A 72,089-nucleotide genomic window follows, 5' to 3' on the forward strand; every position below is an offset into this window, starting at 1 on the left:
TGTATGAGTTTCGAAAGCCGATTTCGATAAGTGGGGCTAAAGGAATAGTGACCAGGATAAGAGAATCTGAGGTAAGAGAAAGAAAGCTTAGGTTTGTAATGATGTTGAGGTGAGAGATCTATGAAAGAATAAATGTGTATCTATATTAATGTGGTTAAAGGTTCGATGAGTAAGGATGGGGAAAGTGAAAATTGTAAGAATTCTGTGTTAAGAGCAAAGTAGCGAAACGCTTAAGGAAAATGGATGCACAGCTATAACACAAACAAGTAGTTAAGGAAGAATTACGAGCAAGTGAGTTAAGCAAGTGAAAGGACGAATAGTAGATGGAAGGGTGTGGAAATGCGGACAAATGAGGATATAGACGGAAAGTAAAAGAAAAGTTAGGATAAGAAGTTTTCAACATGTTAGGTACAGAGTCGGAAAGAAGGTGAGGAATAAAGTATAGACAAAGACTTTATACAAGGACTGTTGACATATAAGGAGCCCCTTAAAGGGGGGGGGGGGGGGGGAGACCATACTATATTAAGCCAAAGAGGGGTCACAATATTTTCATGTACCTGAAAGGGAAGCCTATGACCAGAAATGAGGATTTGTGTAAAAGCCTACGAGAATAAGGTAAAGGATAAGGAATGGGTATAAGGAGAAAAACGACTACAAGAGGGACCCACCCGAAATATTATAACACCCCATAAGATCAGTTGAACATTCGGGGACGAATGTTCTAAAGGGGGGGAGGATGTTATATCCCGTATTTTATACGTTCAGATATTTTAAGGTAGTCGTGGTAAGTTAAGGGGATGACTATCTTCCAAATTATTTCAATGAACAAGTTGGTTATGAATATTATTTATGAACGTTGGTAGTATGGAAATATTGAAGAAAGGCTAAGGGCAAAAAGAGGAATTCACAAAATGGTTCATGGAAATAATAGGGGCGAAATGGTAATATTAAGGAAAGTCGAGGGGCAAAACGGAAATTTCACAAAAGGAGTTCATGAAGGTTCCAAAAGGGCATATTGGCCATGTGATGGAAATATATGGGTCAAAGTGTACATGGCAAGACAACTAAGTCATCCTTCATTTTAATAAAAATTCAAGAAAAAGAGAAGAAAACTCTAGGAAAAGAAAGAAAGGGAGACATGTGACCATTTCATATTTAATGGGGGTTAATCATAAATTAAAAGAAAACATATGGACTAAAGTTTGCCCAAGAAGACAATTAGTCTTCTTTGACTAATTCAAAGAAAATTTCAAGAAAAAGGATGAAAAATCTAGAGAAATGGAGAGAGGGGCATGTGCCCCTCACATGCTTGAGAATTTTATATATATTATGAGAGGTCATCTTTAATTGAAGAAATTGAGGAGAAAGAAAGAAAACAAGAAGAGAGGGAATATAGTAGGCTATTCGGCCATGGCTTCAAAAATTAAGCCATGGAAAATTGATGAAGAAAAATTATTCCCTTTTAATATTCTAGCTAATTTGGAGGTCCTTGTTAACATGGAGCAACTGTTGAAGTAAGAAAAACACTGGTTATGCAAGTGGTGGGCTTAGCTGAATAGAGTTAAGTGAAGAAGGTATGTGTTCAATCTTCCTTTATATATACGTTATAGATGATTTATGTATGTTGTAGCATGTGGAAATGAATGAAATTCATAAAGTATGTGTATGTATGGTGTTGGCCGAATGGAGTAGTTATTGTGTAGAAATGATGAATTAATTTTATTTTAATAGTTTGATTGTTGTGTTGTGAATTCCATAATGAAAAATGGATGAAAAACATGAAATCATGCATGTTGAAGTTGTGGCCATGTATATGTTATGGTGGCCGAATATGGTGGGGTTGTGTAAGACAAGTGAATTGATTTTATTTAGTATTTTGGTTGTTGTGTTGTGGATTTTATTTTGCTAGTAAAAGCTTAATGATCTTAGCGAAATTGTAGTAGTTGGAGACTTGTTTTAAAAGCTTATGTATATTAAATGTAATGTTCTTGCATGCATGGAAGGTAATGTTGTTAGTGTGGTGTTGATAATAGGATGTTGTTAGTGTGTAGTTCATGAATTTGGAAGGAAAGGAAATGTGTTGTTATTGTTTTATTGGAGATTGGAAGGTGTTGGATAGAGTAGTATGTTGATTGAATCGTTTTGAAAGTTATGTGAGTTGAATTGAATAGAATGTTGAAATGTTGCTAGAATAATTGTTGGTATTGTTGATAGTTTGGTCGGGTTGAATTCCCGGATTGATGTTGATTAAAATTGGCCGAGTTAGAATCTCGGGGATGGTGTATTTACAAGGGAGGTGCTGCCGAAATTTCGGCAGACCATAAGTGAATGTACTTGAAAGGCTAAGACAAGTATATTTCGATGAATCTAACGATAGTGTCGATCTTCTTAAATGTAGACTAACAAGTTGGACGAATAAGCGTAGCTAGTAAGGCGCGACACAGGTATGTTAAGGCTCGTCCCTCTCTTTCAAAGGCATGATCTCTAGGTTATGATTTCATAAGTATTTCCATATTTTTCCTTGCTTTCAAGAGATAGATATTTATGAGTCTATGGCATGAATCTCTTACTAGTAACCCGTAAATGTCTTCCAAGAGTAAGAAACTTACGATTCTTGAGAGCTTTCTATGATGTTAAAGATGAGATATTTTCCCATAGTGTTTTACTTTCAAAAGTTAAAGTTTCACGAGTTCAAGAATTTCTTATGACACTAAGGACGAGTGAGCTTTATAAGGACAAAGAAGATGAGATGTTTTCCATAATATTTTTATCCTAAAAAATTAAAGTTTCATAATTCCAAGAGTTTCCTATGACGTTGAAGATTAGCATGTTTTATAAGAATAAGAAAGATGAGATGCTTTCTATGATGCGCATGATGACGATGATTTTGATTCTAGAAGTTCCAAAGCTTATGATTTTAATGTTATTATAAGATTATCGAGTTTTATTTCATGATTTCCTTGAATTGCTCATTGTTGTTGGTCTCATCTCATAAATTGTTCCTTCGAGGTGAGATATATCGATGATGATTATTCCATAATGTAATCGGAGGTTACCGACCTTACGTCACTCCGATAAAGTCGTAGCTTTCACTTGGGCTCTCATGCATGCTTTATAATTATATATGTTTTTTTATAACACCGTGCCTACATGGCCGGGCAGTATAACACCGCGCCATCCTATGGGCGGCCGGGCAGACACACTACTGCAGTGGGCAGATTATGATTACCCCGGACGCGGGAGGCCTGGACGCGGGCTCACACACCGATCCTACATGGACGGGCAGCATTACACCGTACCTATATGGTCGGGCAGTTTACTTACAGATATTTATATTTTTTTTTAAAGAAAGCTAGCATGCATGGTATCCGCCCTAAGGGGCACTCAGATGTACAGATTACTTTTATCTCATGATATGTTCAGGCAGCGTTACACCGTACCTATATGGTCGGGCAGTTTACTTGTAAATACTTATATGTCGTTTCAAAAGGTAAAGTTAGCTTACATGATATCTGCCTTAAGAGGCAAACAGAGGTACAGGTCATTTTCTTACCCTATGTTATGCTTTACGTCTCTTACCATGATCTCGTGTTATTACTCTTGCCTTACACACTCAGTACATTGCTCGTACCGACCCCTTTTCTTCGGGGGCTGCGTTTCATGCCGCGCAGGTACACCCAGATGAGTTGAAGCCATTATAGAAGATGTTCCAGCGAATTTGGCGAGCTCCATATGTCCCTGGAGTGTAGCCGAGTCAGCGTATTATGCTATGATTTTTGGATCGATGTTAGAGGCTTTGCAGACAGAGTCATGGGTATCGGGAGTCAGTTTGTATTATGATATAAGTATTTCACAGTTACAGATTTTATTTTATTTGAAAGAAACAAAAAAAAAATATTTCAGTAAGCTTTATTATGTATACTTTATTTAGAGGTTCAAAAAAAAAAATTAAGTACGTAATAAGAGTCAGCGGGTTCGCTCGACTCCGGATATGGGGTCGGGTGCCCATCACACCCTAGTAAAGTCGGGGTGTGACAATTCATTACTTAGGGTTACCTTGAGGGGGAATATATAGGGACCCTTATATGGTTAATGAATTTTTACACAAGTTCCAAGAAGGTTTCATAAGGATTGGAGGTCAAACGAGTCAGAAAGAGCGCGTTTTCGCGAAACCGGGGAAAAAGGAGCAATATGCGGCCGCATATTGGTCGCCAACTCCCCATTTTTGGTGAGATTTCTTCCCAACAACACCCCCATGTTGTGTAGGGAGTATGCGACTGCATACTCAGTATGCTGAGCCGCATACTCACCGCAGCACGGAGCTGTGGGGCGAATTGGACATCTTTTTAAACCCCAAAAGATCCCATTTTCATTTCAACATCCCACATTTATTTCCCTGAACTTCTAGAGGGTTATTTAGAGTTATTGAAGTTTTCATAACACTCCAAACCTTTTCGTATCATCAAGAGAAAAGATCAACATCAAAACCTCAAAAGCTAATCTATGGAAGGTGATGGTTCTTGCTTCTGTTGAAAGTTTTGATGAACTTGGTCTTGAAAGGTGTTGAGGGAGGTGAAGTTACTCTATTATAAGGTATGTTCTTCCTTTTATTTTCATGATGGGGTTGATGTAAAGGTTTAGTAATCCTTGGACAGGAAAAGAATTAAAGTGGAGAAGTTATAAAGTGTTGAAGTGAAGAAAATGATTATGAGATGAACTTGAAAAGGGATTTTTGGATAAATTTGAGATTAAATTGAATGTAACTTCTTGATTATGCTATTGTGGATGTTGTTATTGTTATTTGGGAGTTGTTTTGTGATATGGTGAAAGTTGACAAAATAGGGGAAATGCTGCCCAAATTTCGTTAGTTCGTTAATTGCACTAGTTTGAACTTAAGCATGTTTTCAAGACTTACCCTTAGTGTGAATCCTCTTGAATGTAGATTTTGCGTACTTTGGGGGAGAACGTTAAATAATTAAGAAGACGTAAAGGTATGTAAGGATAACCTTTCTTTCTAAAAGCATGATTTCCTTATTGTGAATCTATACATGATATCCATAATATTCCTATTCCTATAAATGCTAGAAGCTTATAATTCTTAAGGTTCTCATGATATTATTGACAATGTTCCTTGTCATGATGATGATAACGATCATGATGATGAGTTCAATTCTAGAGATGCCATCAAAGATATCTGCAATGTCCTATTCCTAGAAATGCTAGAAGTTCATGACTTTCAAGATTCTTGAGATGTCATTGGTAAAAGCTCTTCACAGTGATTCCATAATAGAAATCGGGGGTTTACCGACTTTATGTCACCCTGATAGAGTTTTAATGTTTCTCTTGGATACTTATGTATGTCATATATGTATGTAGCTATTTTGTTACACCGAGCTTATATGGCCGGGTATGATATCTATTGTGCACACACCACTACAGTTGGGTATGAACAACACCGAGCCTTGTTATGGCCAGGTATGGATGACACCGAACCTACATGGTCGGGTATGGTACCATTAGATATATATGTATGAATTGTTTTCTTTGGAGAAAGGTAAAGTAAGCACAATGAACATCCTAAGAGGTATTATAAGGTATAAATGATTCATCTTTCTTATGTTATTCTTCATGCTTTTATCATGTTACTATTGATACCATACATACTCAGTACATTGTTCGTACTGACGTTCTTTTGTTTGTGGACGCTGCGTTCATGCCCGCAGTTAGACAGGAAGACAGACCAGACCTTTAGGCTGCTTCACCAGTGATTGATAGAGGTGCTCCATTTGATTTGGTGTTGCAATAGTTGGTATTATTCTTTTGTGTACATATATGGGCATGGCGGGGCCATCTCTATGATTTTATGTACTCTGTGTAGAGGCTCGTAGACAGATGTGTATAGCTGGATATCCCTCAGTATTGTCGGTTCACATTTTGTATATCATTTTGATAGCCTTGTCGGCTTGTGTATATATTGGCATAGTTGATGACGTTTATTTAAAATGGTGCCTTAGTCCGATGGAATTTGTGTTGTTGATGCATGGTAATTATGAGTTAGCTATGTGGCTCACCTAAAGAGGATTGCGCAAGTATGATAAGAGTTGCTCGGTATGTTAGCTCCGGGTGCCCGTCATGACCCTCCGGGCGGGTCGTGACAAGAAGCTTCACCTTAGGTTGTGATTCGGTTATGTGATATCTTGTGACCTTGATTTGGTTATTATGTGTCTATCTTCTTATCTTGATAGATTTTATGCTTATATGCATGAGCTAATCTTAGTCGTCCTATAATGCTTACTCAGTACGTGTTGTTTGTACTGATGCTACTCTTGATGTACTCTTCTTTTGAGTGCAGAGCCTGTTACTAGTTCCAGTTCCGTTCGTCAAGAGTGATCCGAGTCTACTTGATCAAGATTCCAGGGTGTGCTTTGGCTAGATCCGCAACCTGGCACTACAAAAAAAAAAGAGTAATTTTCGAAGGTTGAAAGTTGCAATATGCGGGGGTTTTAGTCTCCTCAAGCAATTAGCGGAGGCCAAAACCCCCATGAATTGCAATTTTCAACCTCCGCAAATTACCTTTTTTTTTTGTAGTGCGGAGACTTTTCCTGTATTTAATTGTCTACTTTTCATTCTGGAAAAAGTATTGATATTTTGAGATTTCTATTTCTTATCAGACTTTGTATCTTCTTGGTAGTAGCTCTTGTACTAGTCCAGACCAGATTTTGGGGTTGTTGTTACTTCCACACTTGTTATCAATATAATTTGAATTTGTTAACTAAATCATTGTTTATTTTCGCATAATTTTTATAAATGATTAAAACTAGTTAGGAATGGTTCGCCTACCTGGGGGGACAGTGTAGGTGTCATCACGATTCACGAATTAGGTCATGACAAGATCAAGAAAAAATGCTTAGTATAAAATGATGGTGTCCCTTCTCTGAGCGAAGGTGAAAGCGAGACCCCATCTCTCTATACCTTTCGTCCAGCGAGCTCAGCACGTGACAAAGGAAAAGTCACGAAATTCACTAAGAATGGGAAGACTGCTTTGCCTCGCTGAGTGAAGGTCAAGGCGAGACAATGTCTTGCTATACACTTCGCCCAGCGAGCTCGATATGTCGACACGAAATATTTTCTAAGTCTTGACCCGTTTTGAATGGCCTTTGGAGGATTATTTCCCAACACTATAAAAAGATCCTTAGGTCATTTTGAATATAAGGGTTCAGATGTTTTATTTCATAGAGAGCAAGGGGTAAGGATTTTCATCGTAGGGTTATCTCTTTTACCTTCATTATTTCATATTTTCTTAGATCGAACATGAAAACCAACTGTTATAATCCGATTATGAGTGGTTAAACTCTATAATTCTGGGGTTTGGCGTAACCATCAGTATTGACGTTTGAACATGTATTTTCATCTTAGTAGTTTATTCATATACGATTCTTTCTCTACTTATGTTCTTAATTTTTTGATTGCCTGCGCAACAGTCTGGTTCAATTTACTATCATATATATATATATATATATATATAAAAGAAGGCAAAGGTTCGTTGACATGGCATACCTCACAGATTAGGATTCTTATTTATCTTTTATCTCCAATTTTTAGACTTTTTCCTAATTTAAACCAATTTCTAGCTCATCAAAAAATAAAAAAGGAACAGTCACATCTTTAAGTTGGAAGAGGCACGTTTTTAGGTTTTCTAATTTTCGTTATTACTGCTCTCCGTGCCTGTCCTTAACTTTTGCTCTTCCTTTCTCCACAATCCATGTCCGCTCCATTGCCAAAGCCAAGAGGAACGAAATAAGATGTCATAGAATTTCTACAAAATCGGGTAAAACTCCGCTCCTAAAGTAGTGCAGGAAAGTCTTCGGATTTTAACTCTGTTTTTATTCTCTGCCTCTATTGAAATTAAATCTCCATCTTCATCAGAGTGACATGACGGATGCTTACTAAATGTGCGACAATGGCCGGATACAACCGGCATCTTTATGTCCTCTGATGGCCGCCAAATGCCCTCAGACCAAATACGGTATCTATATCCACTCCCATGCTCTTTTTAAAATGATTAATTTTGGTTAATTTATTCTGAATTGTTGTTCTCTTCGGAACTAGAAAAATCTAGGGTTTGTTCTTTTCGTCAGTTGAAAACTTATTTATGTGCTTTGTGGGGAGATATTCAGATAGCAATTAAAGAAAAATGATTTTTGGCCGTTCTTTCGCATGGTGTGGATATTAGATCAAATATGAAATTTCTTGAAGATTTTAAGATACAACGTTGTTTTCGTGAGGCAAATAGAGTTGCTGATTCTATGGCTAATTATGGTCTGAGTTGCACTTTTCAAACATGTCACGTAAAATATCAAAACTAAGAACTGGCCAAAACAAACAAAAGTCACTCGTAATTTTTTTAAAGAGAGAAGCATGGTAAAGGGAGAAAATTCGTATCACTTAATCATGATTAAATGTTAAAAAGTGTATATGCTAGACATATATTCGATATTCATTGCCTTAGTGTAGACACCGGGTAAACTTTTTATTGTCGTTAATATTTTTTTTTCTACTCATTATTCCAATATTCTGCTCTTTCTCTTATAGTTATTCTACACAGACCTTTGCCACATTTATGCCAGAGACAAAATAATACTCTACAAGGATTTTATCATTTAGACATATATAGGAATAGCAAACTCCACCGGTGCTTCCGAAGTCACTGACTGGTTTTTTAGTTGACATATTATTACTAAATACTCCTTCCATCTTAATTTAAGTGTCATAATTTGGCTAGACAAGGAGATTAAGAAAATCAGGGAGAGTATTCAATGTTTTATTCTTAAACTGCAGATATACATAATGAACCAAAATAATTATTGAATCGTGTAAGGACCGGCCTTCTCTTCTACCACTCTCCGTTCACGCAATTCTTGAAGCCTATGCTTTTGATGAGCTTTTCCAGTTGGCCACTTAACTATTCCCTTGGAGATTTTCTCACACTTCTTTGTTTTACTAAAACATGGCTCTTTAACTCCCATATCACGGATAGAGTAGTATTTTTTTGAAAAAAAATTGAATCTCTATACCACTTTAACATTTCTCTGGAATTTTCTTCTTACTCTGAGTGATAATATCTTAAGAATTTACACTGTTGGAAAACATGTTCTTTCCAATAGGTCTGAACTTTTTCGAGAATTATCATTTTCATTGTTGGAAAAGCTATTCTTCCCAATAGGTCTGAAGATCTGCGAGAATTCTCATGGGAGGAGCAGAAAATAACTCTGCACATGTATGAAACTTCTCTTTTTTATCCACTTTATGTTACTTTTGTTGCATTGGTGTCTTGGCCACTCAACCATTCCCTTGGAGATTTCCTCAGAATTTGTTTTTTTTTTACATAAAAGTCATCTCTTATATGTTCAAACTCTCTGTTTGTTGTGAACGGATTCAGTTCCCTTCTCCAACGGAATGCACTTACCCACAAAGCACTACACACTAAAATCCCAATTACTCTGTAGCAAAAATGCTCAGACAACAACTGACCCAATTTCACACTTTGTCGAATCCTCACCCTCTTCATGTCTTTCTTCTAAATCTGTGAATAAACTCAACGAGAAAATTCATTTGATTTTTTTGTTCAGAATAATGAAAATACATTGACTATACTTCGGCTACCAGGTAGTAACAATTCTCCTTTTGTCATAGATGGCCACACTAATTAAGCGACTAGATTATGGCGAAAACTCTTTGTTTTCAACTGACTAGAAAGGTTGTTATGGACTTATGGTGCTTTAACCTGTCTGGATATCTTTTACCTTCAACCATAAAGATTATAAAAGATTTTGCTATTTCCTTTCATGTTTGGTGGGAACGACTCAATGTATGCTGCAGTTTAACTTACTGCACTATGATGGGTTTCTGCCTTCCTGGGTGATTGCCATTGAAATAAAGCGTAAATGTAGCTTATACAGTCATCATTTCGTAGAGAGATCAATTTAAATTTAAACTGATTAATATAGCTGCCCATATGCTTATTATTTCCATAATACAACTAATCTTTTACCATACAGGATTACTACGATGGATAAAAAAATTGTACAATATCATGCCCATCAATTTTCTCAATGGTGAACCATGTTGAAATGAATAACACTGGAACTTCCAACCGTTGGCGCAAAGAACAGGATAACTGTGACACAACATCACCATGGATAACTAAGGTTTGCGAATTAAATGCCAAATTGATTATATGGTGAATTTACTATTTAAGTATATAGATTTCCTTATGTTTGTTGAGACCTAATAAAAGCATGTCTAAGGTATATCAAATTTCCCACAAAATTTGCTTCAACTTTCTTTGAATATTGAACTGGTTACTCAAGCTTTTTTAACATTTTGTGGAAACTTTCCATTGATCAGGCAATATATGAATGTAATTATACTCTCGGATGTAAGCTTTTGTTCTAGCTCAATCTGGTTGGCTCTATTCCCTCGAGCTTTGGGCAATTACTGTCTTTACAAGTTCATGTACTTCCATCGAATTAAATGGCAGGTAAATTCCAAACGTTAACACTCATTAACAACATTTAACTCCATCTTGGCACTAGGCTTTACCTGCTTAGCAGTTAAAATAAAACTGAAGATAATTCCAAATTTAAAATTCTTCTATTGCATCACGCTGATAAATGCAGATAAATATACGAAGTTATAGGTAGAAACTAACTGTAATTTCTATGATACACTATGCAGGGATTGCGGAAAACAGTTTACTTGGGTAAACAAATGTCTTTGTTTATATACTACAGCTCGGTTGATTTGATGTTCTTTCCTACTTTGTTCATGAGTTGTTTCTAAGCAACTGCAAGCTTCAGCCGAACATCTTAATGAGAATTTGAATCTTACAGGGGGGTTTGACGCTGCGCATGCTGCTGCTAGGTATGACATTGTAGTTAGAATGAGTTTTATTGTAGTAAAGATATAATGACACTATTTAAATGGAGAAATCGGACGGTTATGGTGTTAAAACTTCTATTAATATCAGGGCACATGATCATGCTGTGATTAAATTTAGAGGCATGGATGCAAATATCAATATCAATTGAGTGATTATCATAATGATCTAAAGAACCGTGGGTAGATAGCTAATTCTTGAATTACCACCTAAGTTAGAAATCTTTTTTCCTCAATACGGAAGCTGATCTTGGCTCACCGTTACCGTCTTGTGACTTGCTATCTAGATATCTAATTTCTCAAAGGAAGAGTTTGTGCACATACTTTGACGTCCAAGCACTGGGTTCTCTAGAGGAAGCTCGAAATATTGGGGAGTCATGTTGTGCAAATGTGAACAATGAGAAGCTCTGATAGGGCAGCTTCTCATAAAGAAGTAACTAATCGTTTATCTCACCATAGCTTAGTAGTGTCATACTATCAGTGATATAGCTGTTAAAAAGCTTTCTTGGAATATTATGATGTCATTATACATATTTTATAAACTAGAAGGAACAGAGTGAACACGAGTATCATTCCCACATGTAAGATGTACCTTTTGTCAAATTTAGTTGAACCATTAATTATTGTCGATATCGAGCTTTATGTTATTTTATTCACAAATATTAGCTAAGCATCCTTTGTAAGTTAAATGAGGTCATTAATGACCGCGCGAAGCGCGGGCAAATTACCTAGTTTAACATATATACTTGGGAAAGATGTTATTAGATTAGAGAAGAAGTAAAGTGGGTGTGATCTGATTATCCCTATAGTTGGGTTAGGATTTGTGGCTAGGATAGGAATATACTTAGTCGCCGCATTCAATTAAATATCGTAAATGAATTGCATTTTTAACAGGTCAATTTTCTTATGTATATAGGCGGCAAACTGCTTCGAATGGGCGAGTAGTGGTTCGGGAGAATACTACGAGATTAATAATCCGATTAATTAGCAATCGTGAATAAAACTGCTAGGGTGAGGTACTTGCATGACTCAATACGATTGGTGAACCAACCACAACCCTGGAATACTCATATCTCTGTGATAAACCCACTTAAACAAACGTTTGTGACAAATTGTTAGCAGACTTATTTAGTTCTTTAGTTTTTGCATTAGTTTACAAAACAATCAAACATTTTGCACACATACTTGCATAATTAGCAGTATTATTGCATCCTAGTTTAACTATTGATCATAAGTCTTTGTGGGTACGATATCCGACTATAAAAGTCAATATATTACTTGGCGACCACATATACTTGTGTGTGCATTGGGAGCAACATAGCACCTTTGGCTCATTGCTAAATAAAAAAGAAGATTCTTTGGTCTTGCATCTAAGGTTGAGCCAAATTAAAACCAACTAAGAAGTGGTGTCCTGATCAGAGTCGTTTTTGGGGGTCTTCGTGTTGACCTTGAGCCGGTTGAGGGGGTGGACGACATATTTGTGGCAAATCTTGTAGTTTGACCGGCTCTCGGCGGAGATCTCGTTCAAAGAACCAGTCACCAAATGCCTTTGCAACTGTCTGTTAAAAAATGTAAATTTCGCATTGGTAGTTTAAACAAATTTAAAGTTTGACAAAAATTGGGAGCTATTGATTACCTTATTGTTCACCATGAGTAAAGGACTAGTCCAGCTGGTACTGTAGGAAATTTGTAGATGTATGAAACAAGAGTTGACGAACATTCCTCTTTGTGAAGGGCTGTATGAGTTTGGTAATGTACTTACAAATTCTGCCCCAAAATCTGAAAACTCAAAGCCAAATGAATTAATTTTAAAACAACAAAAAAAAACTCTAGCAGAATGTGATTCATGATCGATAAATCATAACATCTGATCTAGTACAATAAGTTATATCTTGATACCACACCAACTATATATTATAATGGTTGCGTTAACCTTTAATTGAAGTGAAAATAATTGTTATTGTTCAAGAATGACAATTTTTTTATTATTTTGATTTTGATTTACATATCATGAATCATGGGTCGTGCTTTATCGCATTGTGAAAAATATCCAATATCGCAAAGGATTTTCCATGAAATACTATTATGATTCAGACAGTACTGTGGCACAAACCTCGTAACATCTTTTGCTGATCGGAAGAGCAATTATTGAAACCTGGCATACAATTTTCCTTAAAGTCAGCTCTCTGTGCGGAGGGTATAACGGTAAATTGTATCTGTAAATATACACCAAAAAGAATTTGATCAATAAAAATAACAAAGTACTATAGTTTAAGTGGAAAAGGAAATTAAAAGAATATGCTTTTACTGTTGTGTATTTGGTGACTAATAAACAAACCTGGTATGAATCATAAGCAGAATTGATTATGAAAAGTGGTGTCTTGATATATTGTTGTAAATTTTGCGGGAAAAAACACTGCCAGTTATAATTTCTGAAATTATTAGTTTTAGATACAAAAGAAAATAAGTCAGTTATATATGAACTGAGACTGGTGATGAAATTCCTCTTACCAATGTTGGATCCAATTTTCTTGAAGTACATGATGAAGGCAACATTTTTGCTGAATTCTATAACCCAATAAAAGAGTTCATGTAAGCATCTTGCAAGATGAGAATAATCAAATGTATTACAACAACTTTTTTTTTTATTTCATCCTAATTATCATTTGTGATATTTACACAAAGCTGAGTGACTGTTTTTGTTGCGAATAAAGGTTTAGTGACTTTTGTGATACTGAAATGAGCACTTTATTCGTTTATAAAATAAATTTTAAAGATAACATTTTTTTGTGACAGACTAAAAAAGAAAGTATGCCACATAAATTGAGACATAAGGAGTACGTTATTTGTCTGTTCTAAAGAGAAAGATTGAGGAAGAGTACATGTAAGTTAACCACTGCAGCAAAGGTTGATTCCAATACTTTCCCTCTCTTGCCATCATTGCTAAAAGAAAGATACAGTAATTATTATGTTGTTATTGACAAAATACAATTATGGTTCAATGCTTTTTAGTTTCTGAGTTATTTGAATCTTACTCAAGTAAAAAATAGCCACCATCTGAGAGGCATTTCACTCTAGGCGTGCTAGGTAATAGAGATCGAAAACTATCACAATGGATCATAGCAGCCAATCCACCAGCTGAATTGCCTGAAAGAATAGCCTGCCATCACAAAAATCCATTGATAACCGTCAGTAATATTCTTTGCACTATCATCACAATTTAATCTATATTATTTATTTTATTTTTCAAGTTATCATTCTTGTTTTAAAACTCTATGTGTTGTTACAGGTAACTTAATCTGATGGTATAATAATGTTACAAACTATTAATTCACAACGCTTAAACTCCTTTCTTAATTTATTGTAGTTTTGTTTATTAAAATGATAGTTTAATTTCCACTAATTCACCGTACATTTTTTGCATTCTTCATTCCATTTGCTAGTAGCTCCTCCATAATTGTTTGAAAAATCCTTGCACCTCTATAATGTTGATTGGTAGCCTGAAAAAGAATTTTGACATATTACCATAATTCCACTTCTATAACTTATAAATATATAGGACATAATTAAAGTCTACATTTGATAACACAAATGTGGTGACGTACTTTATCGACTGATTCAACGTCTCCTGTGAATGAAGATCCATCGCAATATTTGATCAAAATTCTGTGCCAATTGTAAAAGTCTGGAAAAAAATAACCATTAGTCAAGATCGTTATTATCCAATTAATAAGAAGTATATATAAAAAATATGTTCATATGTACCTGGATTATTGGTCTTGTTGTAATCTAGCAAGCCGCTAAAAACACGGGTGTTATTCATATGGTTAGAGGAGCCCAAGAAGTTGCCAAAACGGAGTCCACAATCTTCCACACTTCCACACCATCCTCCCCCCTAATTAATCACGTGCAAAGCTATTAATTAGCACTAGTCTATATTTCACTAAACATGATATAAACTAAGCAATGGTTTGAAATTTGGAAACGAATTGATGTTGTTGTTGCAAATATGGATGTTAAATTTAGTCCTTAAAATATAACCAACCCAATTTTAAATAGGTTGGGCGGGACATATACTCATGACAGTTTAATTCGGCACAATCCAAATTAACACGTTTAAAAATATTGACTGATTTCGACTTAGATATGTCGTGAAGTTGACCTATAATTTTTTTTTTTTGAATCAAAACATAGAAAAATAAGTTTCTTTTTTCTTTTGTTTGCATGTTGGATATAGCCATCATAAAGAAAAAAATTGTTAATCATGTTTGATGAAAATAATTAAATCAACAAACAAATAAATAAAAAGTCGGTTTGTTAAAACCCAATATCTAGCTTAATTTGACTCGTACATCTTGATCCAAGTAAACGTGTTTGTTGACTCATGTTATTTTTATCTTTTCAACTTTAACCTAACATGCCCATTTGATACCCCTATTTATGACAATTGATGAGAAAATAACATCATATGAAAGTAGCAAAAGATAAGAGACATTTACGCAAGACAATAAAATAAGTTACATGAAATGCCCGTTTTAGAAAATACTACACTTTATATATGTTTAAAAAGAAGATTTACTGAATGCTCAGTTGACGCTATATATATATACCTTTCAGCTGGTATGCAACATGTTAGTTAGATACCCAAAAATATACAACGTACATAATTGTTGCATTGTAATTTCTTAAGGGACGATTTTGTGAATGATTATTGACGGAAAAATGTTTTATTCCGGGTAAAAGCTCCAAGAGATAATTAGCTCATATTCAAGCCTCGAAGATTTTTTATCGGAGATGCACGAAAATAAAGCTGTGGATAACTATGGCTCACCTCAAGAAAAACTACCCAATTATTGACTCCATCTCCAAACCCTTTGTCATAATGATATGCTGCTGGACTTCCGTCTAAACAAACTGTAAATGGTTTGTCACCACAAAACAAGTTAGTAAAATCACTCAAATAAAATTTGTCGAATCACTTTGATCTATCAAGAGTTAATTAAGGATTTGACCAGCTCCTTTTGAGACGGCATCTTTAACAAGCGTTTTCTCAACTGTTGGTTGCAAAACCTCAGCTTTTACTTGTATCAATGAACAAATCACTACGAATAACCACCGATGCCATCTTGATGATACACTTCTGCCAGAGGAAAAAAAAAACAAATAATTACTATCTACTATAGACCAAAAGAGCCACATCAAATTACGTGTGCTAATTATATTTCTATTTGGAGATATAGAATTAATGCAACTATTGTTTGCTCTATGATCAACCCAAAATTACTTCTGGCATGTGGTAAAGGGCTGGCTCCCTCGAGTCAACACCTTTTTTTTTTTTTTTTTTGGGTTAAGCATCTCCTTCTCTCACATGCGCTTCCACTTATTCCGATTTAAGTGATTGTATTTTCTTCTTAGTCTGTTCCTAAAAGAAATGACACATTTCTAAAATGTGGAAATAATTCAACTTAATCTCTCACTCTATTAACGATAAAGTTTTATAGTCACACAAATATCATGCATGTTGATAATGGCAAATTTCAAAAGCCTTCATTTTTTTTTTAAATCCGCGTTCTATCAAATAGGTTACATATATAAATAAATAGAGCAGAAAGAGTACTATTTCAACCAAAGCATTAATATAAATTAAATATCTCTCACTGGAAAAATCTTGTGTATATAAAGGTTGTCTTTTTATAAGCTGAGATACCTCATTGTGGAGACCTCTTGTGTCTGCGAAGAAAAGACTTGCAATGGAGTCTTATTATTATGCCAATCCCAATTGTATTGTAATTGTCGTTTGAACAGGTATTCTCTGAGAAAATATATTTAAAATGCAGAGGCAATGCCAAGAAATGCGGTATTACGTTCGTTTATAATATTCACTCTTCTTATCATTCATACGCGTATAAAACACCATTTTCTAAATATATGTATGGAGCGAAACTCTTTACAGAAAGCCAAATTAAATATTTACATTATATATATATTTGACCACGACCGCTTACTCCGGATATCAAAGGTGTAATTTGGGCGTATCAAATTTTGGCGCCGCTGCCGGGGAATACGGTTTAGAAATTTATTAACTAGTGTAAAACTTTACTTTTAGTCTTTTTTTCTTTTCTTATTTCCTTTTTGTTGTTGTGTATTGTGGAGGCAATATGGATGAGGATGGTATCCCTGTCCAAAATCCACCAGTAGCGGTTGGTGAAGAAGCTGCGGTGGTAGGCTATGCAGCCGTAATTCAGCCCCCGACTTTAATTGGAAACTCGAGTTTCCATGTAACCAACACAATGTTGCACCTGCTCAACACTAAGGGCCTGTTTGGTGGTCTACCCAAAGATGACCCTAATAGGAACCTTAGGAACTTTCTTGGGGTCTGTTCCACCACTGTGCACCCGGGCGTCTCAATTGAAGAAGTCAAGCAACGACTCTTCCCGTACTCCCTAACGGGGGAAGCCACGGCTTGGTTAGATGATCTTCCATCCGGGTCCATCACTACTTGGGAGGAATTGACCGAAGCACTCCTCAAGAAGTTCTTTCCTCCATCGCGGATGTTACAACTACGTGACGAAATCAACAACTTTCGTCAACTTCCTGATGAGGCTCTCCATAAAACTTGGATTCGTTTTAAAAAGAAAGTCAAAAGTTGTCCCAAGCATGGGTTGCCCGATGGTGTGCTTCTACAAACATTTTATAGGTCTCTAGATTCGGTCAACAAATCAGTGGCGAACAACATTGCAGAGGGGTCCATTATGGATAATTCTTATGCCACCGTTTGTGAATTGTTGGATAAATTGACCAAGACTAATGAAGCATGGCACACTAGGGATTCGGAAGTGGGTGGAGGAAGTTCCTCCAAACATGTGCTCACTCGTGAGATGATTAAGAAGGAGGAAGAGAGAGATGAGTCCATGGCCAAACTTGTCACCCAAATGGACCTTCTGACAAAACATGTCATGGGTGGCGGAAGCAAAAAGGTGAATGCGGTGGAATCCTGTGAAGGGGGTTCTCCGGATGAGCAATGTTTCCAAATGTATGATGAGGAGGCGAGTTATGTCAACAATCTAAGGGAGGGTTCCCGTCCGAACTACCAAGGTCCGAGTCAAGGATCTTGGCGGCAAGGTCAAGGGAATCAAGGTTGGAACAAAGAACAAGGTCACTCTAATTGGAGAGATAATCGTGACAACAATCAAGGGGGTTACTGATACGCCCAAATTACACCTTCAATAACAGGAGTAAGCGGTCGTTTTCAAATATAGAACCCAACGAGGTTGGGGTCGAATCTCACGGAGAATACAGTGAAGAAATATACTTAATAAGTGTAACACTCGACTATTAGTCTATATTTCAAGGGAAAGGGGAATATACTAATAGTTTGATTGTTGTTTGTTCATTAAAGACTAAGAATGATTATATTATGTAAACTATTGGTGAATGGGACTAAGGTTGTGGTTTCAATGGAAAGTAATGCGATTGGGTATCAATTCAACTTATTTGTATGCCTAAGTACATTAAGCCAAGGGTTACACGATTCTTGCCAAAAGTTTTCCAACCAAATTAGCAAATTTCATCCTAGGCTTTTCCAAGCCCTAGAATGTTTTACAAGAGAACATCCATGTAGCCTCAACTAGCTTTCCTATTCCTAGCTCAAGCTATTAGATAGATTTAATGACCCAAATTGTTGCTATTAACTCTTTTCCTAACCTCTACTTTCTTTTCCAAGCAAAGTAATGGTATTAAGGCACAAGTAATGTTGTACACCATCACAAGACATTAATGCTTGAAGAGTTAATAGAAAACACCATTAGTATATAAATGTAGTATGCATATGAAACCCAATCACATAACTAACACATTTGATCCCACAACCTTAGCTGAAAGATTAGCTACTGGTATTCATTAAGGGTAAATCAATCAAGTAAAATGTATTCATAAATCTTACAAAAGTATTGGATGGAGAAGATGACAAAAGCCAAAAGGAATCTCTTAAATGCTTCACCAACCAACAATAAATGAGCTCCACAAGAGTCTATGCTAAAAACTGCAGAATAATCAATCCAAAACCCTAGACAATCTATTTATAGCATGTCCAAAACGCGAACAATTTCCAAACAAAAATGCCCCTGCGCATCTGGTGCGAATTGCACATAGTATCGCATGTTCAACCTGCGAGTCGCAGGTTGCACCACATCATCGCAGGTGTCGCATCTTCAATTATCTGTTGAGCAGCATCTGCGACACCAGATGCGATTCGCATGTGCCACCTGCGACTCGCATGTGGTGTCGCATGTGGTGTCTTCTTTGGCCATCTCTGTCAACAGATGTTGTACCACCTGCGACTCGCATGCAGTACCTGCGATTCACAGGTGATGCCCTGGTTCAGTTCAGCTGGATTTTTGCTTTATTTTGCTTTATTTTGCTTCAAGTTTCTTTCGGCACATGTTATTCTACAAATTGACACAAAAACACGAGAAATGACATCAAAAGTACTTGGGGATTTGTAAAAGACTAAGTAGTTGGCGTCGAATGAGCCGTAATTTCACGACTCATCAGTTACAATAGCAATTATAACAATCATCGGAGCACAAATCCATATGTCCCTCCAAAGGAAAATCAACCAAGCTCTAGTCAACCGCCCACTAGCGATCCCGCTAATTTAAAAATTGAAGATATGTTGTCAAGGGTTTTGAAGAAAGTGGAATCCACTGACACATTTTGCAAGGAGACTAGAGATGAAGTTAAATCCATGGGTCAAGTTGTGAGTTCACACTCCACCTCCATTAAACAATTGGAGTCTCAACTTGGCCAAATCTCGGCAATCCTAAACCAAAGGCAAAAAGGCCCACTCCCTAGTGACACAGTTGCAAATCCAAGGAATGATGGTGATCATAGATGCAATGCAATTACTACTAGGAGTGGCAAAACAATTGGGGAAAAGGCGTTGGTGAAAAAGAATGTGTTGGGTGATGAAGAGAAAATGGTTGAAGAACCCATGGTTATTGAAGAAGAAGTGAACCCAAATAATATGCGGGCTAGTATTGAAAAGCCTATTGTTAATGAGGACCTTCCGGAAATCGATGATGCTTCGAGAAGCAAGGAAGCGGCAGAGGAGGTAGCAAGGGCTTCACCGCCCGTTATGAGGCCTCCCCCTCCTTTTTCTCAACGATGGCAAAGAAAGCGGATGATGGAAAATTCCTTAAGTTCATCGAACGATTAAAGGGGCTCTCAATAAATATTCCATTGGTTGAGGCACTTGAGAAAATTCCCGGTTATGCGAAGTTCATGAAAGATCTCGTGACCAAAAGAAGGAGTCCTGGCATTGAAACACTGGGGGGCATTCATCATTGTAGTGAAATCGTCACCAAAGCTTTGATACACAAAAAAGAAGACCCCGGAGCGTTCACAATTCCATGAACCATCGGTAAATACAAGTTTGCAAAAGCCTTATGAGATCTTGGAGCAAGCATCAATTTTATGTCGCTATCTATATTCAACAAGTTGGGATTGGGCACTCCCCGTCCCACCACGATGAGATTACTTATGGTGGATAGGACCGTAAAGAGGCCTATTGGTATTCTTTATGATGTGCTTGTGAGAGTGGATCAATTTATTTTTCCGGCCGATTTTGTGATCTTGGATTGTGAAGTTGACTTTGAAGTTCCCATAATCTTGGGAAGACCATTCTTAGCTACGGGGCGTACCCTCGTGGATGTGGAGAGAGGTGATCTAAAATTTAGGATGAATGATGAAGATATCACTTTCCATATTTGCAAGTCAATGAAACAATCGGCGGATATAAGTGTTGTGTCGGTTATTGATACAATTGATGAAGCAATGGAGACAACCATAGAACATGAACATATAGGTGATATATTGGTTGCGGTGATAATGAACTATGAAGGGGACAATGAAAAATAATTTGAGGAAACGGTCAATGCATTGATTGTAATGGGGTCTTACCACCTCAATCCAAAGAGACTTGATCTTGACTTGGAAAACCGAGCAACTCCTCCTGCAAAACCTTCGATTATTGAGCCTCCTACTTTGGAACTCAAACCTCTTCCTTCACATTTGAGGTATGAGTTTCTTGGACCCAACAACACATTGCCTGTGATTATATCTGCCCGGTTGACGGATGAGCAAAGAGAGAGGTTGATGGTGATCTTGAGAAGATACAAAAAAGCTATTGGGTGGAGTATTACGGATATCCAAGGGATTCTGCCTGGTATTTGTACTCATAAAATTTAGCTTAATGAAGAATGTGAGCCAAGCGTTGAACATCAAAGGAGGTTAAATCCTCCTATGCAAGAGGTTGTAAAGGTTGAGATAATCAAGTAGTTAGATATCGGGGTTGTGTACCCCATATCGGATAGTTCATGGGTGAGCCCGGTTCAATGCGTACCCAAAAAGGGTGGAATCACCGTGGTTGAGAATGATAAAATGAGTTGATTCCCACTCGCAAGGTTACCGGATGGCGGGTTTGCAAGGATTATCGGAAGCTGAATAAGTGGACCAAAAAGGACCACTTCCCAATGTCATTCATGGATCAAATTCTTGATAGGCTTGCGGGAAGGTATTATTATTTCTTCCTTGATGGGTATTCCGGGTACAACCAAATCACCATTGCCCCCGAGGATCAAGAGAAAACCACTTTCACTTGTCCTTACGGGACCTTTGCTTTCAAGAGAATGCCCTTTGGGCTATGCAATGCACCCGCAACATTTCAACGTTGCATGATGTCTATCTTCTCCGACATGGTTGAGGAGTCCATTGAAATTTTCATGGATTACTTTTCCGTGGTGGGGGACTCCTTTGATGAATGCTTGGAGAATCTTGCCAAAGTATTGAAACGATATGAAGAAACAAATCTAGTTCTAAATTGGGAGAAGTGTCTTTTCATGGTTAGAGAAGGCATTGTCTTAGGACACAAGATTTCAGAAAAGGGGCTTGAGGTTGATCAAGCTAAAGTTGAGGTTATTGTCAAGCTTCCTCCCCCAATCTACATTAAAGGCGTTCGTAGCTTCCTTGGGCATGCCGGGTTTTATAGAATATTTGTCAAGGATTTCTCAAAAATAGCCAACCCTCTATGCAAATTGTTGGAGAAGGAGTCGAAGTTTGTATTTGATGATGCTTGCTTGAAGGCATTTGAGGTTTTGAAAGAGAGACTCACATCGGCTCCTATCATTATTGCCCTGGATTGGTCTCAACCCTTTGAGTTGATGTGTGATGCAAGTGGATTTGCCATGGGGGCTGTTCTTGGCCAAAAGCGTGATAAAATCTTCCACCCAATTTACTATGCAAGCAAGACTCTAAACGGTGCCCAAATGAATTACACTGTCACATAACAAGAGTTGCTTGCTATTGTGTTTGCTTTCGAGAAGTTCCGGGCTTATTTGTTAGGAACCCATGTGATTGTTCACACCGATCATGCAGCTCTACGTTACCTCATGACAAATAAAGATGCAAAACCGAGGTTTATACTTTGGGTCTTTCTCTTGCAAGGGTTTAACTTTGAAGTCAAAGATAGAAAGGGGTGTGAAAATCAAGTGGCGGACCACTTGTCTCGTCTTGAAGAGGGTGGGCGTCCACTGAATGGCCTAGAAATCAATGAGTCATTTCCGGATGAGCAAGTAATGGCAGGGTCGCATGACATGATCCCTTGGTATGCTGATTTTTCTAACTTCCACGCAAGTGACATTATGCCGGATGATTTGAACTTCCATGAAAAGAAGAAATTTTTGAGTGATGTCCGGAAATATTATTGGGTTGAGTCATGTCTGTTTCGGGTTTATTCCGACAACATCATAAGGTAGTGCATTCCCGGAGTGGAGATAATTCCAATCATTGAGGCTTGTCATTCATCACCCGGGGGGGGGGCATCATAGTAGCTCAAGAACGGCAGCCAAGGTTTTTCAAAGTGGTTTTTATTGACCGACAATCTATCAAGATGCTCATGACTTTGTAAAAGCTTGTGATCAATGTCAAAGGCATGGGGGCATATCAAGAAGGCATGAGCTACCAATGACACCGATTCTCGAAGTTGAATTGTTCGATGTATGGGGCATTGATTTTATGGGTCCATTTGTAATCTCCTACAGCAACAAGTACATTCTTGTGGCAGTAGACTACGTGTCCAAATAGGTGGAAGCCGTCGCGCTCCCCAACAATGAAAGAAAATGTGTCATTGCATTTTTTAAAAGGTATGTTTTCTCAAGGTTCGGAACTCCAAGGGCAATTATTAGTGACGGGGGCTCTCATTTCTGCAATCGATTATTCAAGACTCTTCTTGAGAAGTATGGAGTCAAGCATAAAGTTGCCACCCCGTATCATCCCCAAACAAGTGGCCAAGTTGAAGTTTCAAATAGAGAGATCAAGAGCATACTTTCCAAAACAGTGAATGCTAACCGGACTGATTGGTCAAAGAAATTGGATGATACTCTATGGGCATACTAAACAGCCTACAAGACCCCAATTAGCATGTCTCCATATCAATTGGTGTTTGGAAAAGCTTGTCATCTTCCGGTGGAACTCGAACATAAGGCATTGTGGGCCTTGAAAAAGTTGAATCTAGAATGGGGTGATGCCTCAAACTTAAGGTTGGAGCAGCTTAATGAGCTCGATGAATTTTGACTTAGAGCATATGCGAGTTCTTCACTCTACAAGGTCCGCATGAAACACTTCCATGACAAGAAGATCTTGCAAAGAGAATTCAGCATCGGGGATCGCGTATTGTTGTTCAACTCAAGACTCCGGTTGTTTCCCGGAAAGTTGAAATCCAAATGGTCCGGCCCGTTTGAAATCACACAATTGTTCCCATATGGAGCGATTGAACTTGTTTGCCTAAGTGGAAATAAAATCAAAGTGAATGGGCAAAGGGTAAAACATTACTTGGGATCTCCGAATGAAGCAAAGATTATCGAGGTCTTCCTCCTCAATGAGTCATGAATGGGCTGAACAAGTACCAATGTGGTGCTGCGATGTAAAATCAAGCGTTTCTTGGGAGGCAACCCAAGTTTCATTTTCATGCGTTTATTGTTTTTACTTTTGTGATGTTTTTGATGTGTGTCCAAGTGTGTAGGAATAAAGTGTGTGCACAAGGAAAAAGACTTAGGAAAATGCCAACAGGCATGACATGCTGCACAACATGCCACTCGCATGTCGTGCCTACTGCAGCACCTGCGTCTCGCAGGTGATTCCACAATTCATTCCATGAAAGCCAAACTCTCCGTCAGCAGATGCGATGGAATGGCACAACATGCGACACCACCTGCGAGTAGCATGTTGTGCAGGTAAGTGGGGTTCGCGGGTCGACCCGACCTGACGCGAACCGATTTCTTTTTAAATAAAAGAATCGTAACTGATGTTTTCATCAGTTACGATCTTTATTCTCCCTCTCCCCCTTCTCCTTCTTTCCTCCTATATCATCCCATAATCCTATTTCACTCCAATCACCCTTAATCACATCTTCAAACCCTAACTAGTGTTTACTTCCTTTTCCCCTAAACAAAAAAAAAACGATTTCAAGGTTTCCTACTTTCATCAACTCTCAAGGTATGTCAACTTTTCTCTTCTTTACATTAGGTGGTATCTACGAATTTCTCAATCCCATATTATTATCATGCCATACCACTTGGTGTAATTAGTTAGTTGGGTAGATTTATCTTATGTATTATGTGGGTTGTTGGAAATTGATGAACAATGGGGAATTCTTGAGTACCCATGCTTGTGTAGTCCTTCTAGGAAGTGGTTGTTGATGCTGAATTAGATAGCGACTGGGGAATTCTTGAGTACCCATTTGTTGTAAGAACTGATAGTTGATGCATGCTCACAACTTGTATGATGAAATGCCTAAACGACCCTGTGAGTGTTTGGATGTTGTGGAGATATGATCATTCACCAAAAATGGGGAATTCTTGAGTACCCATGGCACATTACCTGTAAAATAGGACCCGTGATGCCTTCTGATTTGCAAAGTGTCATTGTCTTTTGTGAGGGACAACCATTGAACAAAGGCGTGAGTAATTAAATAGCTTTTCCCAATGATAGAAGGGGTGACAGTCCTCTTAAGGGAAAAAGTTACGTAAGTATGTTCTTGTGTGTGTGCATCTGTGTTGTGTGTAAAAAAAAAAATCCTTCAGTGACTCACCTGCGAGCAGCATCTGCGATTTGCATGTTTGGCATGCGAATAGCACCTGCTGCAGCAGGTGTTGACAGTGAAGAACACATAAGTAAGTCTCACCTGCGACACTACCTGCGAGTCACAGGTCACACATGCGACTCACATGTGGTGTTTCGCAGGTAGTGCCACCCTTCAATGCTTTTTTTTTATACCTCTTTATTGTTGCTAAAGGAACACCATAAATAATGGGTATATTTTTGTATGTTGTGCAGGATGGTTCGATCAAATCAAGCTCAAGGTGGAGGAAAACAAGTAACACGCAAACCTCCATCTCTAGAAGAAAAGAAAAGGCACCTGCTGATCCTGTCCCCCAGTCTGAAGAGGGGACACATGAGGCTTCCTCCCTTGAGCCCGAGGATGCCGTCACCAGAGGTGAACGAAGGGAAGCAATGGAGCAACAGTTCACCGTGCCTGGATCCAAGGAACTGTATAAGGCTTGGAATGTTATTAAGCCCGATGGAAATCCAGTCCGGGGCCTCATTGTAGAAAAGAGGGTCACTCTACATGGTTTACACGACCAATGTCCGAGCATCATTCACAAGCTTGAGGCCTTGAGATGGACCTATTTCATGCAGCCCGCTGAATACTGCCCAGCCCTGGTAATGGAATTCTATGCAGCCTATGCTGCCAAATTAAATGCGAAGAGGTCGCTCCGCCAACCAAAGAAAAATATGGAACACTTCTGTTGGGTTCCGGTTTAGGGGAAGGAAATTAATTGTGCTGCCGATACCATAACATCTATCCTATATGAGCAACACAGCGAAATAGACTCTATTGAAGGTTGGCCTCCGGTGAGTTCTGAATATGATTTAAAGATGGAGAACCCGGAGGAGCAGCGAGAGTGGGTTGCTTCAGTGATTGCCTCAGGGACTCCACCATGGCTAGATCCATTTGTCTCGATTGAGAAGAACACTTTCAACCACGAAGCCAGGTTTTACCTATCCCTAGTGTCATCGCGGGTGATTCCTTCCAAGAATAACACCGACATACCCATTACAAAGTGTATTCTCATTGCTTCACTCATGTCCGGGTACCTCGTCAATGTGGAGGTAATTATCCGAGATGAGATCAAGAACAAGTCCACTCAAAAGGGCACACCGCTCCCTTTTCCTTGTTTGATCACTGAATTATGCCGCCGGAAAAAGGTTCGTGATATTCCTCGGGTGGACAGAATGTTAAAGACTAACCAAACGATCAATTACACCAAGTTAGAACCGGGGACTAGAAAGAGAAAGCGGGTGAGCTCAGAGCCAAGAGCTTCGGGGACAACACTTGATGCTCATATTCTTGAGCCCGAAGACTTGGCCACAGATGGTGAGGAGATAGCTCCTAGAACCGCCCCTCGAGCTCTGAGGTCTGAACCTCCGAGTTCTTCTACTACAGTTTCCGCTGCCCTCGTTCCACCATCCACCACAGCAGCTCGTGGAGTGTCTACCGAGGGTATGCGAGTGCTTCGGGCAGCGGATGCTAAAGTTAATTGGTTGGTTGAGAAGCTTCCTAATTTTGTGAAAGAGGTTATTGAGGCAGCAATGGCACCCTACACTCAGGCGGTCACAGATATTAGGAAAGAGCGGGAAAAAATTAAGGAGCATATTCGCCAAATCGATCGTCGGTTAGTGCGTATTGAGGGGGGCAGTGAAGGCGGACTTCTTGCCATTCGGGCGGACCTAGATAAGGTCAAGAAGGATATTCGAGATTGAAAGTCCCCGACATTGAGCTCAGTGCACCCATTCTACCATCCGGTGCCTCCTTATTCTTCACTGGGCCCATAGCACCTGCCATGCCTTCGGGTAAAAGAGTTAAGGAGCCTGCTGGGGAGGAAGAAGAGGAAGAAGAAGAGGAAGAAGAGGAGGAAGAAAGTAAGAAAGAATTTGACGAGGAGCTGGAGGGTGACCCAGCTGTTGAGGAGGCACGTACTTCCGCCCGGGCTGCTGGTATCGCTGAGGATGAGATTGACACATATGTGGCCATGCAGCAGTCCCTTGAGGCAAGCAGGAAATCCAGGAGGGCCTCCCGACCCCCGAGGGCGGGTGAGGCCAGTTCATCCACCGCCCCTCCAGTAGACACACGATTGCCCCCGTCTGTAGGGCCTGAGATATTGACACCCAGGCCAGAGGGTGATACTGCACCACCTCCATTGATAGTACCTCCGTTGGAAGTCCTCCCTGCTGATCAGACACCATCGGACGTCTGACGCATCCATCGTGAGTTACTCATCCCTTGTACTACATTTGATGCATTGGGGACACTACATATTCTTTTTGTTGGGGGTGGGACAGCTCACGCTGCATATGTTTATTTTTATTATTTTAGGATAGCTCATGATTAAGTTTGTGCACTTGTAGTTTGTCATTGCCAAGTATAATAGTGATGGTTGGTCGGTTTATAACATAAAGTTTTTGGCTTGTTTCATTTTTTTCATCGTATTTTGATAACACCCGACCCAAAAATTCTTGCATATGTACTCAGAGAGGAGGAGCAACACTAACATGACTCATTTGATGACACACAAATGTTTTGCAAAGCCTAGAATGATGGGTTGAGAAGTAGCTAGAAGATAGCAAAGAAATCCATGTGCCATGTGTGTGAGAAGTTATTGTTCTAGTCTTGTGCAGAATTGTGATCTAGAACTTGCCCGGAAAGTATCTCAAGGCGAAATACTAAACTACACTTGTTCGAAAAAGGATATTAGGCTCTCTTTGGACCGCCACTAAACCGAAAAGTTCCTACCCATTGCATTGATATCCTAGTCAACCCATTTTTTTTGAGTCGTAACTTTGTTTTTCTTTTCTTTCATTACAACCTTGTGACAGGCCCCATCCCTTTTGCCCTTGTTTATCCACCTTTTGACACCCTATCTCCCTAAGCAAATCGAATACGCTAAAATAGGCTAAAGCGCTTAAGTTTGGGGGTGGTAGCTGGCAAAAAAAAATGTATATGTAGATATATGTGTAAAGAAAGGTGTGTACATGTACATATAAATTTTATGTTTAGCAGTGAACACAAGGGTGTGAATAATGGTTGTGACGTAAGAAATAAATGGGGAAACTAGACAAGCAATAACGATATTGGCTAAAGGAGGCACGAATGGGCGAGTAATGCTTAAATGCTGAAGAAGGGACGGATTAGGTGAAAGAAGCATGTTCGAAAATGCTTAGGGAGACGTCAAGTCACTCTTACCCAAATTACATTCCACCTTAACCCCGAACCTTAGCTATGACCTGCAAGTCCTAATTGATTTTGAACAAAGTGTGTTTACATTAGTGAAGAAATACTTAAAGGGAAAGCTTATGGCACCACATTTTTATACTTGTACATTATCTTTTCTGAGTGTGAGTTGTTCTCTCCTTATTCGTCTTTTGTCCCAGTTGCTATTTGTGAATATGTGTGTGTAGGACTTTTTTTGGTCTTTTGTGAGGGCATGTGGATTACTAACCTCAACGAAAGAATTACTTCTTGACGCTTCATTTAAAGCCGTTTCCTTAAAAGATAGAGTAACATTGTGTCACCAAGTGCAGCGGTTGGTTAATGCTCGCCCTTTGAGGAAAGGCACCATGTCTCGCAACAAGAGGGAGGGGAACTCATATTTTAAATGATTATGTTTTGACTGATCACGATCATCATTGTAGTACCTTAGCAATTGGCATATATTGTAGTTCTGTTTTAAATGCTTGAGGACAAGCAAAAGTATAAGTTTGGGGGTGTTGATGTGTCGTGAAATTACGGCACATTCGACGCCAACTACTTAGTATTTTGTAAATCCCCAAGTACTTTGGATGTCGTTTCTCGTGTTTTTGTGTTAATTTGTAGAGTAACATGTGCTGGAAGAAACTTGAGGCAAAATGAAGCAAAAACCAGCTGAATTGAACCAGGGCATCACCTGCGAATCGCAGGTACTGCATGCGAGTCGCAGGTGGTGCAGCATCTGTTGACAGAGATGGCCAAAGAAAACAGGACAGTGGTGCACCACATGCGAGTCACAGGTGGTACCTGCGAATCGCATTCCATGACGCAGATGCTGCTCCACAGCTGATTAAAGATGCGACACCTGCGATGATTTGGTGCAACCTGCTGATACGCTCAAATTACACCTATTAATGGTATAACGCGGACGTTGTCAAATATAGTAACCCAACAAGATTGGGGTCAAATCCCACAGGGAACAATATGTAGGCGATTTAAGCAGATTAGGAATTATCACTAACAATAGCTAGACCGAACGCATCAATGGCGGTTTTTGATAAGGTTTTGATAAAATACGGAAATATAAATTCTAATCTAGAAAGCAAGTAAATTGATCAATGGCAATCAAGAATGGAATAAAGGAAACTACTTCTCAAGTAACGATCCAATATATTTCACAAATTATAAATAATAACAAGTTTATGTTATTTAGCCTCGGATAATGACTCTAAATTAACTTCTCCCGAAGATTAACTACACTGCCCAATTGAAGATCCCTCAAGCAATTAGGAGCATTAAGAACACCCGAATATGGCTACAAGTAGTATCGCCTATTCCTAGGTCAATTTCCATTAGATGAGGGTTAACGTCCCAAATTCATGTTAATTATTCTATCCCAATCCCGTTTTTCCTCTTTCGAGTTTCAAACAAAATAAATGGGTGAGTCCTAGGGTTAGCTACTCCCTTGAGAAGTTGAAGAACAAGAATAATTAAAATAACAAGAACTTACTTGAATATAAATAATGTCGATGAATAAATAAGCACAACAAGAGTGTCAATCTTAATTGTCACCAAGAAATTCCCATAAGCAAGGATTAAATAAAAGAAAGAATATTTACGTAGGAACCCTAGCCTCCAAACTTGAGTATAATGCCAAAGATAATTTTTCAATACCCTCAGTTGGCTTTTTAAAAGAACTGGAATAACAAAAATCGTCAAAATCCAAGTTATGTTCAGATTGGGCCAAAAAACCTTCAACGCGAACGCGCCACGCGTCTGCGCGAATGCGTCGATGACGTCAGTACCACTCTCGCTATTCAGCGCGAACGCGTGACCTCCTAGAGCGAACGCGTAGAGTCACTCCTGCGCGTGGGCGCGAACGCGTGGATTACCTGCGCGAACGCGCAAAGTAATTTTCCACCAAAATTTCCAGAATCTCCGTTAGTTTCCAGTGATCAACTTTTTTCCTCTTTTTCGCTTGTTTTCCACTTTGGACTCTAGGGACCTCGTATTACCTAAAACATAATAAAAACCACGTGAAATCACATAGACTTTCCCAAAAACAAGTAAAACTTAAAGCCGAAAAGCATCGATTGTGGAGTAAAATCACGCCACATCACCTGCGATTCGCAGGTTGCACATGCGACACCAAGTGTGATTCGCACCAGATGCGCGGGGGCATTTTTGTTTGGAAATTGTTCCCGTTTTGGACATTCTATAAATAGATTTTCTAGGGTTTTGGACTTATTATTCTACAGCTTTTTAGTCTAGATTTTTGTGGAGCTCATTTATTATTGGTTGGTGAAGCCTTTAAGAGATTCCTTTTGGCTTTTGTCATCTTCTCCATTCAATACTTTTGTAAGCTTTATGAATACACTTTATTTTATTGCTTTACCTTTAATGAATATTAGTAGCTAATCTTTTTAGCTAAGGTTGTGGGACCAAATGTGTTAGTTATGTGATTGGGTTTCATACTCATACTACATTTATATGCTAATGGTGTTTTCTATTAACTCTTCAAGCACTAATGTCTTGTAATGGTGTACAACATTACTTGTGCCTTAATACCATTACTTTTCTTGGAAAAGAAAGTAGAGGTTAGGAAAAGAGTTAATAGCAACAATTTGGGTCATTAAATCCATCTAATAGCTTGAGCTAGGAATAGGAAAGCTAGTTGAGGCTACATGGGTGTTCTCTTAAAAAACATTCTAGGGCTTGGAAAAGTCTAGGATGAAATTTGCTAATTTGGTTGGAAAACTTTTGGCAAGATTCGCGTGACCCTTGGTTTAATGCACTTAGGCAAATAAATAAGTTGAATTGATACCCAATCGCATTACTTTCCATTGGAACCACAACCTTAGTCCCATTTACCAATAGTTTACATCTTATAACCATTCTTAGTCTTGAATGAACAAACAACAATCAAACCATTATTATATTCCCCTTTCCCTTGAAATATAGATTAATAGTCGGGTGTTACACTTATTAAGTATATTTCTTCATTGTATTCTCTGTGGGATTCGACCCCAACCTCGTTGGGTTCTATATTTGACAACGACCACTTACTCCTGATATCAAAGGTGTAATTTGGGTGTATCAGTCAATACTATTAACTGAGGGATTTGACACATAATTTGTGTAAGAATTTTTATGCGAGCCCCGAGCATTGGGCGTTAGGCGTGTTTAGGGCGTACAGTCCTGCACTTAGGGCATAAGCCTCATAGAACTAAGCCTCACATGTAAGCCTCGAGGCGTCTTGCCAGTGCCGTGCCTCGGAGCGAGCCCCGAAACAAGTCCCAGAATTGCCTTTTAAAACACGGTTCATCACCGCTCCCTTCATCCAAATGGATTGAGGAATTTAATTCCTTTGTCTAGAACAAAAGAGAAAGAAGAAAAAGTGAAAATGACAAGATGTTAAAAATATAGTATGTATTTTCCCTAGAAGTAATCTAAACACGTACACAACGTCTGTCAATAATATTTTGTATCTAATTTTTACAACCTAATTCAAAATGAAATCCATCTCTTCGTCCAAAGGGCAAGTGATTTATAATTTCTTTAATCAAAAACCAAAAAAAAAAAAAATTAAAGGGGTGGTTTATTATAATGGAATTCTTCTCTATACACTAACATACAAGAAGGAAAAAATTCCTGGAATGTTCACTATAATGCACAATTCACCCCCTCAGCTTATATATAACTAGTCAAGGAACTTGCGCTTCGCGCAGTGGTATGTCTTTTTTAATGTTTAGTTGATTGGTTGATCTAAAGGAAATAAAAATTCTATAATAACAAAAGACAAAAAATATGTAATGTAAGACATTCAGAAGGAAAAATAAAATGCTAATGACAAAAATATAGCTACGAAAAGTCAAACAGAAAAGCAAATCAAAATAATCACATCATTGACTGTTTTCTTATAATTTTCATAATTAGAGAGTTCTCAAAAAACATTTCTCCTAATTTTAGAGGTGAAATTAAATGTTCATTTTATTTAAAAAAAAAAAACTCTTTCTAGTTTCAAATTGTGCAGGATGGAAAATATCAAGACCTTTGGAAAAGGGAACAAATAACAATGCCCTTTGCTGAATAGCAGAGGGCTTCACAAAACTGATGATTTTCTTCCTAATCCATCGCATTACTTATTAATATTTTATATTACTACTCCCTCTGTCTCAAATTATCCATTACTTTCTCCAAAAGTATTTTGTTTTTCAATAAGTGCTTATTTTAAAAAGGTGTGGTGCTTGATCAAGTTTTTGGGAGAAAATAAGTGCTTCTAGGAGTAGTAGAAGTAGTTTTTCAGAAGCTAAAAAAATAACTTTTGCACAGAAGCACTTTTGAGAAAAATACACTTAAAAGCAATTTTTAAAAGCTTAGCCAAACACAAATTGCTGCTCAAAAGTACTTTTTAAATTAATTGGCCAAACAGGCTATAAGTTATAATCTCTTTCCATTAAATGTTTACTCTATTTATGTGCAATTTCCATTAATAACAAAGTTCTACTGAGGATAAAATAGGAAAAATAGTCAATTTTGTCTTGAACTTCTAAAACGACAAATAATTTGAGATAACTATTTTTAATAACCCCGACAGATAATTTGAGACGGGGAGAGTATTATAGTTGTTCCATATATGCCTAATCTGTCATGGCTACTATAAATAGTTGTCTCAAATTATTTGTCTTTTAGAAGTTCAAGGCACAATTTATTATTATTTTCTCATTTGACCCTTAGTGGAATTTTGTCATTAATGAAAATGACACATAAATAGAGTCACTATTTAATGGAGAAATATTATAATTTAGACATAAATAAGGGGTAAAGTAGTCAAATGCCCCTCCTAATTGATATTGATTAAGAGGCGTGTAAAAAAAAAAATGAGACGGAGGGAGAATTATACTCCATTTGTTGGCAACCGTAAACTTTTTGAAAGTAATAGAACATACTGTTAATTTTTTTTTAATCCTAATAATAGCGGAACGTTAAAGGGCATTTATGCAGAGAATTGATGATAAGTTGGTATTTTATCAATTTATTTCTTCTTTAAGCTTAGACTTTTGCAATGTTTGATTAAAAAAATAGTGTATTTAATGTCGTTTACTTCCATTTTATAGGTTTATGTGATTTAGAAGTGATCGGAAGAAACCAAGCGAAAATAAAGTCAAAAAGAGGTCAAATTGGACAAAAACTGCACAGTTTTGCAAAACTGTCAAAAGTGGACAGTTTTGCAAAAACGGGACAGAACTGCAAAAAAGGGGCAGAACTGCAAAAACTGAAATCTGGGGCATATTTTATCATTTTTGGAACTTGGAAAAATTAGGGAACTACAAAAGGAAGAGAAGGGAGCAATTTTATTGATCTTTTGCCATTTTGCAAGCTTGGAGGCTAGGGTTCATCTACACCACACTTTGGGGTTGAAGATTTGAAGATTTGGTTGAGCATTTCTTAAACCTTTAATTCATTTCTTCAATCTCTTGCTTTGTATTGCATATCTAAGTGTGTAGTGTTTATTTTCTTCACTTGAATCTTGCTTATGGAAATATTCTAGGATTAAAGTGTTGGATGAAACTCTTGTTATGCTTATGTATTGAATGATTTTTATTCCTAATGAAGTGGGTTATTGTTTCTTTAATTAATCTCGTTCTTGAATGTTTTCAAAGGGATTAGCTAACCCTAGGACTCACCCATTTACTTTGATTGAGCTCGGAAGAGGAAATCTAGGTTGGGAAAGATTAATTAACAAGAATTTGGGTCATTAAACCCATCTAATAACTTGAGCTCGGAAGAGGATAGTTACTTGAGATTCAATTGGTTGTGCTTGATATCACACTCTAAGGTTTGGAAAAGCTTAGAGTGAAATTCATTGATTTGGTTGGAAGACTTTCAATGAGATTTTAGAAACTATTATCTATTAACATAAATCCGCTCTTAGTTGTAATATCATAAAATATATTGGATCGTTACTTGAGTGTAATTTCCTTTATATCCATGCTTGTGGTCATTGATCATTTTACTCGCTTTCTAGGTTAGTTTATATTTTTGCATTAGTTATAATATTTTCTCAAAAACCAAAATAATCTATCATTTGGCTTTAGCTTAGTTGGTGAAAGTTCCTTACTTTCTTAATCGTCTAGCATATTATTCCCTGTGGGATCGACCCCGACTCATAGTTGGGTAAAATATATTGCATACGACCGTGTACACTTTCTCTTTGAGGAGTGGATTTGGACGTTATCAATTGATAAGGTGAGTTTGGACTCTTTAAAATATCATATAAATTAAAATAAAAAAGGATAAAACGCAAAACTATTGATGTAAAAGATAAACAGAAATTGTGGCTTTAGAGAGTAGTAATATATGAAAAAGATAAAATAGAATACCGGTATTCTCCATAGCCTGTAGGAGACTATCAATGGTCTCCTTATGATACTCGTGTGATTGTTGAGAAAAGGTGAATTGACACAAGAATAGGGTTCTCACTCGTGGAACTGGCAAGGAATTGTTATTCGAATAGATAAAATTTATTGTTAAAGGCAAACCAATTCACAGTAAATTTAGTTACCAATACTAATTAATTAGAACGACACACCTTTTTGAAAGGTTACTTCATATTATTTTCCTTCTTCTTAAAATTAAAATATCTATATCTATATCTATATATATAAAATAGGAGAGGTAAAAGCAATGTAGTTAAGCCAAGTGGCAAGCTAATAACAAGTCACTTGGCAATTTTAAGACAAAGTTAATGAGAATTAGGACAAAGTAAATAAGAATTTTATAAAGGATTTTTTGCAAAAAGATAAAATTCAATTTCAAGATTAGAGTAGTTTTCAAATCTACTCGAAATCTGAAACCTGATTGAGTTTGAATTGCACAATACAGCTTTTGAATTTTTGGATAGAACTTTTAAATTTGAATTAGAAGATTAAACTTTGCATTTGAAGATAAATGTATTCTAACGCCTAAACCTAAAATATAGTTGAAGATAAATATATTCTAATGTTTAAACCTAAAATTTAGAACGTAGACATGATTAAAACAAGTTATATTAATTTTTCAAGACAAAAAAGAAAAGAAAAAATAATGAATGGAAATTAAGATAAAGATGGAGATATTTTCCGTAGATATATACTATGCCTACTCCTACTCTTGCTTCTAACTAATTATAAAGATAAATTGGAATCTGAATATGATTCTTCATGTTTAGCAACTTCTTTTTTGTTTTTTTTTTTCCTTTAAGCATAGTTAACTAGCAGAAGCAAAATCGACATTTCTTTACGATTTTATAGGACTAATATCTATTATTTAATTAGTGGATTAGTGTGCATAATCATGCAAATTTGTCGTGATAGGACAAATATTAAAAGCACCGTAAATGCCCAAAATATAGAGTTTTCAAATTTGAATGTAAAGCTAAAGATCTTATAACAATGAACTATTATCAATAAGATTCACTAAAAATTTACATAAAACTAATGAAATATTTCGAATTCAAAATTAAACCAAATCCACTAGATAATATTTTAATTGTATCAGCAAACCATTATATTTTCTTTTGGTCTTTCTCCTTATCCGTCTAAAATCATTTTTTTCCCTTAACCACTTACTTACTCCTATTATGATTTTATCTATATATTGTACTTATCTTATCTAATTAGGAAAAAATCAATTTCAAAATATCTTAGCCAATAAAATAAACAAACCGACAAGTTGTTCGAGATGGATACTAGCGTTGGATATACATATAGTATTGTAAGTGGATTTGAATTGAGATAAAGGCTTATGAATTTGAATTTTAAATTGAGAGATAAAAAAATTTGAATTAGTTTAAAAAATAAAATCCATCATTCTCCCTTCTCTTATTTAATCCCCTAGATCATTGTCAATCCCCACAAATTTTTCAACATCATATTTTTTATTTGAATTGAGTTGAAGAATTATTTGCTTACAATTGATTGACCTTTGTTTAGCTTCTTCTGCGCAGGTGGATTGTCATAGTCTCAAATTCAAAGAAACTTCTTCCGTTAATCTTTTTCTCACTCCTCCTATATGCAGCCATGCAGCAATGGTAAATTCATATGATTAGGAAATTGCAGTTATTTATGACCATATGCATATTAATATGTTGTTCTCTCTCCCACGGTAAACAAATGTACTCTTCTTTTTACTGTTTTCATAAATTTGAATGATGGTCTATTTCTTATAGCCTGTTAAAAAAGATAATTATATTGAAGTAAAGGCACAAGAACACAACAAGAGGCAGCTAAAGGTACTCTTCTCTTTCAGGATAGAAGATCTAACAGAAGGAAGGAGATGAGATAGGTAAAGAAGATGGTATAGTCTTTTTATATGTAAAATTATTTTTTATAACAATGCACATTTTTATTTTCATTTAAGTAAACAAAATATTTTCTCCCGTTTATATTGTCTATGTGGTCTTCTCATAGGTTAATTTGCATTAGTTTTTGAATAAATATATGCATTACCATTAGTGATACTATGGAAAGGATAATACAACGATTATTTCATTTACGGTTTCAGTTCAAATTCCTCGGTTTAATTTACCATAAGATTGTTGATAACGTTGAAAGCCTTGTTTTTTTAAAATAGTTCTTTTTATTATTTAAAATATGCCAATTAGATCAGCTATGATGAAAAAATAGTTCTATTCAATTAAAATGTAGTTATTGTTAATATTTTATAAATTGATTATTTATAAATATTTCAATGCTATATGAAAAACATGTTAGCTTTACTGAATTAATACTTCCAAAGTAATTACAGCCATGATATTTTACATATATCAATGAGATAATGTTCATTATTTAAAGTTAGAGTTGGAGTCCGATTTTTAAAAGAGGAAGTCCGCTAATGAATACTCAATCGAAAATTTTTTGAAAAGATTTTCAGATTTTATTTTTAAATTTGAATCCTTATCATAATTTTGTATCATGAATGATAAACACATCCTTTGGCTCCTTCCTCTCTCTATTATAATAGTTTACAATTCCAAAAAGTTAATACAAATGATAGATCAAACACAATTATAAAAATATGGCTACAAAAGATAGGATTATTTGCATCTAGAATTTTTTCTTCAGCAATTAATTAAAAAAGTTATTTTGTCTCTTCCATTTTGCACTTGACTATTTATGTTTGATACTTTATTTTGTCTACGTACAATCAGTATTCAAGTATATGTCGATGGCAAGTGTGATGCTCTAAATTCCGCTCTTAATGAAAACATGTGTGTAAATTCGAAAATCTTTATATTGGATGAAATATGTATATTTGATATATATGTTTTTTAAATTATAATACTTGCAATTTCGATTTATGCTCTTCAAGTTGGTTTGTCATTCGAATTCTATTATAAATTTATGTCAAAACAAGTTGATAAATACCAATCAACCTCCAAGGTTATGCTCTTTTTTTTACCTTTATTTTTTATTGTTTATTATTTTTAAAGCTTTCTTTGTACTCATGTATTCCCTACATAATTTTTCTTTTAATGTGATTTTGAACTTTCGTTTTTGTTTGTTTTTAGATTTTCACGGAGTTGTTGAATAAATATAATACAGAAAATGTTCTCAGTACACTATTTAATGAGTCGATCCTTAAGTTGTTATATCCCATATTTCGTACATTCGGATAATTCAAGACAATTGCAAGAAGTTAAGGACAAGGCTATATTTTGATCTTTTTTAATACACAAGTTGTTTATAAAAATTTTGAAGTGGAATATTGGGGAAGGCTAAGAGCAAATTTGGAATTAGGAAAATAATTTTTCATGAATTACAAAAAAAAAAAATGGTCTTGAAATAAAGACCATGAGGCCGACCAAAATGAAGTGGGACAAGGCCCACATGGGAGCCCAATATGGATAGATAAAAGATGGTAAATAGAGCACATTTTTCATTCTTCATCCTTGAGAATTTTCAAGAAGCTTGGAGAGGAAAAAACATAAGGGCCATTCGGCCATAGAGACAAAAATTTGAGCCCTCAATTTTGATCACAAAAAAATATTTTCTTCTAGCATTCCTACTAATTTGAAGGTCCTCTTTAACGTGGGATAATTATTGGAGCAAGTAGACCACTCTTTGTTGCAAGTTCATAACCATAGCCAAGTGAGAAATCAAGGGAAAAAGGTAAGAATTAAGCTTCTTTTTATATGTTATGGATGGTTGTGTATGTTGTGGTATGTAGAAATGGATGAAATTCATGAAAAAATATGGATGTATGTTGTGGCCGTGTTTATGTGGTGCTTGGCCGTGTGTGTTGTGTAGAAATAAGGGACCAATTTTACTTAGTATTTTGGTTGTTGTTGTTACACCCCGGAAATTTTTCCGTTAATATGTGCAAATAGGACATTAAGTATAAAGAGTATGTGGCGATTTGGAGACGATTGGTAAGGCCCCATAGATTAGTATCGAGGTGTTGAACAATTGTTAAGAAGGTTCCGTAAGGATCGGAGATGAAACGAAGTCAAGAAAATAAGATTCAGTGAACTGGGAGTATACGGTCCATTATACGGACCGTAAAAGAGTTTTATGGTCCATTATACGGACCGTAAAAGTGTCACAGAAGAGACTGACTGAAGGGTGAGTTTTACGGCGTGTTATACGAACCGTATAACTGTTTTACGGTCCGTGAAAGGAACAAAGTGTCACAGAATAAAGTTGAGGAAAGGTCGATTCTACGGTGAATTATACGGACCGTATAACGATTATACGGTCCCGTCAAATGGTCACAGAGAGGGGGTGATCACTGAGTCATTTTTACGGTCAGTTATACGGACCGTATAAATTTATACGGACCGTATAACGAGCCGTATAATGAAATCGGGACTGAAGTTGAATTATAAAAATAATGATCCAAGGTTTCATTTTTCATTTCCCATTCCTTCTACACGGTTCTCTCTCTCTCTCTCTCTAGAATATTCTACACACTTCCAAATCAAGAACACAAGTGAAATCCGGAGATTTAATTCATCAATTCACCAAAACCTAGTGCAAGAACACATCAAAAAGGGTCTATTTGAGCCAAGAATTCCCTAGAAGGTGGAACTAGGGTTTTGTGAAAGTGAAGCATTTCAACTCAAGAGTTGATCAACTATCCTCTAAGGTATGTTTTAAGACTTTATCAAGTTATTTAAGTGTTAGGAAACTAAGAATGCTTGAATTGTAGAAGAATATGAAAAATGGGTCTTGAATGGGTGAATAGTGCCACTAGTGAATAATGATGGAATTGTATCATGGAAGTTGAAGTGTTATGGTTATGAATAAGCTAGAAATGATGATTTTATCATGAAATAAGTATTAGAAGTGCAAAAACATGATAATAAACTACATGGAAAATTATGGTAAAATTAGAAGAAATTGGTGGAATGTGATGAAGGTGTATGAATGATACTTGTTGAGTGTGATATTGTGGGTATTGTTGTAAGTGCTGGGAGTTGATATGGAACATGGGAAAAGTAGAATAAACAAAGGAAGTGATGTCCGATTTTCTGTAGAAATAGCGACGCGTTCTTATAGTCCTTTAACTAACGATAAAAATCGAATTCTCTTATAAAGGTGACGACGCGATATTGAAGAAGGGAAAGTGAAAAATATTCTAGCTAAACGGCCAAGGTATGTGAGGCTCTTCTTTTTCTTCAAATGGCATGAATCCCATAGCTTAAAATCCGTTTCTTTCCATGAGTTCTTATACTCCAAAGATTTAGAAGTCTACATTCATGACTATTTATATGAGCTAAGAGATATGATATGATAATGCTAAATTGATGATTATGTCTTCATTGTTTACACTCACCTCATGTACTAATTCCTTCGAGGTGAGGCATGATGTCAGAAGTTGCTCCATAAAGAGATTGGGGAATCACGACCTTACGTCACCCTGATAGAGTACAGATAATCATGAACCTATGCATGTATTATGATGAAATGAGATATGTTTTTTTTTAAAATATATGATGATAAGTATTTCATGTTAAGCATGTCATGATTGCATTCACACCGTGCCTAGTTGGCCGGGCAGACACCGCTTCGGCGGGCGGCGATACGGATACACCATGACCCTCTCGGGCATGGGCAGACACCACTAGTAGGCGGCATGAGATGGTACCCCGGACGCCGGAGGCCTGGACGCGGGCTTGTATTATTGATTATCACACCGTTCCGACATGGACGGGCAGCTTGCATGATATGCATACATGATATGATAAAGAGTATGAGTAAAACAGCATGCATCATTCTTCATATGATTATCATTCAGATCTATATGTTCATGTTGACGTCATTATATTGCTAATATCTTTCTCTTCATTGTCTATGCCTCTCATACTCAGTACAATGTTCGTACTGGCGTCCTTTTCTTTGGACGCGGTGTTCATGCCCACAGGTAGGCAAGGAGGGGAGCTAGATCCTGATCCATAGTAGCAGTCAGTTGTTGAGAGCACTCCATTGTTCGGAGGTGCTTATGATTTCCTTTTGTGTACATATGCATACATTATATTCATTTTGGGCATGACGGAGTCTTGTTCCGTCCATGATGTAGTATGTCAATAGAGGCTCGTAGATGCGCAGTGTGGGTCAGATGGTTCCATAAGATATTATTATATGTATATGCTATTTTGATAGCCGTACGACAAGTGTATATAAAGTAATTATGTATCTTGCAAAGTATGTTTTTCATATATTTTGTTCATAAATCCGAGAAGAGTATTTTAATGAGTAAAGTAAGCGTTAAGAAGAGCGGTGCTCGGCGGTCAGCTCCGGGTACCCGTCGCGGCCCTTAGCCGGGTCGTGACAAAAGTGGTATCAGAGCAGTTCAGTCCTAGGAAGTGTCTACGAGCCGTGTCTAGTAGAGTCTTATTTATGGTGTGTTGCGCGCCACATCAATAAACAGGAGGCTACAGGGCATTTAGGAAAATGACCATGCTTCTTTCCATAGATCGTGCGATAGAGATATGTGTAGGATTCTACTCCCTTCTAAAAGTGCGTTATGATTTCAGAATGCCGCCAAAAGGGAAAGCTACAGCTGCTCAGAAGGGCAAGGCTACGACGAAAAAGCGGGCAGAAAGGGAGCCTCCGGCAACTGTGGAGGAGGGTGAATCCCAAAATGAGGCGTTGCCTAATGAAGAGGGGCAAGGAGGAGCCTCAGCCTCGATCCCTCCACCGGTTGCTTCGGGTCAACAAGTGACCGAGGCTATACACTTATTGACACAACTGGTTGCCGCTCAGGCGCAACGACAGAGTGCGGTCCCGAGTGATCGTTCTACTAGTACAAGAGCCCGTGATTTCATGACTTTAAATCCCCCGGAGTTCTTTGGATCTAAGCCGGATGAAGACCCTCAAAATTTCATTGATGAGATGTTGAGGACCCTACAGATTATTCATGCTTCCGAGACTGAATCGGTGGAGTTGGCTTCTTATAGACTCCGTGATGTGGCGGTGCTATGGTACAAAAATTGGATGGCATCAAGGGGAGAAAATGCATCCCCTCCGGTTTGGCAAGAATTTGTGGATGCCTTTATTCGTCATTACTTGCCGCCTGAGACTCGCCGAGCTAGAGCGGATAGGTTCTTGAATTTGAAACGGGGGAACATGAGCGCCCGAGAGTATAGTATGCAATTCAACTCTTTAGCCAGGTATGCTCCGAGTATAGTAGCCGATATGGGCGATAGCGTACACAGATTCGTGAGTGGTTTGGGACCACATTTGTTTAGAGATTGTTTGACGGCTTCTTTGCAAGATGGGATGGATATTTCCCGAATACAAGCCCATGCACAGAATCTTGAGGAACGACGACAATTACAGAGAGTTGATCAGGACAGTGACAGGAGACAAGGAAAAAGGGCCAGATCGATGGGAGCAAGCAGTGAATATAGAGCGGGGTCGAGATAGATATATTCTAGACACTCAGGTTAGTCAGCGACCAGTGCACCTCCTAGGGTTCCAGACAGGAGGGTTGATCGTTCTTTCCAAGGACAGGGTCAGAGTTTGAGGGCCCCAGATTCCCAGTTTAGGGGAGATTTCAGTCAACGGAGACCTCCAGTACCGCGGTGCAGTCAATGCGGTAAGTTACATTCCGGGCAGTGCCGTCAGGGTTCAGACGCATGTTATGCTTGCGGGCAGGTTGGTCACATTATGAGAGACTGTCCCTCCGCGAGAGACAGAGCAGGGACTCAGCCCACAGGTTCGGCAGTGGGTTCTTCTTCGGTACGCCCGACGGCACATACTTCCCAGACTACAGCTGGTAGAGGCAGAGGTAGAGGGGGAGTATCTACTTCAGGTGTCGTCCAGCCCCGCGTGTATGCTTTAGCCGGGCGACAGGATCTTGAGTCCTCCCCAAATGTTGTCACAGGTATCTTGACTATATTTTCCCGTGACGTGTATGCTTTGATTGATCCAGGCTCTACTTTCTCTTATATTACCCCGTATGTTGCTGGTCGTATTGGGGTGAGACCCGAGTTAATTAAGCCCTTTGAGGTACTTACTCCGGTTGGTGAGCCCGTGATAGCAAAACAAGTATACAAAGATTGTGTTGTTATAATATGTGACCGCCAGACTAGAGCCAATTTAATCGAGTTAGTAATGGTTGATTTCGATGTAATTATGGGCATGGATTGGCTGGCCTCGTGCTATGCAAATGTTGATTGCCGGACAAAAGTGGTTCGATTCCAATTTCCGGGAGCCCGTTCTTGAATGGAAAGGTAACACTGCATCCCCAAAGGGTAGGTTTATTTCCTACCACAAAGCAAGGAAGATGATAGTAAAAGGGTATATTTATCATCTAGTTCGAGTCCATGATATCGAGGCAGAGCCGCCTACTTTCCAGTCGGTTCCGGTGGTAAATGAGTTCCCGGACGTATTTCCAGATGAACTCCCAGGTCTTCCTCCAGAAAGGGATATTGATTTCGCCATCGATGTATTACCAGACATCGAACCTATTTCTATCCCTCCGTACCGAATGGCTCCAGCAGAGTTGAAAGAATTAAAGATACAGTTGAAGGATCTACTCGAGAAAGGGTTTATAAGGCCTAGTTCATCCCCGTGGGGAGCACCGGTTTTGTTTGTGAAGAAGAAAGATGGATCACTACGAATGTGTATTGACTACAGGCAACTGAACAAGGTGACAATAAAGAATAAATACCCTCTTCCTAGAATCGATGATTTGTTTGATCAACTACAAGGCGCTAAGTGGTTCTCCAAGATAGATTTGCGATCGGGATATCATCAGGTGAGAATCAGGGAAGCAGATATTCCCAAGACTGCTTTCAGAACAAGATATGGTCACTACGAGTTCAGGGTAATGTCGTTTGGGATAACAAATGCCCCGGAAGTGTTCATGAATTTGATGAACAATGTGTTCAGGCCATTTTTAGATCTCTTTGTAATAGTGTTCATCGATGACATCTTGGTATATTCTCACACAGATTCAGAACATGCAGATTATTTAAGAATTATTTTAGGCGTTCTTCGAGCTCGAGAATTATATGCAAAGTTCTCCAAGTGCGAGTTTTGGCTTAATTCTGTGGCATTCTTAGGCCATATTATTTCAGATGATGGCATCCGAGTCGACACTCAGAAAATTGAAGCTGTGAAGACTTGGCCAAGGCCTACGACACCGACAGAAGTTCATAGTTTCCTAGGTTTGGCAGGATATTATAGAAGGTTTGTAGAGGAATTTTCTTCCATGTCAGCTCCATTGACGAAGCTAACCCAAAAGTCGGAAAAATTCCAATGGAACGACGCTTGTGAGCGCAGTTTCCAAAAATTAAAAGACAGGTTAACCTCAGCCCCAGTGTTGACACTTCCAGAAGGGTCGGATGGCTATGTAGTATATTGTGACGCTTCCGGTATGGGATTGGGGTGTGTACTGATGCAGCATGGTAGAGTCATTGCATATGCCTCGAGACAACTGCGGAAACATGAACAGAATTACCCAACTCACGATCTAGAATTGGCTGCAGTTATGCATGCTTTGAAGATATGGAGACATTACTTGTACGGAGTGCACGTCGACATATACACAAATCACAAAAGTCTCCAGCACATTTTTAAGCAGAAGGATTTAAATCTGCGACAGAGGCGGTGGCTAGAATTGTTGAAAGACTATGATGTCAATATTTTGTACTACCCCGGGAAAGCGAATGTGGTAGCCCACGCGCTGAGTCGTCGATCGATGGGTAGTCTATGTGGAGTTCCTCCAGAAAAGAAAGAGATGGTCCGCGAACTTTATCGATTAGCTAGACTTGGAGTGCGGGCAATTGATTCGAGTAAAGCAAGTGTCGGTATTAATGACCCCACAATTTCATCTTTGAATGTAGAAGTGAAGGAACGACAATATGAAGATTCTCAACTAAGCCGTTACCGAGACCTATCTCAAGAGAAGGAGAAGTCTCCATTTGAAGTTTCCATGGACGGAGTTCTTCGACATCAGGGCAGGTTATGTGTACCGAATGTAGCAAATTTGCGCCAGCAGATTTTAGTGGAAGAACATCATTCCCGGTATTCTATTCATCCTGGCACAACTAAGATGTATCATGACCTCAAATTGCTGTATTGGTGGGATGGTATGAAGAAAAATATAGCAGATTTTGTAGCACAATGCCCGAATTGCCAACAGGTAAAAGCAGAACATCAGAAGCCAGGGGGCTTGTTGCAAGAAATGGAAATTCCTATGTGGAAGTGGGAAGTTATTAATATGAATTTTGTTGTAGGATTACCCCATTCACGAGGGAAATACGATTCTATATGGGTGATCGTGGACAGACTGACGAAAGCAGCTCATTTCCTCCCAGTCAGAACCACGTATTCGGCGGAAGATTATGCCCGGTTGTATCTAAAAGAAATTATGCGACTTCATGGAATTCCTTTGGCCATTACTACAGATAGAGGTGCACAGTTCACGGCCAAGTTTTGGAAGTCATTTCAAGAGGGTCTAGATACTCAAGTCAAATTCAGCACGGCGTTTCATCCGCAGACCGATGGACAGGCCGAGCGCACAATTCAGACCCTGGAAGATATGCTACGAACATGCGTGATAGATTTTGGTGGTAGTTGGGACGAGCACTTACCTCTCATTGAATTTGCATACAACAACAGCTATCACTCTGGTATTCAAATGGCTCCGTATGAAGCTTTGTACGGAAGGAAATGCATATCTCCAGTTGGCTGGTTTGAGATAGGAGAATCACAATTGATAGGTCCCGACCTGATACAACAAGCAGTCGAAAAAGACAAGGTTATTCGAGATCGGTTGTTAACAGCTCAAAGTCGCCAAAAGTCTTACGCGGACAACCGCCGACGAGACCTCGAATTCCAAATTGGTGATTGGGTGTTTCTGAAGGTATCTCCGATGAAGGGAGTGATGAGATTTGGAAAGATAGGGAAATTAAGCCCCAGGTATATCGGGCCCTATGAGATAATTCGAAAGGTGGGTCAAGTGGCTTATGAATTGAAATTACCTGCGGAACTTGAATCGGTTCATCCAGTGTTTCACGTCTCGATACTCCACAAGTGTATTGGAGACCCCACAAGGGTTGTTCCGGTAGAAGATGTGCAAGTGATGGAAAGGCTAACATATGAAGAGGTACCTATTGCTATTCTAGATAGGCAGGTACGAAGACTCCGAAATAAAGAGGTAGCATCAGTCAAAGTCTTATGGCGGAACAATAATCGAGAAGAGATGTCGTGGGAAGCGGAAGAGAAGATGAAGTCCAAGTACCCTCATTTGTTTCAAGCCCCAGAAGAGGCTCAAGAGGGAGCAACGACGAACTGAGGTACGTATGTTTTACTTCCGTGATTTTGGTCGTGTGTGACCATAGATGTGTTAACATTGTGATGTAGTCATGTGGGAAAATGATATTATGGACTGCTGTGACAGGTTAGTAGTGCCAGATTACAGAGGAAACTCTGGCGAAATTTCTGTAGGATCCCGAGTACATTAATATGTGCAAATAGGACATTAAGTATAAAGAGTATGTGGTGATTTGGAGATGAGTGGTAAGGCCCCATAGATTAGTATCGAGGTGTTGAACAATTATTAAGAAGGTTCCGTAAGGATTGGAGATGAAACGAAGTCAAGAAAATAAGATTCAGTGAACTGGGAGTATACGGTCAATTATACGGACCGTAAAAGAGTTTTACGGTCCATTATATGGACCGTAAAAGTGTCACAGAAGAGACTGACTGAAGGGTGAGTTTTACGGTGTGTTATACGAACCGTATAACTGTTTTACGGTCCGTGAAAGGAACCGTCAAAGTGTCACAGAATAAAGTTGAAGAAAGGTCGATTCTACGGTGAATTATACGGACCGTATAACGATTATACGGTCCCGTCAAATGGTCACAGAGAGGGGGTGATCACTGAGTCATTTTTACGGTCAGTTATACGGACCGTATAAATTTATACGGACCGTATAACGAGCCGTATAATGAAATCGGGACTGAAGTTGAATTATAAAAATAATGATCCAAGGTTTCATTTTTCATTTCCCATTCCTTCTACACGGTTATCTCTCTATCTCTCTAGAATATTCTACACACTTCCAAATCAAGAACACAAGTGAAATCCGGAGATTTAATTCATCAATTCACCAAAACCTAGTGCAAGAACACATCAAAAAGGGTCTATTTGAGCCAAGAATTACCTAGAAGGTGGAACTAGGGTTTTGTGAAAGTGAAGCATTTCAACTCAAGAGTTGATCAACTATCCTCTAAGGTATGTTTTAAGACTTTATCAAGTTATTTAAGTGTTAGGAAACTAAGAATGCTTGAATTGTAGAAGAATATGGAAAATGGGTCTTGAATGGGTGAATAGTGCCACTAGTGAATAATGATGGAATTGTATCATGGAAGTTGAAGTGTTATGGTTATGAATAAGCTAGAAATGATGATTTTATCATGAAATAAGTATTAGAAGTGCAAAAACATGATAATAAACTACATGGAAAATTATGGTAAAATTAGAAGAAATTGGTGGAATGTGATGAAGGTGTATGAATGATACTTGTTGAGTGTGATATTGTGGGTATTGTTGTAAGTGCTGGGAGTTGATATGGAACATGGGAAAAGTAGAATAAACAAAGGAAGTGATGTCCGATTTTCTGTAGAAATAGCGACGCGTTCTTATAGTCCTTTAACTAACGATAAAAATCGAATTCTCTTATAAAGGTGACGACGTGATATTGAAGAAGGGAAAGTGAAAAATATTCTAGCTAAACGACCAAGGTATGTGTGGCTCTTCTTTTTCTTCAAATGGCATGAATCCCATAGCTTAAAATCCGTTTCTTTCCATGAGTTCTTATACTCCAAAGATTTAGAAGTCTATATTCATGACTATTTATATGAGCTAAGAGATATGATATGATAATGCTAAATTGATGATTATGTCTTCATTGTTTATACTCACCTCATGTACTAATTCCTTCGAGGTGAGGCATGATGTCAGAAGTTGCTCCATAAAGAGATTGGGGAATCACGACCTTACGTCACCCTGATAGAGTACAAATAATCATGAACCTTTGCATGTATTATGATGAAATGAGATATGTTTTTTTTTTAAAATATATGATGATAAGTATTTCATGTTAAGCATGTCATGATTGCATTCACACCATGCCTAGTTGGCCGGGCAGACACCGCTTCGGCGGGCGGCGATACGGATACACCATGACCCTCTCGTGCATGGACAGACACCACTAGTGGGCGGCATGAGATGGTACCCCGGACGCCGGAGGCCTGGACGCGGGCTTGTATTATTAATTATCACACCGTTCCGACATGGACGGACAGCTTGCATGATATGCATACATGATATGATAAAGAGTATGAGTAAGACAGCATGCATCATTCTTCATATGATTATCATTCAGATCTATATGTTCATGTTGACGTCATTATATTGCTAATATCTTTCTCTTCATTGTCTATGCCTCTCATACTCAGTACAATGTTCGTACTGACGTCCTTTTCTTTGGACGTTGTGTTCATGCCCACAGGTAGGCAAGGAGGGGAGCTAGATCCTGATCCATAGTAGCAGTCAGCTGTTCAGAGCACTCCATTGTTCGGAGGTGCTTATGATTTCCTTTTGTGTACATATGCATACATTATATTCATTTTGGGCATGACGGAGTCTTGTTTCGTCCATGATGTAGTATGTCAATAGAGGCTCGTAGATGCGCAGTGTGGGTCAGATGGTTCCATAAGATATTATTATATGCATATGCTATTTTGATAGCCGTACGGCAAGTGTATATAAAGTAATTATGTATCTTGCAAAGTATGTTTTTCATATATTTTGTTCATAAATCCGAGAAGAGTATTTTAATGAGTAAAGTAAGCGTTAAGAAGAGCGGTGCTCGGCGGTCAGCTCCGGGTACCCGTCGCGGCCCTTAGCCGGGTCGTGATAATTGTTGTAATGGAATCTATGATGAAAATGAAGGTTTAATAATTCTAGTTGAAGTTGTAAGTGTTGGAGGGTTGTTTTAGAAGCTAATGTGACTTTAATATCACTTCTTATATTCATGGAAAATAATGTTGTTAGTGTATGGATTGTCGGTGTAATTTATGAATTTGAAAGGAGGGAATGTGTTGTTATTGCTCTTGTTGCATTTTGGAGGTTTCGAGTGGAAAGGCATATTGGTTAGATTATTTGAAATATTATACGGATTGTTGGAAGTGTCCTTGAATATTGTTTGAATGGTTTCTGAATAATACTTGAATATGTGAGCAATTATGAATTGAACGTAAATGAAATGCCGTCGAATTGTGTAGAAATGGTTACCGATGCTAGAATGCATTCTGAATTAATTGCTGAAGTTAGAAATATGGTTGTTGGTATTGTTATTGATGATTTGGCCGAGTTAGATTCTCGGGGTTGGTTGTATTTACAGGGAAAATGCTGCCGAAATTTCGGTAAACGAAGTGTTAGTTTATAATTGGACTCTTAAGTGTATGTAGCTAATGTTTGGTATCTACTATATTGTTGTAGATCTTGTGAAAGTCGGGACTTAAGTTCAGATTAGCTTAGGAAGCGGGCAAGGTATGTAAGGCTTACCTTTCTTTCTTTTGGCATGTCCTAGAGCTAATTAAGATATGATACGTATCTTGGAGTAACTCTATTCTTGATTCCGAGCTTGTTAATGATTCTTATTCACTTCTTGATATGAGCATACTTAGTATAGTCGAGCTTATTGTACGATTGAATAACAAGCAAAGCATAAAGAATTCTTGTTTTTTTTAAAGAGATCTGTAAGTAGTAATATCCCTAACTTTCGTGGATGGTCTCGGATTGTTTTGGAAATGTTCGTAGGGGTTTCTATAATGAATTACGTTCCTAACTTTCATATGCTAATTCGGATTACTTTGGAAACGTTCATGGAGGTTTCTATAATGAGTAATGTCCATAATTTTCTTATGCTAACTCGGATTGACTTGAAACGTGTTTATGGTTTACTAATGATTTCGAGAAAAATTAGTTTTGTACTAAAGGAAACATAAAGTTGGTTTTCAAAACCACTCCGAAAGGGGTGCGAGATTTTACTACTTCGTTTCATTTACGATTTATGTTTACACTCCATAGCATCATTTCTTTGTATTGATATTTGTGGGTTAAGTTGTGTTGACACCATTATCATTAGGGGCTATTATTATTACTATGTCGGACGCGGCATGCCCGAAGGGGCCATCATTATTATTATGTCGGAACCGGCATGCCCGAAGGGGCCAGGATTATTATTATGTCGGAACCGGCATGCCCGAAGAGGCCATTATCATTATTATTATGTCGGAACCGGCATGCCCGAAGGGGCCATCATCATTATTATTATGTCGGAACCGGCATGCCCAAAGGGGCCAGGATTATTATTATTCCGGAAGCGGTACGCCCGAAGGGGCCATCATTATTATTATGCCGGAAGCGTCATACCCGAAGGGGCCATCCTTATTATGCCGGAAGCAGCCGTCCGAGGGGACTATTGTGATACTATATTTATCCTGTTTGTGCTAGAATTTATGTAAGGTACTACATGGTATGGTTTAAAATGTTGTTCCAGGTTACTCCTGGGTTGCTTCTATACTTGTTTACTGTTATGCCTTTCCTTGTTTATGATTCAGTAATGCTTTACATATTCAGTACATATTCCGTACTGACCCCCTTTTTTCAGGGGCTGCATTTCATGCCCGCAGGTTCAGGGACGCGGTTCGGCAATCTAGCCACCTAGGAGGAGTCAGCACTGAGAGTCAGACAGGTCCACTTGCTTCGGAGGCTATTCCTGTTCTGGTATAATTTTGTGTATATGTTGCGGGCTCGACAGGGCCCTGTCCTATCACCTTTGCACGGTCAAACTCTTTTAGTAGTCTGCGAACAGCGTGGGTGTCGTGGTTACTGTTTGGCCTTGTCGGCCATTATTTTGTTGTATAAAATTATTTGTAGCCTCGTTGGCTTGCCTAGTCATATGTTATGTATATATATAAGTATGCTTTGGGATGTTTGAGTTACAGGTCGACTTCGGTATTCTATTTACAACTTTCAGACTTAGTTAAAAAAAAAAACAAAGAAGAAAAAAAAAACTATTGAATGCCATATTTGAGAACATGTAACATAAGTTGGGTTATCAGACAGGTTAAGCTCGGTCACTCGTCATGACCCTAGGTTGGGTCATGACAAAAGTGGTATCAGAGCAGTTCAGTCCTCGGCATGTTCGCAGACGGTGTCTAGTAGAGTCTTGTTTATCGGTGTGTTGTGCATCACATCTATAAACAGGAGGCTACGAAACATTAATAGGGTGTCATTCCTTCTTTCATGGTGAAGATCGTGTGGATAGAGCGGTGTCGTAAGTGAAGCCCTTAATCTAATAACCTTGTATGATTTCAGTGATGACTAAGAAGGGTAAAGCGATAGCAGCCCAGAAGGGCAAACCAGTTGTGGATGAGGCAGTTAGCCGAGCCCCTAGGTCTACCAGAGCTCAGACTTACGCTGGTATACACATTCAGTCCCAGAGTCCTCCTACTTCCCCATCTTTGAAGGAGCTCAGAGGGGCACCTGATCCAGCCCCAGCTCCAGCACCAGTACCTCCAGTCCCTCAGCCAGATGCTTAGAGTCAGGAGATAGGAGAGATGAAAGATGCGATACATTTGTTGACTCAGATACTTGCTACCTAGGCTAGACGACAAGATAGGGGTCATGAGTATCCAGATAGGGCCGCTAGTGCCAGGGCTCGAGATTTTCTTACATTAAATCCCCCAGAATTTAAGGGCACGGACCCTAATGATGATCCTCAGGAGTTCATAGATGGTATGCAGCGTACCTTAAATGTGATGAAGGTGTCAGCTACAGAATCTATTGAGTTAGCTGCTTATAGGTTGCAGGGTATAACAATTAATTGGTATCAGTCATGGAGATTATCGAGGGGTAGGAATGCTCTTCCGCCGACTTGGCAGGAATTCTCGGATGTCTTCTTGCGCCATTATATGCCACCCGAATCGAGGCGGGCAAGGGTTGACAGGTTCCTTAACCTGCGGCAAGGTAGCATGTCTGTTAGAGAGTGTAGTGCGGAGTTTGATTCTTTAGCCAGATATGCCCCTTCTATTGTGTAGGACATGGAATATAGAGTTCACCAATATGGGATGGGATTAGAGCCAAGGTTGCAGGAGTCTTGTATGGCAGTAGAAATGCAGCCGGGTATGGATATAGCTCGTATTCAGGCGTATGCTCAAGGGTCAGAGGATCGTAGGCGCCAACGAGAGGCTATCTCGGAGAGAGTAGTAGTCAGCCCAAGAGGGCCAGGTCAGAGGGTCAGAATAGGGGTCTCGCGAGAGAGAGCAGACCCCAGTATAATGTACCTTTGCAGTTTCGTGGACCTCAGCGGGGTAGGGAGACTTCCCCTAGGCAGAGACAGAGTTCTTCTTATACATTGGTTCTCAGCAGCAGGTGAGGTCAGAACAGGAGGTGATGCCCCCTCCCCGATGTGCGTCTTGCAGGAGACATCATGTAGGACGATGTCGTCAGGGTGAATGCTATACTTGTGGTTACCCGTGGCACTATGCTAGAGATTGCCCACAAAGAGTGGGTAGTATTGTTCCTGAGAATTTGGTAGCAGCATCGTCACCCTCAGTGAGAGCCCCCGAGACAGGACTCCAGACTTCTTCCGGCCGAGGTAGGAGCGGAGGTAGAGCATCTAGTTCCAGTGCGGGGCCGTATCTATGCTCTAGGTGGGAGACCGGGTCTAGAGACACCGCAGGATGCGCCATCAGGTATACCCTTCTTCAGATAATTTATTGGTGGGTTTAAACTATATACGAACCGTCCCTTATCACTATGGCATGATGTATCACTACATAAGTTAGAATACGAGCATAGCGGCTAACAGGGTAAATCGAGATAAGAGACTTCGTGAGACACTTAGTTGAAACCTTAAGGGGGGGGGGGGGGGGGAGGGGAGTGCCCATAGCATAGCAAGACCATAGCTATAAATTTGAACTAGGGTAAGCAAATAAAATACTACCTTTGATAGAACCTTACGGGACCAATTCAACATTCGAGGACGAATGTTCCAAAGGGAGGGGGGGGGGAGGATGTTATACCCCATATTTCGTACATTCGGATAATTCAAGACAATTGCAAGAAGTTAAGGACAAGGCTATATTTTGATCTTGTTTAATACACAAGTTGTTTATGAAAATTTTGAAATGGAATATTGGGGAAGGCTAAGGGCAAATTTGGAATAAGAAAAATAATTTTTCATGAATTACAAAAAAAAATGGTCTTGAAATAAAGACCATGTGGCCGTCCAAAATGAAGTGGGCCAAGGCCCACATGGGAGCCCAATATGGATAGATAAAAGATGGTAAATAGAGCACATTTTTCATTCTTCATCCTTGAGAATTTTCAAGAAGCTTGGAGAGGAAAAAACATAAGGGCCATTCGGCCATAGAGACAAAAATTTGAGCCCTCAATTTTGATCACAAAAAAATATTTTCTTCTAGCATTCCTACTAATTTGAAGGTCCTCTTTAACGTGGGATAATTGTTGGAGCAAGTAGACCACTCTTTGTTGCAAGTTCATAACCCTAGCCAAGTGAGAAGTCAAAGGAAAAAGGTAAGAATTAAGCTTCTTTTTATATGTTATGGATGGTTGTGTATGTTGTGGTATGTAGAAATGGATGAAATTCATGAAAAAATATGGATGTATGTTGTGGCCGTGTTTATGTGGTGCTTGGCCGTGTGTGTTGTGTAGAAATAAGGGACCAATTTTACTTAGTATTTTGGTTGTTGTTGTAATGGAATCTATGATGAAAATGAAGGTTTAATAATTCTAGTTGAAGTTGTAAGTGTTGGAGGGTTGTTTTAGAAGCTAATGTGACTTTAATATCACTTCTTGTATTCATGGAAAATAATGTTGTTAGTGTGTGGATTGTTGGTGTAATTTATGAATTTGAAATGAGGGAATGTGTTATTATTGCTCTTGTTACATTTTGGAGGTTTCAGGTGGAATGACATATTGGTTAGATTATTTGGAATATTATACGGATTGTTGGAAGTGTCCTTGAATATTGTTTGAATGGTTTCGGAATAATACTTGAATATGTGAGCAATTATGAATTGAACGTAAATGAAATGTCGTCGAATTGTGTAGAAAGGGTTACCGATGCTAGAATGCGTTCTGAATTAATTGTTGAAGTTGGAAATATGGTTTTTGGTATTGTTATTGATGATTTGGCCGAGTTAGATTCTCGGGGTTGGTTGTATTTACCGGGGAAATGCTGCTGAAATTTCTGTAAACGAAGTGTTAGTTTAGAATTGGACTCTTAAGTGTCTGTAGCTAATGTTTGGTATCTACTATATTGTTGTAGATCTTGTGAAAGCCGGGAATTAAGTTCAGATTAGCTTAGGAAGCGGGCAAGGTATGTAAGGCTTACCTTTCTTTCTTTTGGCATGTCCTAGAGCTAAGTAAGATATGATACGTATCTTGGGGTAACTCTATTCTTGATTCTGAGCTTGTTAATGATTCTTAATCACTTTTTGATATGAGCATACTTAGTATAGTCGAGCTTATTGTACGATTGAATAACAAGCAAAGCATAAAGAGTTCTTGCTTTTTTTTTTTAAAGAGTTTTGTAAGTAGTAATGTCCTAACTTTCGTGGATGGTCTCGGATTGTTTTGGAAATGTTCGTAGGGGTTTCTATAATGAATAACGTTCCTAACTTTCATATGCTAACTCGGATTGTTTTGGAAACGTTCATGGAGGTTTCTATAATGAATAATGTCCATAATTTTCTTATGCTAACTCGGATTGACTTGAAACGTGTTTATGGTTTACTAATGATTTCGAGAAAAATTAGTTTTTTACTAAAGGAAACTTAAAGTTGGTTTTCAAAACCACTCCGAAGGGGCTGCAAGATTTTACTACTTCGTTTCATTTACGATTTATGTTTACACTCCATAGCATCATTTCTTTGTATTGATATTCGTGGGTTAAGTTGTGTTGACACCATTATCATTAGGGGCTATTATTATTACTATGCCGGATGCGGCATGCCCGAAGGGGCCACCATTATTATTATGTCGGAACCGGCATGCCCGAAGGGGCCAAGATTATTATTATGTCGGAACCGGCATGCCCGAAGGGGCCAAGATTATTATTATGTCAGAACCGGCATGCCCGAAGGGGACATCATCATTATTATTATGACAGAACCGGCATGCCCGAAGGGGCCATCATCATTATTATTATGTCGGAACCGGCATGCCCGAAGGGGCCAGGATTATTATTATGCCGGAAGCAGCACGCCCGAAGGGGCCATCATTATTATTATGCCGGAAGCGGCATGCCCGAAGGGGCTATCCTTATTATGCCGGAAGCGGCCGTCCGAGGGGACTATTGTGATGCTATATTTATCCTGTGTGTGCTAGAATTTGTGTAAGGTACTACATGGTATGGCTTAAAATGTTGTTCCAGGTTACTCCCGGGTTGCTTCTACACTTGTTTATTGTTACGTCTTTCCTTATTTATGATTCAGTAATGCTTTACATATTCAGTACATATTCCGTACTGACCTCCTTTCTTCGGGGGCTGCGTTTCATGCCCGCAGGTTCAGGGACGCGGTTCGGCAATCCAGCCACCTAGGAGGAGTCAGCACTGAGAGTCAGACAGCTCCACTTGCTTCGGAGGCTGTTTCTGTTCTGGTATAATTTTGTGTATATGTTGCGGGCTCGACGGGGCCCTGTCCCATCACCTTTGCACGGTCAAACTCTTTTAGTAGTCTGGGAACAGCGTGGGTGTCGTGGTTACTGTTTGGCCTTGTCGGCCATTATTTTGTTGTATAAAAGTGTTGGTAGCCTCGTTGGCTTGCCTAGTCATATGTTATGTATATATATAAGTATGCTTTGGGATTTTTGAGTTACAGGTCGACTTCGGTTTTCTATTTACAACTTTCAGACTTAGTTAAAAAAAAAAAACCTATTGAATGCCATATTTGAGAAATGGTAACATAAGTTGGGTTATCGGACAGGTTAAGCTCGGTCACTCGTCATGGCCCTAGGTTGGGTCGTGACATAAGTCTCTTCATCTCGTCATAAATTTAACACTAACATCACCAGCTTAAAGAAGGAGATAATAAAGAAGTTGAAGTAGATCTTAGATTTTTAACAAGAAACGCAAGGATATCTGTACAAATACAGAACACATACTTCTTATTAACAACATACAAGCTATTTTAAATTGAGTGTAGTATGTTTTTTATTTAATTGAAAGATAAAAAAAAATTAGTAAATATAAATTAATAATTTTGAAAAACGTAAATATTAACATAATATTTAATTAATGGGTGTATGGGATTGAAAATAATATTTGTGCAATATAGTGGTTATAAAAATTAGATATCAAAATTTCCTTCTTTTTCTAACTTAAAAAGCGTGGAAAAACATTTTAACAGTCTTTACTTTATTTTTTTACGTGTAGAAAGACATTAGCAATTGACTTAGAAAAAATTAATAAATGATCTCCACAAGAATGAAATCCTAAAAATTGAAGCAATTAAATTTGATATGATATTAAATTAGATACAAGTATTAATTTATTAGCTGGAATTAGTTTTTCTTATACTAAAACTAATTCTTTATTAAAGGATAGACTATCTAAGTTTGAGATGAGAAATTTTTATGAAGAAGCTATGATGAAAAAAAAAACGCTATTTATTGATAAGATCACATAGCTGAGGTAGTAAAATATAAAGCTACAAACAATAGAAATAAAAATGATTCATTCTGATTTATTTATTTTTAGTTGGGGGGTAGGGGTTATATTTTTCTATAGTGATTAAGCAAGCAAAATCACAACTATTTAAGCTTGGTCTATTGATATCCTCCGTGCATCGCGCGGGTATGAATACTAGTATATAAAATAGGAGAGGTATAAGCAATGTGGTTAAGCTAAGTGGCAAGCTAATAAGAAGCCACTTGGCAATTTTAGGACAAAGTTAATGAGAACTGTAATAAAAAATTTGAATTTAAATGAAAGATAAAATTCAATCTTCTAATATAGAGTAGCTTTCAACTCTAAACAAAATCAAAATCGGACGTTTATCCCTTTTTTCATTATCTTTTGTTTCAAATCTAATATCTATTTTATTTAATAATAATAATAATAATAATAATAATCAAATGATTGATTTTATGCACATGATTTACATATGAATCCTGCAAAATATGGTAACCCATTATTGTAGTTATCATAGTACTGTTTTATGGACTGTCATCTTTCCTATATGAAATTGAATACTCTAATACGTTGTTTTGATTCTTACGAAACCAAACTACTTCCATAATAATAATATAGTTAATTTCGAATTTAAATTTGAGCAAAAAAATTGAATTTAGATGGAAAGATAGAGATTCTATTTAATTTGAATTAGTTAAAATGTCATTCAGCACCAGTGTTTTAAAAGGCGGGCATGAGGGCGGGGCGTTTTATTTAGTACGGGGCGAGACGTAAGCCCCGAGACACCCGTAAGCCCCATCGATCTTTTAATTTTAAATTATAATATAGTAAAATAGTATAATAATACAAATATTATAAAAAAATATATTAATAGTTTTACAAATTTAAAACATGATTAAAGAAACTCATAGAATACAAAACTTCTAACATGATTTTAAGAGTATAAATAATGCAATGATTTAAAAGTTATTATGAGATCCAAACCAACTCTAACCTCTTCATTTTCAAACAATAAAAGAATCACAATTTATCAAAGCATACAACGATCATATTTACTATGCAATTTACCTCCCTAAGAAAAAAACAACAAACTTTATCAAATTATAATTAAAAAATCACTCCTTCATGAATAAAAATAAATTTACTTTCAAATAGCAAAATAATAAACAATGGTAATTATGAGACATTGGACAAAAACGTGAAGATTAATGGCAAGTGAAGATGTAAAATTTGGCTATGTATTCTTAAAAGAAATGTTAAGTGATGTTTACCCTCACAGTGTTCTCATATTGTAAATATGCAATACTACGGTTTGTTATTTGAGTTACTTTTAATCGTCTTAGTTCTATAGATGAAGAAAACAATTAAGCATCATTCATTTAATAAAGAATTATGAGGGTCAATAATATTAACTTAAGGATATGACACATAATTTATATAAGAACTTTTAGGCGAGCCCCGAGCGTTAGGCATTAGGCATGTTCAGGGCGTACAGTCGGGCGCTTAGGGCATAAGCCTCATAGAACTAAGCCCCACACGTAAGCCCCAAAACGTTTTGCCAGTGCCGTGCCTCGGATCGAGCCCCGAAGCAAGTCACAGAATTGCCTTTTAAAACACTGTTCATCACCGCTCCCTTCATCCAAATGGAGTGAGGAATTTTAATTCCTTTGTCTAAAACAAAAGAGAAAGAAGAAAAAGTGAAAATGACAAGATGTTAAAAATATATAATGTATTTTCCCTAGAAGTAATCTAAGCACGTACACAACTTCTGTCAATAATATTTTGTATCTAATTTTCACAAACTAATTCAAAATGAAATCCATCTCTTCATCCAAAATCCAATAGGGCAAAGGATTTATAATTTCTTTAATCAAAAAGCAAAACAAGAAAAAAAAAAAAAAATTTCAAAAGGGGTGATTTATTATAATGGAATTCTTCTCTGTACACTAACATACAAGAAGGAAAAATTTCCTAGAATGTTCACTATAATGCATAATTCGCCCCCTCAGCTTATACGTAACTAGTCAAGGAACCCGCGCTTCGCGCGATGGTAAGTCTTTCTAGTTTCAAATTGTGTAGGATGGAAAACATCAAGACCTTTGCAAAAGGGAACAACTAACAATGCCCCTTTGCTGAATAGCAGAGGGCTTCACAAAACCGATGATTATCCATCGCATTACTTATTAATATTTTATATTACTACCCCCTCTGTCTCAAATTATCCATCACTTTCTCCAGAAATACATATTTTTTTCAATAAGTGCTTATTTTAAAAAGGTAGGGTGTTTGGCCAAGCTTTTGGGAGAAAATAGGTGCTTTTGGGGAGTAGTAAAAGTAGTTTTTCAGAAGCTAAAACGAAAAAAACTTTTGCCCAAAAGCACTTTTTAAAAAAAGCACTTTTGAGAAAAATACACTTAGAAGCACTTTTTAAAAGCTTAGCCAAACACAAATTGCTGTTCAAAAGTGCCTTTTAAATTAATTGGCCAAAAGCAAACTACTTTTGGCCAAAAGCAAACTACTTTTGGCCAAAAGTTCTATAAGCACTTTCCAAAATAAGCTGATTTTAGAAGCTTAGCCAAATAAGCTATAAGTTATAATCTCTCTCCATTAAATGTTTTCTCTATTTATGTGTAATCTCCATTAATACCCACCACGGACTGATTGAGATAGTTACATACTTAGACTATCACTGAGTAGATTATCTGTGAGTCTTGTTATGAGTTATGTTACTATGATTGCACTTCATTGTTTCTGTCTTTGATATGTGTTCTTGAGTTATTCATTGTGATTCGATTATGAGGCATTATTGACGATATTTGAAATGTAATTTATACATCTATGAAGGCACATTTAACAGGGGGTGATGATGTGGCCTAGTAGTGAGCTCGTGGTCCGAGGTACGTTCCTGAACGAGTGGGACATGGACACCTTGGGGCCCCTTCAGGTCATGACTATTTGAGGAAAACATTACCATTTAGCATGTGTGTATAGGTTTGGAGTATTTGGCCAGTGCATTTTATTGCATTGCATTGCACATCATCACATTTTATTCTACATCATCACATGGCTTCTTATTTCTGATTTGGTATGTTTTGTTGTACCTTTATTATGGCATGGATGGGATTATGTACTGGATCGGAATTGTGGACTAGTGACTCTGCCTAGTTCCAGGACTTAGAATTGTTGATTATAGACTTGAGATTATTGAGACTTGTCAGACTTGTGGTTGTTATATCTTGGAAATTTCATGTCGTTTGCCTTATGATGAACTAACGCAAGACTAAAGTGGACAAGAAGACCTTATAAGGTTAAGAAGGGTATTTGTTAACTTTAAGTGTGTACCTTAAGGTTTTGGAGTCATATGAATCGGCAGAAGTAAGTTTGTCGAAGAAATTGGAACTTGAGTTATGTTTTGGAAGATTTCATATTGTTTGAGTTATTCATTGCTTAGGGTTACCTTTAGGGGGAATCTATAGGGCCCCTTAGATGGTTAATGAAGTTTTACACAAGTTCCAAGAAGGTTTCATAAGGATTAGAGGTCAAATGAATCGAAAAGAGCGCCTTTTTGCGAAACCAGGGAAAAGGAGCAATATGCGGCCACACATTGGTTTCCAAATCCCCATTTTTGGTGATATTTCTTCCCAACACCACCCCCATCTTTCAAGAGAAAAGATCAACATTAAAACCTCAAAAGCTAATCCATGGAAGGTGATGGTTCTTGCTTCTCTTGAAAGTTTTGATGAACTTGGTCTTGAAAGCTGTTGAGGGAGGTAAATTTCCTCTATTATAAGGTATGTTATTCCTTTTATTTGCATGATGGGGTTGATTTAAAGGTTTAGTATTCCTTGGAAAGGAAAAGAATTAAAGTGGAGAAGTTATAAAGTGTTGAAGTGAAGAAAATGATTATGAGATGAACTTGAAAAGGGATTTTTGGATAAATTTGAGATTAAATTGAATGTAACTTCTTGATTATGCTATTGTGGATGTTATTATTGTTATTTGGGAGTTGTTTTGTGATATGGTGAAAGTTGATAAAATAGGGAAAATGCTGCCCAAATTTCATTAGCTCGTTAATTGCACTAGTTGGAACTTAAGAATGTTTTCAAGACTTACCCTTAGTGTGAATCCTTTTGAATGTAGATTTTTCGGACTTTGGGGGAGAACATTAAATATTTAAGAAGACATAAAGGTATGTAAGGATAACCCTTCTTTCTAAAATAATGATTTCCATATTGTGAATCTATACATGATATCCATAATATTCCTATTCCTATAAATGCTAGAAGCTCATAATTCTCAAGGTTCTCATGATATTGTTGACAATGTTCCTTGTCATGATGATGATGATAATGATTATGATGATGATTTCAATTCTAGAGATGCCATCTAAGATATCCGCAATGTCTTATTCCTAGAAATGCTAGAAGTTCATGACTTTCAAGATTCTTGAGATGTCATTGGTAAAAGCTCTTCACAGTGATGATGATAATGATGATGATGATGATGATGATGGTGGTGGTGATTCCATAATAAAAATTAGGGGTTTACTGACTTTATGTCACCCCGATAGAGTTTTAATGTTTCTCTCGGATGTTATGTATGTAACTGTTTTGTAACACCGAGCTTATATGGTAAGATATGATATTTATTGTGCGCTCACCACTACAGTTGGGTATGAACAACACCGAGCCTTGTTATGGCCGGGTATAGATGACACCGAACCTACATGGTCGGGTATGGTACCATTAGATATATATGTATGAAATGTTTTCTTTGGAGAAAGGTTAAGTAAGCACAATGAACATCCTAAGAGGTATTATAATGATTCATCTTTCTTATATTATTTTTCATGCTTTTATCATGTTACTATTCATACCTTACATACTCAGTACATTGTTCATACTGACGTTCCTTTGTTTGTGGACGCTACGTTCATGCCCGCAGTAAGACAGGAAGACAGACTAGACCTTTAGGCTGCTTCACCGGTGATTGATAGAGGTGTTCCATTTGATCTGGAGCTGCAATAGTTGGTATTATTCTTTTGTGTACATATATGGGCATGGCGGGGTCATGTCCCATATTTATGATTTTATGTACTCTTCGTAGAGGCTCGTAGACAGATGTGTATAGCTAGATATCCCTCAGTGTCGTCGGTTCACATTTTGTATATCATTTTGATAGCCTTGTCGGCTTATGTATATATGGGCATAGTTGATGACGTTTATTTAAAATGGTGCCTTAGTCCGATGGAATTTGTGTTGTTGATGCATGATAATTATGAGTTAGCTATGTGGCTCACCTAGAGAGGATTACACAAGTATGATAAAAGGTGCTTGGTAAGTTAGCTCCGGATGCCTGTCATGACCCTCTGGTCGGGTCGTGACAAGAAGCTTCACCTTAGGTTGTGATTCGGTTATGTGATATGTTGTGACCTTGATTTGGTTATTATGTGCCTATCTGCTTATCTTGATAGATTTTATGCTTATATGCATGAGCTAATCTTAGTCGTCCTATAATGCTTACTCAGTACGTGTTGTTTGTACTGATGCTACTCTTGATGTACTCTTCTTTTGAGTGCAGAGCCTGTTACTAGTTCCAATTCCTGTCGTCAAGAGTGATCCGAGTCTACTTGATCGAGATTCCAGGGTGTGCTTTGGCTAGATCCGCAACCTGGCACTACAAAAAAAAAGAGTAATTTTCGGAGGTTGAAAGTTGCAATATGCGGGGTTTTTAGTCTCCTCAAGCAATTAGCAGAGGCCAAAAACCCCACGAATTGCAATTTCAACCTCCGCAAATTACCTTTTTTGTGCAGTGCGGAGACTCTTCCTGTATTTAACTGTCTACTTTGCATTCTGGAGAAAGTATTGATATTTTGAGATTTCTATTTCTTATCAGACTTTGTATCTTCTTGGTAGTAGCTCTTGTACTAGTCCAGACCAGATTTTAGGGTTGTTGTTACTTCCGCACTTGTTATCAATATAATTTGAATTTGTTAACTAAATCATTGTTTATTTCCGCATAATTTTTATAAATGATTAAAACTAGTTAGGAATGGTTCGCCTACCTGGGGGGACAGTGTAGGTGCCATCACGATTCACGAATTAGGTCATGACAAGATCAAGAAAAAATGCTAAGTATAAAATGATGGTGTCCCTTCTCTGAGCGAAGGTGAAAGCGAGACCCCATCTCTCTATACCTTTCCCAGCGAGCTCAGCACGTGACAAAGGAAAAGTCGCGAAATTCACTAAGAATGGGAAAACTGCTTTTGCCTCGCTGAGTGAAGGTCAAGGCAAGACAGTGTCTTGCTATACACTTCACCCAGCGAACTCGATATGTCGACATGAATATTTTCTAAGTCTTGACCCGTTTTGAATGGCCTTTGGAGGATTATTGTCACACCCCAAAACCCACCCTAGACGTGACCGGTATCCGACGTCATGAACAACATCGGAAGAACCTAAACAACACAATAATAATACTTGAACTCTCCAGGTTTAACATTCGCCTCCAACAGTTTATAAATTAAATGTAACAAATCATGAATATATGAATTAAATTTGCGGAAGTCTTTATAATTTAAATAATTCACCCAAAACATGGTAGTGTGCCAGAAAGATTTAAACGACAACTCTTCTTCTACCCACATTCGAATGTATACTAAGGAGCTTCTAAGAATAAGGAGTAAATGTCTAACCATCGGGACGCAACCCGAAAACTAAAATAAATAAATGGAATTAAATAAATAGAGTGTCCCACGAATAAATGTATGGGCTCACCAAATCAGCAGCAACAACAAGTCCTTCCTAAACGCCTGGAGTATCAAGAACCTGCTCTTCTCCGTTACCTAACATACCATAAAAAACAACAATGGTATGCCTGAGTACTTCATACTCAGTGAGTGCCTCGGGGACAATAAGTAATAAGAAAATAGAGTACATAATACATAAAGAAATTAGTCTTGCCAATCAGGTGAAAGCGATGTAAGAACAATTATTCAGTTTATGTACCTCAATAATAGGTATCAAAACCCATTTATAAAGCCTCTTGTCAAGTTACAACTTCAAATATGCCTTTTTAATCAATTATGACAGTCATCAACAATTCCATAAGAGAATAAGAATGTCGCACATGACAATACAGGCCCAAGAATCAAGCATATCGAGCATAGCGCACCACACCGGAACATATAATTCTCGGTGGCTATCCTTCCTCCCGAATAGCTAGGCTTAAATCACACCGAACTTTATAGTACGCGGTGGATATCCTTCCTCCCGAATAGCTAGGCATAAATCACACCCCGGGTAGCGAACCCAGCGGTGGCCACTCTTCCTCCCGAATGGCTAGGCAATGACACACTAGGATCCATAATGGCTACCCTTCCTCCCGAGTAGCTAGGCCAAACGTAACAACAAAGTTCATATTATAGAAGCCGATTCATAATTTGTCTCAAAGTAGTCACACCATCAAATAGAATTAAAGCTCATTATACCATTACGAAAATTCATAATTTCATAGATAATCATGAAAATATTTCCACTTCCTTAAACAAGATTCCTTTGTCTTAGTTTCTTTGTAAAGTCATCAATACCAACAATTAACCATCATCACTGATCATCTCTTATAGAAGAAAACGATTATGATTCCATATACGTATATAGAGGATAATACAATCAAGGTTTAATGTGGGCTTGTCCCCTCACACACACCAACCACAAGAAAAGACATGAATTAGGGTTTTGCATGAAGAGTTCACCTTTTTATTAAATAAAGAACCTTTGAGAAGAAAACATATATCCATGATAAGGTTTTTAAAAGAGAGACATACCTTAGTGTGTTAAACAAAGTTTAACAATTCACTTTCCTAGTGAAGAACACCCAAACCCTAGTTTGAATCACTTTAGGAAGAATTATGTTGCAAACCCTAGGTTTTAGTCACAAGAATCATGTTAAGAATCATGGGTTTATTGTTACGATTGATAATCAATGATTAAGATGTTCTTATCTTAGTGTTGGAGCCCTAGAGAGATATTTTCGTCCTTAGGGTTTTTGAGAGAGAAAAGAATGGAAGAAAAACTAAAATTTTGCAACTTGTATAATTTTAGCCCGACAGGCACAAAGGACGGTACAAAGGACGGAGCGTCGATCAGAACGACAGAGCGTCGATCTGCTCCGTCAAATAGTCTTTATGCTAGGTCAATTCGACGGTACAAACCACCGGTACTTCCGAAGTCACTGACTGGTTTTTGAGTTGACATATTATTACTAAATACTCCTTCCGTCATAACTTAAGTGTCATAATTTGGCTAGACAAGGAGATTAAGAAAATCAGGGAGAATATTCAATGTTTTATTCTTAAACTGCAGATATACACAATGAACCAAAATAATTATTGAATCGTGTAAGGACCGGCCTTCTCTTATACCACTCTCCGTTCACGCAGTTCTTGAAGCCTATGCTTTTGATGAGCTTTGCCAGTTGGCCACTTAACTATTCCCTTGGAGATTTTCTCACACTTCTTTGTTTTACCAAAACATGGCTCTTTAACTCCCATATCACGGATAGAGCAATATTTTTTGGGGAAAAATTGAATCTCTATACCACTTTAACATTTCTCTGGAATTCTCTTCTTACTATGAGTGATAATATCTTAAGAATTTACACTGTTGGAAAACATGCTCTTTCCAATAGGTCTGAACTTTTTCGAGAATTATCATTTTCACAGTTGGAAAAGTTGTTCTTCCAAATAGGTCTGAAGATCTGCGAGAATTCTCATGGGAGGAGCAGAAAATAACTCTGCACAGGTATGCAACTTCTTTTTTTTTAGCCACTTTATGTTACTTTTGTGGCATGGTGTCTTGGCCACTCAACCATTCCCTTGGAGATTTCCTCAGAATTCATTTTTTTACATAAAAGTCATCTCTTATATGTTCAAACTCTCTGTTTGTTGTGAACGAATTCAGTTCCCTTCTCCAACGAAATGCACTTATCCACAAAGCATCACACACTAAAATCCCAATTACTTTGTAGCAAAAAAGCTCAGACAACAACTGACCCAATTTCACACTTTGTCGAATCCTCACCCTCTTCATGTCTTTCTTCTAAATCTGTGAATAAACTCAACGAGAAAATTCATTTGCCTTTTTTGTTCAGAATAATGAAAAGACATTGACAATCATTATCTAAATACTTCGGCTACCAGGTAGTAACAATTCTCCTTTTATCATTGATGGACACACTAATTAAATGACTAGATTATGGCGAAAACTCTTTCTTTTCAACTGACTAGAAAGGCTGTTATGGACTTATGGTGCTTTCACCTTTCTGGATATCTTTTACCTTCAACCATAAATATTATAAAAACTTTTGCTATTTCCTTTCATGCTTGGTGGGAACGACTCAATGTATCCTGCAGTTTAACTTACTGCACTATGATGGGTTTCTGCCTTCCTAGGTGTTTGCCATTGAAATAAAGCGTAAATGTAGCTTATACAGTCATCATTTCGTACAGAGATCAATTTAAATTTAAACGGATTAATATAACTGCCCATATGCTTATTATTTCCATAATACAACTAATCTTTTACCATACAGGATTACTACGATGGATAAAAAAAATTGTACAATATCATGCACATCAATTTTCTCAATGGTGACCCATGTCGAAATGAATAACACTGGAACTTTCAACCGTTGGCGCAAAGAACAGGATAACTGTGACACAACATCACCATGGATAACTAAGGTTTGTGAATTAAATGCCAAATTGATTATATGGTGACTTTACTATTTAAGTATATAGATTTCCTTATGTTTGTTGAGACATAATAAAAGCATGTCTAAGGTATGTCAAATTTCCCACAAATTTTGCTTCAACTTTCTTTGAGTATTGAACTGGTTACTCAAGATTTTTTAACATTTTGTGGAAAATTTCCATTGATTAGGCAATATATGAATGTAATTATACTCTCGGATGTAAGCTTTTGTTCTAGCTCAATCTGGTTGGCTCTATTCCCTCAAGCTTTGGGCAATTACTGTCTTTACAAGTTCATGTACTTCCGTCGAATTAAATGCCAGCTAAATTCCAAACATTAACAACATTTAACTCCATCTCGGCACCAGGCTTTACCTATTTAGCAGTTAAAATAAAACTGAATATAATTCCAAATTTAAAATTCTTCTATTGCATCACGTTGATAAATGCAGATAAATATTCAAAGTTACAGGTAGAAACTAACTGTAATTTCTATGATATACTATGCAGGGATTACGGAAAACAGTTTACTTGGGTAAACAAATGTCTTTGTTTATATACTACAGCTCGGTTGATTTGATGTTCTTTCCTAATTTGTTCATGAGTTGTTTCTAAGCAACTGCAAGCTTTAGCCGAACATCTTAATGAGAATTTAAATCTTACAAGGGGGTTTGACGCTGCACATGCTGCTGCTAGGTATGACATAGTAGTTAGAATGAGTTTTATTGTAGTAAAGATATAATGACACAATTTAAATGGAGAAATCGGACGGTTATGGTGTTAAAATCTTCTATTAATATCAGGGCACATGATCATGCAGTGATTAAATTTAGAGGCCTAGATGCAAATATCAATATCAATTCAGTGATTATCATAATGATCTAAAGAACCGTGGGTAGATAGCTAATTCTTGAATTACCACCTAAGTTAGAAAATTTTTTTTCCTCAATTCGGAAGCTGATCTTGGCTCACCGTTACTGTCTTGTGACTTGGTATCTAGATGTATAATTTCTCAAAGGAAGAGTTTGTGCACATACTTTGACGTCCAAGCACTGGATTCTCTAGAGGAAGCTCGAAATATTGGGGAGTCATGTTGTGCAAATGTGAACAATGAGAAGCTCGGATAGGGCAGCTTCTCATAAAGAAGTAACTAATCATTTATCTCACCATAGCTTAGGAGTGTCATACTACCAGTGATATAACTGTTAAAAAGCTTTCTTGGTATATTATCATGTCACTATACAGATTTTATAAACTAGAAGGAACAGAGTGAACACGAGTATCATTCCCACATGTAAGATGTACTTTTTGTCAAATTTAGTTGAACCATTAATTATTGTCGATATCGAGCTTTATGTTATTTTATTCATGAATATTAGCTAAGCATCCTTTGTAAGTTAAATGAGGTCATTAATGACCGCGCGAAGCGCGGGTAAATTACCGAGTTTAATATATATACTTGGGAAAGATGTTATTAGATTAGAGAAGAAGTAAAGAGGGTGTGGTCTGATTATCCCTATAGTTGGGTTAGGATTTGTGGCTAGGATAGGAATATACTTAGTCGCCGCATTCAATTAAATATCGTAAATGAATTGCATTTTTAACAGGTCAATTTTCTTATGTATATAGGCGGCGAACTGCTTCGAATGGGCGAGTAGTGGTTCGGGAGAATACTACGAGATTAATAATCCGGTTAATTAGCAATCGTGAATAAAACTGCTAGGGTGAGGTACTTGCATGACTTAATACGATTGGTGAACCAACCACAACCCTAGAATACTCATATCTCTGTGATAAACCCACTTAAACAAATGTTTGTGACAAACAGTTAGCAGACTTATTTAGTTCTTTAGTTTTTGCATTAGTTTACAAAACAATCAAACATTTTGCACACATACTTGCATAATTAGCAGTATTACTGCATCCTAATTTAACTGTTGATTATAAGTCTTTGTGTGTATGATATCTGACTATAAAAGTCAATATATTACTTGGCGACCACGTATACTTGCGTGTGCGTTGGGAGCAACATAGCACCTTTGGCTCATTGCTAAATAAAAAAGAAGATTCTTTGGTCTTGCATCTAAGGTTGAGCCAAATTAAAACCAACTAAGCAGTGGTGTCCTGATCAGAGTCGTTTTTGGGGGTCTTCGCGTTGGCCGTGAGCCGGTTGAGGGGGTGGACGACATATTTGTGGCAAATCTTGTAGTTTGACCGGCTCTCGGCGGAGATCTCGTTCAAAGAACCAGTCACCAAATGCCTTTGCAACTGTCTGTTAAAAAAAATGTAAATTTCGCATTGGTAGTTTAAACAAATTTAAAGTTTGACAAAAATTGGGAGCTATTGATTACCTTATTGTTCACCATGAGTAAAGGACTAGTCCAGCTGGTACTGTAGGAAATTTGTAGATGTATGAAGCAAGAGTTGACGAACATTCCTCTTTGTGAAGGGTTGTATGAGTTTGGTAATGCACTTACAAATTCTGCCCCAAAATCTGAAAACTCAAAGCCAAATGAATTAATTTTAAAACAACAAAAAAAACTCTAGCAGAATGTGATTCATGATCGATAAATCATACCATCTGATCTAGTACGATAAGTTATATCTTGATACCACACCAACTATATATTATAATGGTTGCGTTAGCCTTTAATTGAAGTGAAAAGAATTGTTATTGTTTAATAATGACAATTTTTTTATTATTCTGATTTTGATTTTCATATCATGAATCATAGGTCGCGGTTTATCGCATTTTCAATGTGAAAAATATCCAATCTCGCAAAGGATTTTCCATGAAATACTATTATGATTCAGATAGTATTGTGGCGCTAACCTCGTAGCGTCTTTTGCTGATCGGAAGAGCAATTATTGAAATCTGGCATACAATTTTCCTTAAAGTCATCTCTCTGTGCGGAGGGTATAACGGTAAATATTATCTGTAAATATACACCAAAAAGAATTTGATCAATAAAAATAACAAAGTACTATAGTTGAATTGGAAAAGGAAATTAAAAGAATATGCTTTTACTGTTGTGTATTTGGTGACTAATAAACAAACCTGGTATGAATCATAAGCAGAATTGATTATGAAAAGTGGTGTCTTGATATATTGTTGTAAATTTTGTGGGAAAAAACACTGCAAGTTATAATTTGTGAAATTATTAGTTTTAGATACATAAGAAAATAAGTTAGTTATATATGAACTGAGACTGGTGATGAAATTGCTCTTACCAATGTTGGATCCATTCTTGAAGTACATGATGAAGGCAACATTTTTGCTGAATTCTATAACCCAATAAAAGATTTCATGTAAGCATCTTGCAAGATGAGAATAATCAAATGTATTACAACAATTTTTTTTTATTTCATCCTAATTATTGTTTGTGATATTTACACAAAGCTGAGTGACTACTTTTGTTGCGAATAAAAGTTTAGTGACTTTTGTGATACTGAAATGAGCACTTTATTCGTTTATAAAATAAGTTTAATGGTTTTAGTGAAATAAAGTAAAAATTGAGTGACCGTCAATGAAATTAACCTGGAATATAGTTATGACAAATCATGAAATCGAATATATATGTATTCACAAGTATATAAATTTTTCAATATGTATGAATGCATGTGGCAAGTGACCAGAACAATATATATTTCCCATCTACCTATGTTTTCGTGGATAGAGTTATTCGATATTTTTGCTGATAAGAGATAGCAGATACTTGGTGAAATGGATTAAGATGTGTGCCAAAGTACGCCCAAACACCACTGTTATAAAAAGTAAAATAAAAAGGACAAAAATAACACTCCCTCCATCCCAATTTATGTGACGTCATTTGACTAGGCATAGAGTTTAAAAAGGAAGATAAGATTTTTAAAAATTTTGGTCCAAAACAAGACTTAAATACTTGTGTGGCTCTAAATCATCTCATTAAGGGTCAAAAAAGATTTTTTGTCAAATTATTTATAAATTCGAGAGATGACATTATTTTTGTGACAGACTAAAAGAGAAAGTATGCCACATAAATTGAGACATAGGGAGTACGTTATTTGTCTGTTCTAAAGAGAAAGATTGAGGAAGAGTACATGCAAGTTAACCACTGCAGCAAAGGTTGATTCCAATACTTTCCCTCTCTTGCCATCATTGCTAAAAGAAAGAAACTGTAATTATTATGTTGTTATTGACAAAATACAATTATGGTTCAATGCTTTTTAGTTTCTGAGTTATTTGAATCTTACTCAAGTAAAAAATAGCCACCATCCGAGAGGCATTTCACTCTAGGCGTGCTAGGTAACAGAGATCGAAAACGATCACAATGAATCATAGCAGCCAATCCACCAGCTGAATTGCCTGAAAGAATAGCCTGCCATCACAAAAATCCATTGATAACCGTCAGTAATATTCTTTGCACTATCATCACAATTTAATCTATATTATTTATTTTATTTTTCAAGTTTTATATCATTCTTGTTTTAAAACACTACGTGCTGTTACAGGTAACTTAATCTGATGGTATAATAATATTACAAACTATCAATTCACAACGCTTAAACTCCTTTCTTAACTTATTGTAGTTTTGTTTATTAAAATGATAGTTTAATTTGCACTAATTGACCATACATTTTTTGCATTCTTCATTCCTTTTGCTAGTAGCTCCTCCATAATTGTTTGAAAAATCCTTGCACCTCTATAATGTTGATTGGTAGCCTGAAAAAGAAGTTTGACATATTACCATAATTCCACTTCTATAACTTATAAATATATAGGACATAATTAAAGTCTACATTTGATAACACAAATGTGGTGACGTACTTTATCGACTGATTCAACGTCTCCTGTGAATGAAGATCCATCGCAATATTTGATCATAATTCTGTGCCAATTGTAGAAGTCTGGAAAAAAATAACCATTAGTCAAGATCGTTATTATCCAATTAATAAGAAGTATATATAAAAAATATGTTCATATGTACCTGGATTATTGGTCTTGTTGTAATCTAGCAAGCCGCTAAAAACACGGGTGTTATTCATATGGTTAGATGAACCCATGAAGTTGCCAAAACGGAGTCCACAATCTTCTACACTTCCACACCATCCTCCCCCCTAATTAATCACGTGCAAAGCTATTAATTAGCACTAGTCTATATTTTATTAACCATGATATAAACTAAGCACTGGTTTGAAATTTGGAAGCGAACTGATGTTGTTGTTGCAAATATGGATGTTAAATTTAGTCCATAAAATATAACCAGCCCAATTTTAAATAGATTGGCGGGACATATACCCATGACAGTTTAATTCGGCACAATTCAAATTAACACGTTAAAAAATTTCGACTTAGGTATATAGTGAAGTTGACCTATAATTTTTTTTTTAATTAAAACATAGAAAAATAAGTTTCTTTTTTCTTTAGTTTGCATGTTGGATATAGCCATAGTAAAGAAAAAATTTGTTAATCATGTTTGATGAAAATAATTAAATCAACAAACAAATAAATAAAAAGTCGGTTTGCTAAAACCCAAAATCTAGCTTAAATTGACTCGTACATCTTGATCCAAGTAAACATGTTTGTTGACTCAAGTTATTTTTATCTTTTCAACTTTAACCTAACATGCCCGTTTGATACCCCTATTTATGTTAATTGATGAGAAAATAACATCATATGAAAGTAGCAAAAGATAAGAGACATTTACGCAAGACAATAAAATAAGTTACATGAAATGCCCATTTTAGAAAATACTACACTCAGTTGACGCTATATATATACCTTTCAGCTGGTATGCAACATGTAAGTTAGATACCCAAAATTATAC

At 37.4% G+C, this 72,089-nt stretch overlaps 3 protein-coding genes and 1 long non-coding RNA gene across 4 annotated transcripts in view; 2 read left to right on the forward strand and 2 right to left on the reverse strand.

The window, feature by feature from the left end:
* The first annotated feature begins 7,692 nt into the window (after window positions 1-7,692).
* Window positions 7,693-11,469, forward strand: LOC132622962 (uncharacterized). Its single transcript, XR_009576053.1, has 5 exons — window positions 7,693-7,828; window positions 7,927-8,026; window positions 10,059-10,208; window positions 10,408-10,540; window positions 10,738-11,469. It is a non-coding gene; the product is annotated as an uncharacterized LOC132622962 (long non-coding RNA).
* An 884-nt stretch (window positions 11,470-12,353) lies between these two features.
* Window positions 12,354-16,650, reverse strand: LOC132629024 (pectin acetylesterase 8-like). Its single transcript, XM_060344769.1, has 13 exons — window positions 16,646-16,650; window positions 15,951-16,078; window positions 15,770-15,852; window positions 14,704-14,833; window positions 14,544-14,623; window positions 14,352-14,438; window positions 13,974-14,098; window positions 13,821-13,881; window positions 13,450-13,506; window positions 13,277-13,354; window positions 13,052-13,154; window positions 12,575-12,717; window positions 12,354-12,497 (listed from the first exon to the last, which is right to left on the reverse strand). The coding sequence occupies exons 1-13, from the start codon at window positions 16,648-16,650 to the stop codon at window positions 12,354-12,356; spliced, it is 1,224 nt and encodes a 407-aa protein (XP_060200752.1).
* Window positions 16,651-26,897: 10,247 nt separating this feature from the next.
* LOC132629025 (uncharacterized) lies at window positions 26,898-36,620 on the forward strand. Its single transcript, XM_060344770.1, has 3 exons — window positions 26,898-27,305; window positions 36,288-36,371; window positions 36,510-36,620. The coding sequence occupies exons 1-3, from the start codon at window positions 26,898-26,900 to the stop codon at window positions 36,618-36,620; spliced, it is 603 nt and encodes a 200-aa protein (XP_060200753.1).
* Window positions 36,621-68,410: 31,790 nt separating this feature from the next.
* LOC132629026 (pectin acetylesterase 8-like) overlaps window positions 68,411-72,089 on the reverse strand; it is a gene marked incomplete at its 5' end in the record, with an annotated part of 4,193 nt that continues 514 nt past the window's right edge. Inside the window, 10 exons of the mRNA XM_060344771.1 lie at window positions 68,411-68,554; window positions 68,634-68,776; window positions 69,116-69,218; window positions 69,341-69,418; window positions 69,514-69,567; window positions 70,363-70,423; window positions 70,516-70,640; window positions 70,898-70,984; window positions 71,090-71,169; window positions 71,250-71,379. Of these exons, the coding sequence (XP_060200754.1) occupies window positions 68,411-68,554; window positions 68,634-68,776; window positions 69,116-69,218; window positions 69,341-69,418; window positions 69,514-69,567; window positions 70,363-70,423; window positions 70,516-70,640; window positions 70,898-70,984; window positions 71,090-71,169; window positions 71,250-71,379 (1,005 nt within the window). The remainder of the gene's footprint in view (window positions 68,555-68,633; window positions 68,777-69,115; window positions 69,219-69,340; window positions 69,419-69,513; window positions 69,568-70,362; window positions 70,424-70,515; window positions 70,641-70,897; window positions 70,985-71,089; window positions 71,170-71,249; window positions 71,380-72,089) is intronic.

This window comes from Lycium barbarum, chromosome 2 (genome assembly GCF_019175385.1).
Source record: "Lycium barbarum isolate Lr01 chromosome 2, ASM1917538v2, whole genome shotgun sequence".
Lineage (NCBI taxonomy): Eukaryota > Viridiplantae > Streptophyta > Magnoliopsida > Solanales > Solanaceae > Lycium > Lycium barbarum.

Coding starts and splice junctions, on each gene's coding strand:
- LOC132629024 (XM_060344769.1), bottom strand. Junction 14,834..15,769: donor ATTGGGTAGTTTTTCTTGAG/GTGAGCCATAGT, acceptor GTGATTAATTAG/GGGGGAGGATGGTGTGGAAG. Junction 12,718..13,051: donor TCAGCAAAAGATGTTACGAG/GTTTGTGCCACA, acceptor TTGAGTTTTCAG/ATTTTGGGGCAGAATTTGTA.
- LOC132629025 (XM_060344770.1), top strand. CDS start 26,898: ATGCCTTCGGGTAAAAGAGTTAAGGAGCCTGCTGGGGAGGAAGAAGAG. Junction 27,306..36,287: donor CTGATCAGACACCATCGGAC/GTCTGACGCATC, acceptor TCTTCTGCGCAG/GTGGATTGTCATAGTCTCAA. Junction 36,372..36,509: donor TATGCAGCCATGCAGCAATG/GTAAATTCATAT, acceptor TATTTCTTATAG/CCTGTTAAAAAAGATAATTA.